Raw genomic sequence first — 72,089 nt, 5'->3', positions numbered from 1 at the left:
CATCTGTTAGAGGTTCCAGTGAACCCGAGGCATCTCTGAACATCACTGGGTATCTCAGACAAGGGTTGTAAGAATCTCCTACCCTACATTTATTTTCATATGTATGTTTGGATACATATATATATGCTAGGTATAGGACCTTGATATAGTAGACCTATGCTAGCTTATACATCATTGTAGGGCATTTTCATAAGCCCAACTTTACTTTTATAATTTTGTGTTCTGTGGATGTTGGACACAGGGACTGTGTGTTCCTTGGTAGTTATCACTACCTAGAGGAGAATGTCTGGCGATTTGGCTGGGAAAGGTTCAGCAGCGGCTATGGATGATGATGATGATGGGGGTGCTAGGGAGTCTTTGGATCGAGGTCCAGGGGCTCATCTTCCTGAGAATCGGCAAGAGGTACTGAGCTATGGCGTTCTTATGCGAAAGCTCTAGGGAAGTCGACTTGGTCTGCATGGATTCCCTTCCTACACCGATTCAGGTTGGGAACATTTGGCAAGTGGTTATTCCACAGAGAGATTATAAATAAAAATGGTAGAATTTTTTATTTGCATTAATTGGTAGGGTAAATTTCCGTTTGATTTCCTTGGATGTGTAGAGAGCAGAGGCTCAGGAGAAAAGGAATTTAAGCCAAGGAGTGACAATGCATCCTCTAGGAAAGGGCTTTGTTATTTTTCAATTCCAGTGCGAGGGGGACAAGGCAGTGGTGTGGATGAGAAGCCCTCTCAGGGTTGGAGAATAGGTGATTTGCTTCCAACATTGGAAGCCTGATTTTAATATACATGAGAAGTAGTCTTTCACAAAGCTGGTCTAGATTCTTTTTCTTGATCTGCCTTTGGAATATTGGCATGAGAGCTTTCTTCTATCTATTGCAAAGGCAGTAGGGCATCCGATTGCCTTAGATAGGAGGACGAGACAAGGGCTTCTTGGTTATTTTACGAGGGTGCTGGTCGAGATTGATAGCTCTAATTCGGTAGTGAGGGTGGATGAAGTTGAAGTTGAACGGTTTGAACCTGGTACAACCCAAGTGTTTGGGTTCTGTCAGAAGGTGGTTTGTGAAGATAATATGGAACGATGTGGATATTGTAAGCGAGTAGGACATCTGGTTTCCAATTGTAGGCAGCCAAAGCTAGATGATGAGAAGCAGTGTGAGGTGGAAAAATTTGCAAAGGTACCAGGGGCGGTTTATATTGAAGATGGAGTTGACTCACGAAGAGTTAACTCGGTTGAGGAGATATTAGCTAGGGGCAATCTCTGCCACATCAGCCGATAGTATATGATCCCCTATCAGAATCAAATCGCCCAATTTTAAACTTGCCAAACGTTGAGGGAGGAATTCGAATTGTTTTGGAATCTTCCATTCAAAGTCCAACTGGGATAGGCAAGGATGGTTATGGTTCTGATTTCTCTCCACAAAATATGGAAAGTGAGGTGGATGGGTCGGATGTGGGTTCAACTGATGAGTCTTTCCCAAACCCATATGAAAACTCGACCTATAAGAATATCCAAGAAACGCTGGAGCTGGAGGAGACCAGTTCAAGGCCAGATGTTGCAGGTGCAGCTATCCATGAGTTGAGGTATCCTTCCCGAAGATTGGGTAGGGGTAGAGGTCGAATTTTGTGGAGGCCTCATCTTGATCATGTCAATATTTGGGAAGAACACATTGTGTCCTCCATGCCAGAGGTTCAGTGCGTAGGGGGGCAGTATCCTTCGTCCATTCAGAGGTTGTGGCTATGGATAGAGTGGCAACGATGAAGGAGAAGGAACTTGGGGGTTTGGTCGTGGGAGGAAAGCAGAAGAAGAAAAAAACAGGTCAGACCAAAAAGTCTGACAAAAATTACTCATCTAATCTGTGATTCATGAGGGTCTTATATTGGAATATTCGGGTGTCAAGAAGGTAGTTGGAATAGATGCCTTGCGTTTGATGTTGAGGGAGCACTCTCTGGATGTGCTATGCTTTGCTGAGCCCATGGTTCAGGTGTGTAAATTTCATGCTTTATTTTTTAGTAAATTGGGTTATGATGTAGATTTTTTACATAATGAGGGATGGGAAGGTTCCTAATTTATGGATAATATGGAAATTGGGTCTAAAACGACCTATGGTAGTGGCTATGTCTGAGCAACATATGTTTGTTGTCTTTGAAAGCATTGGGAGTAGTGTGGATTTCTCTTTTGTTCATGCTAGTTCTTTCAAGGTTATTCGTCACTGTTTGTGGTTAGATTTGGAGTTGTAGGTATCAGCCTTAATTCCTTGGTCTGTGTTTGGGGATTTTAATGCTACCCTTGCCTCTCATGAGAAACGAGGCCCTGGTGTCTTCAACCTTGGGTCGGCAGCAGAATTTCCGGCCATGGTGGATGTTTATGAGTTGCTTCTTGTTCCCTCACAGGGAAAGAAGTTTACTTGGTTTAATAATCGTAGGAGGGGTTATGTCGCAGGGATTCTGGATTGTAGTTTCTATAATGAGAAATGGTTGGATGTTTTTTAAGAGTGTGAAACAACGGGTCTTGGTGTCTTCATTCTCAAATCATGCCCCTTTATTGGTTGTTTTTGATGAAGTCCCAAAGCCTAATAATATTCCTTTTCGGTTTCATTCTTTCTGGATGGAAAACGATAGATTTCTGTCAGTGGTGGAAGAGGCTTAGAACCTTCATGTAGGTGGTGATCCAATTTATATTCTAGCTCAGAAATTAAAAAAAGGTGAAGGAGAAGCTGAGGGCTTGGATGAGAGTTGCTTTCCTAAATCTGAATGAGGAGGTGGAGAAGGCTAGGCTCGCTCTAAAAGATATGCAAGACATGATAGAGGTGGCTAGGATGTCAGATGATTTGTTTAACAAAGAGGCAGATGCAAAGACTGCTTTGCTGAAGGCAAATCAGACGCAGGATAGGTTGTGGGCGGAGAAGGCTAAACAAAGATAGTTGATGAATGGTGATTGCAATTCCAAATATTTTCATCTGTCTATTAAATTATGGCATGCCAAAAATCAGATTACTTCATTAAAGAAGGAGGATGGCTCGTGGGTGTCTAATCAACAGGGAATTGCTTCCTACATTTTTGATTTTTTCCAGAGGTTCATAAGGCATCAGAAACCACAACTCATACTGAGTTGTTAGACACTATTCCCAAGGTGTTGGAAGAGGAGGACGTGGTAGGTTTGGAGGCTATTCTGAGTAGGGAAGAAATTAAACAGGCTGTGTGGGATTTGGATCCAGCTCACTCGCCTGGTCCCGTTGGTTTCCTAGGTAATTTTTTTAGAAAATGTTGGGATATAATTGAGGACATTTTTTGCAGGGCTGTAATTTTTTTTTTTTTTTTTTTTTTTTTTTTTTTTTTTTTTTTTTGTGGCTAGTCGATTGCCTAGAGGCATAAACAATTGCTTTGTTACTCTTATTCCTAAGGTAGAGAGGGCAGCGTCATTAGATAAGTTCCATCCTATTTGTATGGGGAACTTTTATTGTAAAGTGCTAACAAAAATTATGTCCTCTAGACTTTTGATTTTACTTCCTAGGTTGATTTTAGAAGAATAAGATGCATTTCAGAAGGGAAAAATAATTTCTGCAAATATCAGTTTGGCATCTGAGCTTTCAAACCTTATGCATTCAACAGTAAGGAGTGGTGGTGATGCAGATTAATTACCAAAATAGGCTTGTTTTATTAGGAATAAGCCTAGGATTGGGTTCCATACATGTTAGGCCTTTGATCCCATGTGTTTTGAGTGTAATAGACCACTTTTATGGGTCTAAAAGGGGGGCTCTAAGATTGAATACGGGATTACTAGTTAGTTTCCATTTTCATTAGTTTCCTTTTTAGTTGGGTTTGATTTGAGTTATATTTGTTTCTTTAGGAGTCAAGTTATTAATTGAGTCAAGTCATTAATAGTTAGTTTCCTTTTTCAACTAGTTTCTAATTTCAGATTTTAGTAACTATTGTATTAGGAGAATATTTGGTTTCCTTTTTGAGGAACCTTCTATTTTGTAATTCCCTCCCCCATTAACATTATAAATAAAGAAGACGATGCTCCAAAAAGCCTAGAATGATTTTGATAAAAAAATAATGGTTGTTGCTATTGTCTTCTTCATGAAGAGTTATCTTGTGTTTGATCAAGGCTGAAGGAATTGGTGTTTGATCCAATTGACTCTTTGCGGTGTGAAGCCCAAGAGGTTTCTTTCAAGTGTTTTATTCTTCTTCTTATTGTTACTATTCTTCTTCAGCCATCTTAGGTAAGTGATCTGATCTCTCTGTAATTCTGGTTTTAGGAAACCCAGATTTCTCCTATCGACCTTTATTGATCTGAGCACTCAGCCATCTGATGGTGCTCCAATTTTGATCTCGTGTTAGGCCAAGAAGAGGGTGGATCGATCCTGTTTTGAAGCCAATCAGACCAGGTTTTCTTGAGTTATGAATATTTCTCCTATTTTGGCTGATTCTTATTTATGCCCAGAATAATGATCTGAGTTGTTCTGAATATTGTTATTTGGTTGCTGGTTTATTCTTCACTGAATTGGTCTCATTAGCTGGGAATTTAATCCCTTAAATCCTAGTTATTATTCAGTTGCAGAAAATTATTTCTTAAAATTCTGGTCTTTGGAAGTTCTATCCTCTTCTGTTTTTGTGGATATAATTCTGATTTATGGTCTGTTAGAACCCTATTCCTATATCTGAGTTAGGCTTTCATCTGGTTTATAGTCTGAACTCATAAATTCCAGTTTATGGGTTCGAAATTCTGATTTACAAAAATCTGCTTCTTCCTTAATTTTGATCTGTTATATTGCTGCCTTACTTTGGCTATTCTTGGTTGTTCTTTAGTTTAAAAGTTCCTGCAGTATTGGGTCTGATTTGGTTGTCCAAATCCATTCCTGCATTAGGTGGGATGGGAATGAAGTTGGATGTTCAGAAGGCCTACGACTCTCTATCTTGGGACTTTCTGTTTGCAACTTTGAAGAGGTTCATCTTTTCAGCAATTTGGATTTCACGGGTGCACCATCTCTTGGTTTCTTCTAGAATTTCAGTGCTGGTGAATGGGGGTCCGGTAGGATTTTTTGAGGTAGGACGAGGGCTGCGTCAAGGTGACCCATTATCCCCTATTCTATTTATTTTGGCGAAAGAGGTGCTGTGTAGAGGCCTTAGTGGTCTGGTGCATGAAAGGATGATCAAGACCCTTCCAGGTCCTCGAGGTGTGGTTACTCCTTCTCACCTATTGTTTTCTGACAACATTTTTATTTTTACGAATGCTTCTTCAAAGTATGTAAGGAATCTTTAGGCTTTTCTGGTTAAATATCAGGCCTTCTCAGGTCAAAAGTTTGACTTAGAAAAAAGCAGTTTATTCTTTGGGACTGTTGCTCCCCACAGGAAGCATTATATTAGCAAGTATTGGGCATTGACTCGGCAAGGCTGCTTACAAAATACTTAGGGGTTGAGCTGTTCAAGGGGAGAATTAAAAGGGAGTAGATGTTACCTTTGTTGGATAAAATTAAGAAAAGGATGTCGGGCTAGAAGGGAAGGCTTCTTTCTATAGTAGGTAGGGTGGAGTTTTAAGATCGGTGATCTCGAGTATCCCTATCCATAATTTTGGGATTTATTGGTGGCTAGTAAGCACTATTCAATTAGTAGAGACGTGGATGCGCAACTTTGTTTGGTCTAGAGATATGGAGTCTGGGAAAAAGATAGTGGTCAAATGGGAGGAAGTATGCAAGCTTAAAAGGGAGGGCGGTCTAGGTATTAGGAGATTGAGAGATGTTAATTTTGCTTATTTATGCAAGTTAGCCTGGCAAATTAAACTTGAGAGATCTATAATGAGCTCTTTCCTTAGAGCTCGTTTCTTGAAGGGTGATGGAACGATGAAAGCTGGTCATATTTCTTCCTCAATATGGTCAGGCCTTAACAAGCTGTGGAAGTGGATGGAGTCTCATGAGTAGTGGACTGTTGGAAATGGCAAACAAATAGATTTTTGGAGAGATGGTTGGGAGGAAAGTCTATTGAAGAGATGGCTGAAAGAAATTTTTGCATCATTAGCTCTATGCAAGCAAGGGTGTCAAATTTTATAAGGAAAGGTGAGTGGAATTTTTCCCCAAGCTGAATCAGTCTTTTTTGAGAATATTGTTGCTCAAGCAAAGAAAATTAGGGTAGTGGACTTGGAGGATAAATGCCATTGGGGATTAACTTCTTCGGGCGTTTTCACTTTGAAATCGGCTTGAGACAAGGTGAGAAGGGAATCACCAAAGGTGGCCTGGTTGTCTTTGGTTTGGAAGTCTAATCTTCAGCCTAGTCAAGCTATTTTTGGATGGAGAATGATTAAGAACATATTACCAACAAATAAAGTTAGAAAATGGGGAATTCAGCAGCCTTCCTGATTTGAGTTGTGTGGTGTTGACGAAGAGTCTAGAAATCACATTTTTTATGACTGCCCTTTTGCGAGTTCCATTTGGCAGAAATATTGTGCTTGTTTTGAGATGACATGGCCTGGTTTTGTGGGTTTTGAAAGTATGATGACATGGTGGAAGGCTCAAGCATCATAGGTTACTCTTAAGGGTGTGTGGTTGAAGGGCTTTGTGCTCATCCCGTATTTTGTTTGGTTGGAAAGGAATGGTAGGAAATATGATTGGACTAAGTCTGCTGAGCAATGCTTTGGTTTGGTGGGAAGTGAAATCAGTTCTCAATCATTGGTGCATTCAGGATCGGCCATATCTATTTTGGATCTTTTATCTACAAGGAGGTTGGGGTTTTCAAGGGTTCGGAGTAGGCATCGGGAAGTGTTTGAGATCTATTGGTGCGCCTTCAAGCCACAATCTTCTCATCTGCAGACCTCATCAACACACCAGTACCTTAATCTAGCTAGGTATTTGGATCAAAGAATTGATGGACTTTCTTAGAAGGTCAGTTCCAGAGGTGAATGATCCCATCGGGGAGAATGGGGTTCCAAGGAAGAAAACAATCATCAGAGATAGGTAAAAACTTTGCCTCTAAAATGAAGCAAGTTTATGTTGCTAAACTAGATTCTGGTGGGGCTTCAGCAGTAGCTAGAGAGCCAAGGTCCTCCAAGGTGTTTCATAAGTCTGGATGATTTGTCAATATCAATGATGCTACTTCAATTGAACATTTGGTTACTTCCATCAGCACTGGCAGCAGTAGGGTCGGGGAAGGTGAACGATGAGGCTTGGTTTAGCCATTAGCTGTAGGTAGCCAATTTTGTTAGTTATTGAATAGTTTTTAACTGAATAAAGAAACTAATACTAGTTTCATTATTCAGTTAAAATAAAAAATTAGTTTCTTTATTAAACTCTCATGTCCTTCACCTTCTCTAATATTTAGAAACTAATATTAATTTCTTTATTCAGAGAGAGCGGAGGGCATGAGAGTTTAATAAAGAAACTAGTTCTTTAAATGAATTAAAAATATTAATATTTAATTATAAAAAAGAACAAAGGGTACCTCAAATTAGAAAAATAAGACAGATGAAGAGGAGAGATAATGAAAGGTTAAGATATTTAAATAAACAAGAAGGGTATAAAATAGTTTAAAAAACAATTAGCCACGAAACATAAGTACATGCACTTATATTATATTATAATATATATATATATATATACTTTTCACGGATAATTGATGGAAGGATGTTTTATAGAAAATAAGTAGTTAAAGAAATAGCAGTATACAATGTTACTTTATGCATCAAATTTTTAATCTATATATCACCTTTAGCAGCCGTCCTCATCAACTGCCGAAGACCTACACTTTCATCTCTCTCATGCTCTCTCCGCCACCCCAATATTCCCTGAAACATGATCACTTCAACTCGCTGTGCTCCTCCGAGAGTTCACAAGTGTACAGATTCCGCTCAAAAGATGAAGCCTGACTTATACTCTCTCCAACAATCCTTCCATGCCCTCCTTCCGCCTGCGAATTCTCTATGGAAAATACCAGTGTTCATCAATTGAAATCTTAGAAGGGTAGGTAAGGTAACAGTCCAAGGAAAGTTGCCATTCACTGGGACAGTGACAAGTGGACATAAGTGCATAGTTGCCTACAAAATTTGGGTCACATCCAGCTTTGCCACATTAGCGGTCAAGGGTTAGGGGCTGTTGTTTGCTGCTAATATAAATTCTATCGCCGGTTCTTCATTTTTCACCCTAATCTATTATCTTTGAAAGTTCTTTGGGTCCTTGCCGCTAGTTATTCCATTTTTGTTTGTTTCATTTTTCCACCTAATCCATATCTAAATTCATCTCCGAAATGTGAAAAGAAGAGCAATATGATACGACTATACACCATTTTTCTTGAACATGCAAGTTTTCAGACACGAGCGATTCTTGATGATGATCTATGTGGGTTAGAAAAGTGTGTAAAGTTGGTCGGTTGAAAGCTTGAAGTTGTTCTATATAAGCGGCCTAAAATTGCTTAATCACATGATTTATATAATCTCGATTACCTTGATCAACACTTTGTACATGATTAGTATAAAGAAAACATAACATATATTTTGAAAAATGTTTTCTATTTAGGAGCATGGCCCCTGTGCCAACACCTTGGCCGATGAGAGAGCACTGGCAATATGTTTTAAAATGTTTATTCTCACCCAAGTTTAAGACTCAAGAGTTATATAAATAATAATAATAATAATAATAATAATAATAAGAATAATAATAATAATAAAATAAAAAAATTCAAGAGTGGGCATTTCATAAAAAAAATTATAAAAAAATAAATTACGTCTTATCAACCAAATAATTTCTTTTTATAAAAATAATAATATAATCAAGAGTGAGCATTTCATGAACCAAATCTTATAAGGCTAAACAAAATAATTTTGAATATTTTAGGGGAAGAAAATATTCAAAGATCTATGATAAATATATACTTACAAAATAAATTATTTTGATTGGTTTCCTCCAATGTTTCACTCAAGTAATCTGTTCTCATATTCTAACCACAAGCATTTAAACTGATAGTGAAAAGCAGAAAAATGGTATATTGAAGACTTTAGGGTAAAAAGAAAATTTCATTTAAAGATCTAAGATAAATATATACTTACCAAACAAATTCCTTTGGTTGGTCTCCAATATATTAGCGTCGTCAGTGAAGTTTCTTCATTTAATTTTTATTTTCTCATCTGCTAATAAGAAACATTTAAAATGAAAGTGAAAAACATCAAAATAGTGTGCAGTGATTACTTTTGGGCGATGTAATTTTATAAGTAAAAATCATGCCAGCAACATATGATGATTTTCTTTTATCCAACAATCCATTGCTCACAACAAATGCATGCCTTTTGGGAACCGTTAAACAATACTTAGTATACATGTTATAATGAAATTTCTACTTTATGTTTTCTATCTAAAAATGATATATTTAAGGTCCTCATTAACTGTATATTTTATGTTTATGATATACCTTTGAAAAAAAAAATTCTAGGTGGTTGTTAAGGAATCATTTTTATTGTCCATCATATACCATAAGAAAAAATGGAAAACTACTATGTGGATACATGCATGCATTTGCCCTCTGTAGGTTTATGCTGAATGGAAGATCTAGATGCACCTGAAGGTGGGGTGGAGCGGGAGCGAACCGAGATCTCACGGGGCGCTCCCTATGGATTATGGTATCCCTTCATATAGTGAGAGGGTGTGAAGGGGTAAAAAAGGAATGATAGGGAATCACCACTTAAATTAGGGTCTAGTGCCCACTAATGGTGTCTCTTCTTTGCATGAGGGAGAGTTAATTAAATCCAAATGATGGTTGTGGTACGTATGCCCTTGATCACTGGGTTAAGTGTTAGGACAAATGTGGAATGCTTGGTCAAAACCAATATTCCCAGACCAAACTCTTGTTGTATGCTAGATTTTATACGTGTTATGTACCTAATTAATCTAGTTTGGAAGATTTAACTTATCTTAGTTAAAAATTATAAATTTAATTAGGTTAATTAAAATTAATATATGAATCCTAAATACTGACACTAGATTGTCTATTAACATACATTATGACCCTAATTAGTCTAACTAATGTTATTTATGTCAATCTAGAAACCCTGTCCTAAGGTTGACTTTATAAATAAATCAAAACACCTAAAATTGGTTAGGTATGGTATAAAAATCCTCTGCTGCACTGCACTGGTGCGGTGAGGATCTGAACGGCTGAGAGCACCTTGAGGTGTGTGCTCGGGTGCTCCCAGCCACATAGATCCTCACTGCACCAATGCAGTGCGGCAGAGAATGATTGTTCTTAGGTATGATGTAAAATGCAGCAATGACTAACTTATGGCAAGGATAAACATTAAAGTATTCTACCCAAAAAAAAAAAATAAAAACATCAAAATACACAAAATGCTGAAACTACCCTTAGGAGGTAAAATACGAGATAAATACATGAAACTTCATTTGAATGTAAAAAACTAGCTAAGACATTCTTTGATGACATTAAAATCATGAGAATAACTTAAGATAAATATTTACAAAATTAGAGCAATATGAAATTTAAATATACACAAATACATGGAAACTTCGCAAAAACAAGTTAAACATAGTAAGATAGGCTAAAATATAATATATATATATATGATAGATTTCATGCGTCCTATATATATATATATATATATATAGAAAACCAAGACATCATCAATATAGACAATGGTGAATTGTCCATAAGGGTTGAATATGTCATTCATGATTTTCTGAAATTCACTAGGGGCATTTTTGAGGCCGAATGGCATAACGTTCCATTCATATAGGCCAAAGGGGGTTGTAAAGGCAGTTTTATAACGATCCTTTTCTTGGATTTGGATTTGCCAGAAACCAGACTTTAAGTCGAATTTGGAAAAGATTTTTTCCTGATAAATTCTTTAAGAATTCCTCCATATCCAATATCGGAGGCGTCGGTTTCGACTATTTTAAACGCCTCAGGATTAGAAATAAATAAACAGGGGATTTCTTTAACAAGTTTTTTGATTGTTTGAACGACCGTCGTTTGGGTCTGAGACCAGGGAGTTGGTTTCTTTTTAAGCCGAAAATATAAGGGTTCGGCAATCTTACTGATTTGGGGAAGAAAATCACAAACGTAAATGGTCTTTGAGACACATATTTTTTGGATTTATGATAATTTTTATAATATTTGCGGGAAGACTTATGTTTATGTTTTGATGGAGGTCTGAGAGGTGGAAATCCAAATTGTTCACAGAATCCTCCTAATTCCCGTTTGTAAAACTTGTTTTCTTTAGTCTAATATCAGTACAGAGAGCAAGGCCTTCTTCATGAATTAGACTAATGATTTGGCCATAAGACATTTGATCATAGGGAATGATTCCATCATTTTCTTTCCTAAAGCATTGTTTGATTTTTTCAGAAAACAAAGTTGGTAATCCTGTTAGAAATTTTTCTTTCCAACAGGGAAGGTTTGCATCAGGTCTGATTAAGACTTTGGTTAAGAAAGTATCTTTGTACCATTTGAAATCATGTAATTTTTTACATCTAAGATTTGATAATTGTTCAGCTGCTCTGTCTTTGAGACGAGAAGGGTTTCCTAAGAAGTAATTTGCAATGCTGAAAATAAGGGTATTAACAGCATCCTCAATTGGAATACCTTCATTATCAAGGAGGGGGTCACCTTCGGGTGTAATTTGAACAGCCATTAATATTTCTGTTTTTTGGACATCAGTCAGGACATAATCCCACCAACCTTTGAGTTAGCCCGTGAAGCCAGAAACAAGCAAAGTAACCACAGTACTATCAGGTGTATTCTTGATACGATGTGCATTGCTAACCATGGTCATTTCTTGGAGTTTGTTCATGAGATTATGTTCAGACAGACCATCTATGTTCCATTCATAGATGATTCCACTTTGGTAAGAAGCCTGAGGAGCAATTCCTCTTGCTTCAATTTGTAGGTCAGGGAAGACCGGGTGTTGGTTTGAATTTTGACCAATTTGATTAATTTTTGGGAAGTTTTCTTCTTCAGAACTCGAGGAAGAGTCCAAAGAACATCCTCTAATGGTGCGAACTTATATATATATATATATATATAGGACGCATGAAATCTATCATAATGTGGACTCACAGGGAACATTCATACATTTTCCCTTGAATTTAAGATAACAGAAAGCAGATAGAGCTAGGAATGGTTGTAACTGAAAATGTGGACTATTTTCTGATTTTTTTTTTCGCTAAAGATTCATTGGATTAAGAAGAAAGAAAGAATGTACGGACAAGGAGAAAAAAAAAAACTAGCACCAACATCATACAAGAAATAGACTAAGGAAAAAAAACAGACCAGCCCCACCTTCGGCATTGCCATCAACAGGAGAAGGTCCCCTTAAATCTTAGTCTAATGCAAATCCAATAAGTTCAGAAAGCAAAATAAACTATTTTCTGATTTAATCCATCTTTATTTTTTTTTTCTCATAACAAAAAGAAAAAGAAAAAAGCAAGCAATTGATTGTAGTTTTCTAATGATAACGGGCCTAAAGGAAAAATGAAAACATGCAAATAGGGAATGAACAAATACATGGTATAAACTCGAAGCGGACATGACCATGATATGGTGTAGAAGAACCTGAAGGGAAAGGTTGCTCTATCGGTGATGGAGAAAGGATTTATCCTTTTTCAGTTTCAACTCGAAGCAGACATGACCATGATATGGCGTGGAAGCTCTATCAAGGTTGAGGGCAACATATCAAATTCCAAAAATGGAGACAGGATTTCAATATTCATGAAAAGCAGATTGATAAGTAAATGGTCTTGATCAGATTTCCTTATCTTCCTTCAGAATATTGGCACAAGAAAATTCTCCTTACTATGGCTAAGGCAACGGGTCGTCCCATGGCCATTGACAAGCACACTCGAGCAGTTTCAATGGGAGGTTTTGCAAGGATCCAAGTCAAGATGGAAGTTGGTGCTAACCGTGTTGACGAGATCCATGTTGAGAGAAGGGTACCAGGTTCCCAAGAGATCTTCTTATTCAAACAATAGGTAATCTATGAGGACAACTTGGGTCTTTGCGGTTTTTGCAAGAAGGCAGGCCATTCGATCTCTGAATGCAGAATCAAGAAATCGGTGGAGGAGAAGAAAAAGTCTAAAAAACAAGGGACTCCTGGAGCGGTTTTATGTAGATGAAGCCGATGAAGAAGCTTCCCACGCCCCTTTTGTCGACAATGGTGATGAGGGCCATCTTGGCAATGGTGGTGATGCCATCCAGCAGGGAGAGGAGACCAGCAGCAACTTGGTTGCGGACTCAAGAACACTAAACAAGGAAGTTAATGGGGGAATGGAAATCTCGCGATCTCCTTCCTTATCGGGAGTGAATGAGAATTTGAATCAAATCCACTTCCTATTCAAGGGAATGTGGGTCCATTGAGATTATCCTTCCTATATCTAGCGTGAGACACCAAGATTTGGGAAGTAGCCGATCCCCTACAACCGAATCTCTTCTAGGTAATAGGCATCCAGCGCACAGCAGTAATGGGAGATTATCACATGTAACAGATTTGCTATCTAATCCTAGACCATCCCCCTAGGATAATTGTGCGGCTGAGAACGTCATTTCATCTATTCCGTCCGCATCCCTGCATGGAGGAGCAGTGGAGCTGCACCATGTGGAGATCGACATGGCTGATAAGCTTGTTGCAGCTGCTGAATTTGAGTTGCATTATGCCTGGAGAAATGAGAAAGGGGCAGACACTGTGGCGCAGGCCAGAAGATCTGATCGTCTTGCAACCCAAAAAATATAATCCATGAAGATTCTCTTCTGGAATGTGAGAGGCTTCAAGAAGGCCTCAACGCGGATGGCTCTGAGGAAAATTGTAAGAGATAAAGACCCTGACTTTCTCTGTCTGGTTGAATCGATGATTGATGTGAATAAGTGCCCAACTTACTACTTCAGTAAATTGGGCTTTGAAGCAGACGTTATCTGCAATACTAGGAGGGAAAAAATTCCAAATCTATGGCTACTCTGGAAGCGAGGTATTCCTAAACCTTTGATTTTTTCCAGTTCTGATCAGAAAATTGCAGTTTGAATATATTGGAAAGGAAAATCTATTATGATTTCATCTGTCCACGCTGGCAATTTTAGAGCTATTAGAAGGGAGCTTTGGATGGAGACTGGGGCAGTTTCGATGTTGGCTGACCCATGGGCTGTGGTTGGAGATTTCAATGCCACTCTGGCATCTCATGAAAATAGGGGACCGGGTTCCTTTAACCTCGGCTCTGTCGCAGAATATGATGCTATGATTGACTCATGTAAATTGATAAAACTAGCATCTCAGGGTCCAAAATTCACTTGGACCAATAATAGAAGAAGGGGCAATGTCACTGCAGTCCTCGATAGAGGGTTCTGTAATGAGGAATGATTGAATCAATTTCAGGATTGTTCTCAATTGGTCCTTCCAAGGGATTTCTTAGATCATAATCCAATCCTTGTTCTCTCTGAAGCATGCCCTAGACTTGCTAATTGTCCTTTTCGCTTTCATAAGTTTTGGATAGAGCACCCTGAATTTTTGAAGCAAGTTTCTGATTTGTGGAGTCATAACATCTGCAGGCCGCCATCTTATATTCTTGCCAAGAAGCTAAAAAGGCTGAAGCAAATCATTAAAACTTGGGCTAGGGAAAATTTTCCAAACTTTGAGATTGAACTGGTCAAAACGAGAGAGGCTTTGGACCAGATCCAAGCTCAAATTGAGTTGCAGGGAATGGAAGACTCCCTCTTTGGGCAAGAAGCTAACGCAAAATTTGCCTATCTGGTTGCCATGAAAAATCATGAAAAATTATGGGCTAAAAAGTCAAGGATTAGATGGCTGAAGGAGGGAGATCGAAACTCCAAATTTTTTCATCTCTATGCAAAAATTAAGAGAGCCAAAAACACTATTCGAAGAGTCCAAAAATCAGATGGCTTTATAATTTCTGATAGAGATGAAATAGCTTGTTGCATGTCCAGATTCTATGAAGATTTTCATAAGGGAGTTCTTATGATGGATCATTTGGATTTGCTCAATGCTATCCCAAGGCTTATTGATGAGGTGGATCTTCTATCCTTGGATGCGATTCTAGGTCCGAATGAGATAAAGCGTGCTGTGTGGGATCTGAACCCTGACAGTTCGCTAGGTCCAGATGGCTATCCTGATTATTTCTTCCGTTGCTATTGGAATATTATATCTGGAGATTTTGAAAGAGTTGTGCGTGATTTCTTTACTTCTAGATTGATGCACCTGGGTATGAACAACAACTTATTAGTCTTAATCCCCAAAATTAATGGGGCTATGTCTCTTGATAAATCCAGGCCTCTTTGCATGGATAATTTCTTCTGTAAAGTAATATAAAAAATCCTTGCAACTGGATTGTCCTTTCTCCTCCCTAGACTAATCTAGGAAGAACAGGGAGCTTTTTAGAAAGGGAAACTTATTCATAAGAATATTGCCTTGGCAACCGAGCTGGCGAATATTATGCACTCTTCTATAAGAGGTGGAGGGTTAGGAGCAAAAATTGACATTCAGAAGTCCTTCGACACAATTTATTGGGATTTTATTCTTAAAGTCCTAAAGAAATTTGGTTTTTCTGACACTTGGCTGAAATGGATTTCCCAAATCCTCTCCACTTTCAAAATTTCCATTCTGCTAAATGGAGGTCCAGTTGGTTATTTCGGAGTTGAACGGGGTCTTCGTCAAGGTGACCTCATTTCTCCAATATTATTTATAATTGCTGAAGAAGTTCTTTGCAGAGGTCTAAAGCATCTTCTCCATGTAAAGGAAATCAAAGCCTTAAAGGGCCCTTGAGGTGTGTCTGCTCCTACTCATCTGCTCTTCGCTGATGATGTTTTTATTTTCATAAATTCATCCAGCAATTATGTCAGAAACTTGAAAAACTTTATTAGAAAGTACTAGGAGTTCTCAGGGTAGGTAGTGAACCTGAAAAAAAGCAAGCTATTCATGGGTCCGATATCTTCTTCAAGGAAGTAGACTATTGTGGAGACTGGGAATCCCAGCATGTAAATTCCCCACAAAGTACCTTGGCATGGAAATTTTCAAAGGTCGAGTAAAAAACCAATGTATGATGCTTACTCTGGACAAGATCAGAGACCGTTTGTTAGGCTGGAAAGGAAAGACCCTCTCAATGGCTTGTCGGGTTCAGCTAGTTCGATCAGTTATATCAAGTATGCCAGTGCATAATTTCTCGATCTATTGATGGCCATCTTCTATGATCGTGCAAATGGAGAACTGAATGAGAAATTTTATCTGGACAAGAGACAGTGATACTTCAAAGGCAGTGACTGTCAAGTGGGATCAGGTTTGCAAGCCTATTGATGAAGGAGGTTCGGGGATTCGCAGGATGAGAGACATCAATATTTCCTTGCTTTCTACGCAAGCATGGAACATAAAGCATGGGGCATCAAATTCTTCAAGCTTCTTCAAGGCTCTTTTTTGTCAAAAGGGCAGCCAAAAAAATTACTTAGACCTTCTTCAATCTAGCCTGGCATTCTCAGAGTGTGGTCTTTCATATCTAGGAGGGAGAGATGGATCATAGGGAATGGAAAAAGAATTAATCTCTGGAATGACATTTGGATGGGGGAAACATCCATAGTGGACGTCTGTGGCAGCGCCCTCTCCCCGCTCATTAGTTCCAAGGCTAAGGTCTCTGAAATAATATTGGATGGCAGATGGAAAATTCCTGAAGTTCACTCTGAAACCCTTAAAAAGGTTTTCTCTAATGCAAAAAAAATTAGAATTCCTCAGGTTGACATGGAAGATCGTTGTTTCTGGAATGGGACTTCCTCTGGTGTTTTTTCTTCCTTCTCTGATTGGAATAAAATAAGAAAGAGGAATCGCAAGATTCCTTGGCTATCTCTAGTTTGGAGCAAATCTCTTCAACCTCGTCAATCAGTTTTTGGGTGGCGATTGATGCATAGAAAACTTCCCACAGATGATACTATTATCCTTAAAGGCATTACCTTGGCCTCAAAGTGTTGTCTCTGCGGATTAGAAGTTGAATCTGTTAACCACATCTTCTTATACTGCACTTTCTCCATGGAAATATGGAAAAAAATTTCAGAGTGCTTTGGTATAACTTGGCCTAGGCCTGTTGATCTTCATCAGTTATCCCGGTGGTGGACTAGGAAAAGAAGAGCCCTATCGGTGAAAGATGCTTGGACCATAGGGCTTGTGGTGATTTAGGACAATATTTGGAGGGAAAGAAACCTCAGATACCATGATGATACTCATCACTCTTTCTTCTAAATTTTTGAAAAACTTAAACAGGACCTTCAAGACGCTGGGTGTGGCATTTAGGGCTTCCTTTCAGTCTGAAATAGCGTTGGATGCTTTACCTAGTCCAGATTTAGTCTATTGTAATTGAGGTTTTTTCTCCCTGCTGATGGCCATGCCGAAGGTGGGGACAAAAAATCTCCTTCGATGTCTTTGTATTTTCCTTCATTAATAAAATCATTTCGAGCCTTTAGCGAAAAAATACATGGTTTCACACACTAACCGAAAGAAACCCAATTTTTTTTTTCTGATTTTTTTAATAAAAGGGAAAAGGACCAAAATGGCATAAAAGGATAAAGTATTAATCTATACACACTCATATATATATATATATATGGAAAATTTTCATGTACGACCCTAATTTTAAACATAGTTAGGTGTAACCCCCTTGTTTTGAATTAATATGGAGAACATACCCCATTTTGAAAAGAAAACTACATATAAATCCACTCCATTAGATGAAAAGTTAACATGCTGTGGACCAAACACACTGTAGAAATGCAACCCTAAAACGAAGCAAAATATAATGGAAAAAACAGAACAAACAATGCACACAGATTTACTAGATTCAGCAAGGTTGCCTATGTCCTCGGTGAGATGAGATCCTGCTTCACTATCAATGGAGAATAGGGTTACAACGCTTATCCCTCACACCTCTCAATAGTGCTTGCATTACAAAGAAAGAAACCCTCGCTACGAATATATTGCAAAAAACCCTAATCCTGTCGAGGCGCTGCACCAGTACTCCTTGGATTAAATTGTGACGGAATAAAAAACATCGTACACCAACACACACATACTCAGGCCAATACCAATTCGGCTTGGTTCAATTTGAACTGATGGTTCTTATAACTTGAACCGTAACTGAAATGTACCGAGGTGAATACTCATATACTCAAATCGAATTTAAACTGAATCAATTTGATTTGATTTAGTTAATTTGATTCAGTTCCAGATTCAATATTCGGTTTTGATTACAAATTCACACCCTTTGCTGGACATGTTGTGACACCCTCTCTCCTCTCACCTTTGAAAACGAACCCTTGCCCTTACCTGCACCACCAACCAGAAAATCTTTGCCAACATTTAAAGAACAGTAAGAAAAAAATCTCTCTCTCTTGACCTTTCAATACGATCTCGCCATCAGTGTGGGTTAAAATCTTTCTCTCTCCCTTCCATCACCCAGATTCAAAAAGGAACATGGTATTGAGTAAGGCTTTCATAACCAAATCAAAAATCGTTTGTCGAAATCAAAAGTCGTTTGTCGAAAAAAAAAACGAAAAAGGCGAAACTGTTTAATAAATTGATCTGTTTTGGTTTAAAAGATTAGACCATTTAATAAATGACTTGGTTTTGATTTTAATCATTTAAACTGTTTAAATCGATTAAGTTTTGTCTATATATTGTCTAAACAACAAACACCCCCATCATCAACATCTTCATGGCCTCATGCACCCTTGTGAGAACAATGGGAAAAATTGTTACGTGTCCACTTCTTCACTTTGTCAAAGGGAGAGTTGCCACCTATATTAAGGTCTATAATCCACATCAAATAAAAATAATGACTCTAAGACTACACGATGGGAAAATGGGGTTATGTTACGATCCAAGGAAGATGTTAAACACGCTAGTCTGCCCATTAAAAAAGGTCTTCCTATTGCTAAGCTCAACTAAATATAACATGCAAAATAAAACTATAATACAGCCAAAGACATGAGGTAAAATACACACAAAAAAAAAAAAAAAAAAAAAAAAAAAAAAAGGTGGGGAAAGAACCAGATACAAGGAGCATTTGGCTGCATTATTAACATACATAGAATGTAAATAGAAAACATGTAGAAGATACACAACATAACAAGAAAATACACGAGATGCTAACCCTAGATGAATCCTAAAAAATCACGAAACCAATAGAATGATGAGAAACATATTTGATTGAGTGGAAAATATCTCATTGTTTTAAGGAAGCCAATCCAATCGTGAACTCCTAAGAAAAAGATGTAACAAAGTCGGGTTCTTCATCTGTAAATATCTCTCTCCCATCTTTTTTACAACAATAGGTGGGTTGGGATATAATGGGTAGACCTTCTATGGGTGATTTCCTTTAGGGGGTGAGCTTGTCCTGCTGATGGCGATACCGAAGGTGGGGTAGGTTCTTCCTTCTACGGTTTGTATTCGTCTGGGTATGCCCAAATGTTAATTTCTGTATTTATTTTATTATTTTTTAATATATTTCATATCATTAAAAGAGAGAGAGAGAGAGAAACATATTTATTACGATGAAATTGCAACAAAAATACATAGAGATTCATGCACGAAAATTACCAAACTGCCCTTAAGCCTAGAAAAATCACCAAAAAATGTAAATAAAAAAAAAAAAAGGAAAATCCTTTAAAATGAAATAAGGATTAAAGTCGAAGAAAACGAAAAAAAAAAATAAAAAATAAAAATAAAAGGATTGAAACTTGAAAACATAAAATATTTGGGAAGATTTTGTGATTGACTCTACTTTAGGAAAGCCAAATCACATTATATTCTAAAAGACTCTTAGAAAGTTAAAAGTTGCCTTTCATGATAGACAAGTAATCTTCTCTCTCCCATAGGCTTTGTTTGCTTGCAAGGGGAATTTAAAGGGAAGGAAAGTGAAATTTTCATACTTAAAAATGAATTTTTATAATCATTATCCCATGTGATTTACTGTGATTATATAAATTACTTGATTTTTTTAACCATATTTGGTAATGATACATTTTACATGTAATTTTTATTTTACATATTATAGCAAAGGGTTTTGGATGTAAAGTAAAGTGAAATTTTATAACCAAATATGGAATGATTTGAAGTAATGATATAATCACATGGGGTAATGATTACATATATTTCTTTTTTTAGTATGAAAATTTTTCTTCCCTTCCCTTTAATTCCCCTTGCAACCAAACATAGTCGTAGGGATTTGATTCTACATTTCTTCACTTTATCAAACTCTCATTCTCTACCTTACCAAAAAAAAAAAAAAAAAAGACTCATTCTCATATTTTGCACTTCTTTCTCCTAGCGATTTCATCATCTCTCCACTTTGTCCGAGAAGAGGTTAAAGTTTGTGAAACCCTTGCACATAAGAGGGGTGGTTGTAGTGATGGCTGACATTGATGTTAGCAAGGCACTACTATGGTGGAAAGAATTGCTTGTGGAGAGGCTAAGATCACATAGAGGGTTTGCACTCGTGAACCTGAAGGTAATTATGATCTCCCTTCTTACTTGATTAAGTTTTTGATTGATTGATTGATTGATCATATCAATAAAATGATCCCGTACTCACAATATAGGTTCATGGTTTCTTCTTGAAATTTTCCTACTCGGCTCGTGGTTTCTCGTATATCCCTTTAAGGTCGTCTGTTCTTGATGTGTATTTTTTCCCTTTTTCATTTTTGATTTTCCCCAATTTTTCTTGTGAGGATCCTTTTTATCTCTTGCGCTTTGCTAAATACATTGGTGATTAAAAACAAAAGAAAAATTTCCATCTGCACATTTGGTGGCCACGGATGTCTCATTTTCTACCTAAATCCTAATGCGAACCACCTAAAATGTATACAAGTTCCGAGTAGGAAAAAGAAATGGCAACTAAGTATCAAGCACATCTACCATGGGGGCAATTTTTTGTGTGGGGTAAATATTAGGACCCAGTCCAAATTGTGCCTATCTCTATTACTTATTTGGAAATGGGTAATTTACAACGCCACCCCCTGGAGAATGCCAATATTAGAGGGACACCCCCTCTCTTTCACCAAATTGGACTTGGACCCCCTACCGTCAGTCAACGTTACATAATATACCAAGAATGCTGACATCAGCAGTTAATATTTTTTCTAAATTCCATTTTGCCCTTCAAAATAATGGAGTACCAAAATTGCCCTTAATGGTTCTATTCCCAAGTCAGCCTCAATGAGTTGAGAAGAAGAACGGGTAGGCTTGCAGATCGGCGGCTGCGAACACTCTTTCGACGACGGCGACTACGGCAGTGAACCCCCTCCAGCGACTACGGCGGCGAACCCCCTCCAGCGACTACAGCGGTTGAGGTGGAAGCATAAGCAGGAGTGGGACGATGGGAAACGAAGCAATCTTCATGGAAGAAGCAAATAAATGGTTAGAAGAGCTTGGGCGGAGACGCTTCAGCCAAGATATCCAATACACATCGCTTAAAGGTCTCTAGATCGTGCAAGCCCAGAAGGATTCTTTACTCCTCAATCACATCCTTCACAAAGAATTTGCAGTAAATCTCATATCATCTCACCCTTCTTCTCTCTCTGAGCTCTGTAATTTATTGTGGGTGACCTTATTTCTTCTTAATTTGATTCATTTTTTGGTGGGTTTGGGGTGGGGGTTTCACAATCTGCAGGATAGAACAGGGAATTGCCATGTGGGAGCGATAGCTTGCATAATCGATGCAGTTGGGGCGGCAGCTATAGCTACTTACACAGGCGACCTCAAAGTCTCTGTTGATTTCAACATTTCTTACTTCTCAACTGTTAAAATCGAGGTTTGAATTCAATTGAACTGTGGTGCCCAATTGATTTTTTTTCTGAGTATGATGGGGCTAGACTTTAGATTGAAACCCATAACCCAATTGATTTCGTACTAAATGCAGGAAGAGGTGGAGATTGAAGCTAAGGTAGTAGCACACAGAGGGAAGCTTTCATTGACGACAGTGGAGTTTCGGAGGAAGAAGGATGGAGTGGTGGTTGCTTTGGGTAAGCAATGGATGTCTCAAGTAAATGCCTAATTTATCAGTTTTTACTCATAAGGGCAAAAACGTCATTTCAAAGCATCATATAACGTTGATTGACGGTAGGGGGTCCGAGTCCAATTTGGTGAAAGAGAGGGGGTGTCCCTCTAATATTGGCATTCTCCAAGGGATGGCGTTGTAAATTACCCTTTGAAAATTGTTAAGGGGTCTCCTCGGGGATTTAGATCGTGTCCACTAGGGGTGAATGGACCCTTACTTTCTCTCTCCTGTTTTGTGTTTTGTCGTCTCTTGTTCAGCCACGAAAATCTGAATCCTCCGCCCGCTCGGTCATCTATAGGATGCTGCCCAAACCGCGTGAAGGCTATTTACCTACCAGTCTGGCAATCTCCAATTTTCTATTCATTTACCAAAAAAAAAAAAAAAAAAAAAATCCCATTCAGTGAGGTCTATTGATTTGAATTGTCTTCTTGAAACCAAAAAGATCAAATGACCCTCTCTGATTGCAATGGTTGACATCAACTGCCCAATTGGACAGTTTTGAACTCTCTCTCTCTCTCTCTCTCTCTTAACGTGCTTGACACCAGTAGTCCAATACGTACGCGTTAGGGTTATGCAAATGGGTTGAGGTCAAAGTCTAGGTAATGGTCAAAGTCAAATTGTAAGAATTTGAGGCTTGTAAGTCAGTCTAATAACTTAAAAAAGTTTCAAGTAGTGAGAGCCAATAAGCTAAAACCAATACGAAGAGTACTTAACTCTTTGTATCTCTCTGATAGTTTTCCTGGGAGTCTTGTCCAAGCTAGAACAGTTTTTGGTAATCAATTTCCTAATTTCATATCTTAATTTGGTTTTAAATGGAAAACATTCGATCTTAATGCTCTCTCTCCCTTTCTACTTGCAGGGAAACCAAGTAAGGGGGCTTCAACATCTTAGTTTCTTCCTTTTTGGGTAAAGTTGTTCCAATTAATGGATTGAATTATGTAATTTATATAATGTAAATGAGGTAGGAAAGCTAAATTAATAAGGGTATGAATCTCTCCATGGTTTCTTGAAGCTTACAATTCAGAATGCATGTGTAATTCACAATTATACGAGTGGTCCTGATGCCACATGGTGAATGAAATCTCATTCACCGTGCATGGCCTCTGCGAAACTTGGTCCACAGACAAATATATTCATGAATCCACAATTATTCAAAGATGGTTCAATGTTTGAATGAGTTGTTGGACAAGTAAAGGACTAGAATTTGTAGATATAATCTACCCCAATAATATTTAATTTTTTTCAGGGAAAAAGAACCTTGTGGCCAGCGCCCAAACACAAGAGCTGCAAAATGATCACCCCACTAGAAACCCCGCCACTGTTGATGCTCTCAAACACTCTCAAATAAACTGTAGCGCTGACGCAGGGCCACAATGCCATTTAGGAAACCTTTCCCTTGTTTTATGAAGTAAAATATTTTAAAAAGTAACCTTTAATAGCAAATATATTCCATGCTTCAACCTTTATAGGCACAAAAAACCTGCTTCTATAGGCCCCTGCACAAGCGAACCTAATAACTACCCCAAAGCAATAGTGACGCCACATTTATTGGTGAATTTCCAGCACTAAAAAAATCCGCCTTTGAAACCTATAGTGGTGATTTATATGCTTTTAGAGGTCGAAAATTTCCACTGATAAAGGTATAATTTTTTTGCAGCAGAACGGAGGAGGCTCTAGAAATAGCAGGGAGGTGGAAAATCCAGAAAGAGAAGGCTATCTTCAGTCGGAAGGAGACATACACATGACAACAGAAGGGGAGCATATACATTGTGGAGAAAAAAGGAGTTTTCATTAAAAAAAGAAAAAAAAAAAAAAAAAGGTTTTAGCTCAAGCTCTTCTCGTTCTATGAGTTTTATATATATTTTTTTTAATCCAATAAAATCTACAAATATCGAGATTACAATTTTGCATTGGAAGGGCAGTTGCAGGTGCTCTCCCTCTATAACCTCTGGATGAATTCCCTTTCGAATGAGGAGTGAAATCAATAATTTTAGGGTCAGTTGGAATAGTCATAAATTTCTCTTCTAACAGTATAGATAACAAAATTGTTATCTCCAAGTACTACATTGTTTTTTTTTTTTTGGTATAGACAAGTACTACATTGTTCAGTATTAGTCCAGTTATAAATTCATGTTAGAAAAAAAAAAAAAAAAAACTAACATTATATATTAGTTGTAATATTTTCTTATGTATAGGTATTTGGAAATTCATCAGAAATTTAAACTCGAAATATTGGCTCTCTCCATATCTTAACTGATTTTCCTCACATTGTTCCACATTTTCTCCTTCAAGAACAAATCATAAATAAAATGTCACTAATGAGTAAATTTAAAATTTAATACCACCTTGCTCAGTAGAATAATCAGCAGCGATCATAACATTGAAAAATAAAGTTTAAAGAGATTTTCTAATGCACTAAGTTTTGAAAGAGAAAGTATCTGAGTTTATGTATTAGAATTGTGGGATTAATAAGAGACGGAGTATCAACGCATAAGAAGCTAATCTAGTGGCTCAAGACTTAAAATGGTTGGAAATTGGTTTTTTTTTTTTTCGTTAAAGATTATTTCATTAAAAACAAAAGATGGAGAAACACAAGCAACCAAACACCAAACAAGCACAAAACCACACACCTTCCCTATCCACCCACCTTCGGCATTGCCATCAGTAGGAAGAAAGGGAAGGCACTAATAAAATCTAAAATTCGGTCTGCCCTCAGCATCTTTGGAAATAAGATCCCCAATGTGAGGCGGGAACATCGGGCAAAACAACCTTTTTTTCTCTCAGATTCGTTTATAGAAACAATGAAACAAGTCCGACTTGTTTCGTCAAAGTTGTTTCTAAAATTGTAAATAGGCATAAATTTTTATTTATGTTTCTAGAAACGGGGGAAACAGAACAACTTTATCAAATATTTTTTAGGTTGTTTCTCCATTTCTAAGAACAAGAAAACGCAAAAACGAAACATTGTCAAACGGTGCCGAAGAGAAGCAGTAACATTTCAAATCACACTTGTATTGCGTTGGAGTGGGTTCGATTAGGGGTGTCAATTCTGAGCCCGCATCGGTAGGCCCGATCGAGCCCGACATGTTTACGGTCCGACCTGGACTGACTCGATTAATAAACATATCGGGTTTGATGGATGTTCACGGTGCAAGTAGCTTGCCCGTCGGACATCCAACCGAACCAACATGTTTATATGCCCAGCTTGAACTGATTCGTTGTAGCCTGACCCAGCTCGACCCCCTTTAATACGGATCAAAATCCTCTGTTTTTCTCATCCCTGTTTTTCCTTGTTTTGCTACCTGCAGAACACGACACGTGGACAACAGAGGATCCAACGGTCAAGGTTGGGTGAGGATTAATACATCCGGTGCGTTGGTCTTAAAGTTGTCCACGTGTCGTGTTCTGCAGGTAGCAAAACAAGGAAAAACAGGGATGAGAAAAACAGAGGATTATTTTCCGTTTAATACTACATAAAATTCCTATTTTGCTACTACTAGTAAGAAACAAATTAAGCTTTTTTACCCTTTGCTTTTTACACATTTGGCTGGAGTATGATGTATAAGAAACTTCCTATAGATGATGTAATATCTGGAAAGGCATTCCATTGGTGTCTAAGTGTAATTTATGTGGTTTGGCAGCTGAAACTTTTAACCATATTTTCATTGAGTGCAGGTACTCTATAATATATGGGAGCGGTTCCTTGATTGTTTTGGAGTTGCATGGCCTCTTTTAGCTGATGTGACTCAACTTGCTCAATGGTGGAATAGAAAGCGAAGGATTATGGCTGTGAAAGACCCTTGGACAACGGGGTTTGTGCTTATTGCAGATAATATATGGAAAGAAAGGAACCTCAGGCACTATGAAGGGCTATCTAAAACCCCAACTCAGATCTTTGAGATGACTAGAAGAGACTTGCGAGAGGCCTTTTCCAATCTCTCAGGTGTGATAAGATTGCCAACTGATCTTCTCTATTGTCATCGTTTGGGGTTGTAGTGCTCTCTTAGCAAGCCACCTTCAATTCTTAAAGTTTTCTGGTGCAAGCCTTCGTAGGGATGGACTAAGTTAAATGTAGATGGATGCTCTTTGGTTAACCCAGGTAGGGCAGGAGCAGGTGGTATCCTAAGAGACTGTAGGGGATTTCCTATGGCCTCCTTCAAAGTTTTCATAGGGATTCACTCAAACTACACTGCTGAGTTTCAGGCCCTCACTGAAGGAATTCTTGTTGCCATGGACATGAATGTTAGATCCTTATGGATTGAATTAGACTCAATAGCTGTGTTGTCTGCTGTCCAAGGTAGTCTAATTCCATGGTATGCAGCATAGGATTGGTCTTCTCTCCAACCTTTCCTAAACTCCATTCCCTAGAAAGTTACGCACTGTTTTCAGAGAGGCGAACGGTATTGCTGATTTCCTTACGAAAGATGCATCCAAATCAAGTGTCTCAGCTTTCAATAGTCCGCTTTCGAGCCTCATTTGGAATGAGCTTGCTCATGATGCTGAGAGTCATCCTCGCTTTCGTTTTTGAAATTGAGCTCTTGATCTCCTGCTGATGGCAATGCTGTAGGCGGGATTCCATGAGTCTTTTATTCTGGGAGCGCTCTCCATTTATTCAGTCTTTGTCCCCTACTGATGGCCATGCCGAAGGTGGGGGTAAAATTCTGTTTCTTTTGAGTTGTAATTTTCCCTTTTTTCTTTAATAAAATTTCTGATCTTTAGTTAAAAAAAAAAAAAAAAGAAACAAATTAAGCTTTCTTACCCTTTGCTTTGTAATAGGATTTGATTTAATTAAGCTTTATTTTGTAAGTTGTAAATGTCATAATCTCTTCTTTTTCTTTGTAAGAACAACTATAATCTCATATCATTTCTCTTTTTTATTAAAGATTTGTCTCACATATTTCTGGGCATTCAATCAAATTAAGAAAAGAATTTTAGGGTAGGAACGTTTAAAGCCTGTTCAGAGACCGTTTAGACTTAAATAGGTCCGTAGCCCAGTTAAGACCCGTTTAAGGAAGCCCGATTAAAGCTCAACATCGTCCAGCCTAATTATAGTCGTACTATGCCCCCCAAAGCTAGGCCCATGTACTTAAACGGGCGTTCACGGTGTAAGGCTTCCAAATGGTCAAACCCGATTAAGCCCAACCGAGATCGACCCAACCTGACTGATTGACACCCCTAGGTTGGATCGATCCGATTTAATCGCTATTTAAATCGGTTTTGGTGATACCATCTTCTCCCTCCAGATCTGGACCATCCACCTCAGCGTTTGCTACTTGTCACATTCTACAGTCGGATGATTATTTTGTTCCCTTCTCTTGGTTCTACATTTGTTTTGGGCCTTGGCCTTTGGTTAGCCTAGTGGCTTGACATTGTATTTTTTTTTTTCTTTAATATATTTTTAATCACCAAAAATTAAAATACGGAAAAGAAAAGGTGGAGGAATAGCCACCTAGTAAGACTGTTCGGCCACATGATTAGTATACAAGGAATGTAAAGACAGGAAAAGATATATATATATATATATATATATATATATATAAGGAGAATGCTAAAAAACACAAGAGAAACATATTTTGGTTAAAATTAATTTTAATTTTGAGGTGCGGCTTTGGGTGTGCCAGGTCCAGCAGGTTCGGGTGTGGTGTTTCGCAATTCTGATGGAGTTTTCCTGTTGGGTCTTTCCATTTATCTTGGCCGAACCTTTTCTATTGTCGCGGAAGAAATGGCGGTTCGTTGGGCATTATCTGCTGCTGCTATGAAGGGATTCCAACAGGTGAGGTGGAAGGTGATAATCTTCTCCTCATTCAAATCTTATCCAACGAGGTGAACACGGTACCTTGGCGTATCAAACCTATCATTGAGGACTGTTTTCGCCTTCTGGATCAGTTTTCTAAGATCACTTTTCATCATACTGGGGGAATTGTGTAGCTGATAAGCTTGTGGGCCATGCAGTGGAACACTTTTGTTCCTTTTGTTGGGATTCTTCCCCTTCTCCCTTTTTGTTGCCCCTTTTGGCTTTTGACTACTGTGGAAGTTCTCTTCCTCGCTCTGCAAATGCTGTAAATTCTTCTTCTGCTTAGTGAAAGTTCTCTTATAAAAAATAAATAAAAAAATAAAAAAATAAAAAATTATATATATATATTTATTATTATAAAAAAAAAATTCATTTTTTCATATTTATTGCAATGTGTCTTATTGGAATGAAAATGGTCAAATGACTACATCTGACTGTAATGCTCGACATCGATTGCCCAATTTGACGGGGAAGCAGTCTGTGGTTAAAGTCTCTCTCTGAATGCGCTTGGCACCAGTAATCCAATGCGTACACGTTATGGTTATATTAATGACTTGACTTTATAGTCAAATTGTAAGAATTTGGGGCTTCAGTATTTATCAAAGATAGAAGGAAGGAGAAGGAACTATGTTGGAAAGAAGCCTTATAAGTAAGTGTAATAACTTAAAAGATTTTCAAGTTGTGAGAGCCAATAAGCTCAGACCAATATGAAGAAAGAGAGTACTTATCTCTTTCTCATCACTCTGTTAATTTTGCTTGGAATCTGCAGTTCTTTTGTCCAAGCAAGAACAGTTTGTGGTACCTAATCAACTTTCTAATTTCATATCTTAATTTGGTTTCGATTGTTTACAGGAAACATTCGATCTTATTGCTCTCTCCCCTCCCTCTACAGAGAAACCATATAAAGGGGGCGTCATCATGAGGGTCTCACCTTCACCTCCACCTCCGCAAGGACAAGCCAGCCAACCAACTGCACTTTAATGGACCTTGGTAAAGTAAATTCGGACCTCTCTCGCTTTTTTTTTTTGTCCCCTTTCCGCACCTAACCTGTTTAACAGATCAGGGAGACTCGAATTGGAAACAGCTATTAACACACAGAGCCTTTGGATCAACAGGGCTACAACTTGGGTGTATGGATGATCTCTTCTTAATTCAATGTGTTATGCATTCTGAATGTTGGTAGTTTATTAACTATGTTTTCTTGTAACGGTTGGGCCTGCGCTAAAAATGGAGCAAAACACAAGTATTTCTATTAATGAAATTGAAAAATAGCTGATGATTTACCCACCATCCAATTGCTCCTACAAATTAAGGCACTTAAGGGATTACAACTGTTATTGAGACTCTACTGCAACAGTTTTTTAATTGTTCGTTATATGTGGGTCCTGAAAGGTTGACCACGGTGAATTCGGATTAGGTTCATGTATGAGAACAATCTCGTACGTTATTGATCTGTAAATTTAGAATCTATTAAATAAAGAGAAAATGGATTTTAAATCCGGGATCAGGAGCATACAAGATTGTTCCCATGAACCTGATCCTGTCTCAGTGACAGTAGCCTGCAAACTCGCACAAGAGGGAAAAAAAAGACAGGGTAGGCTCTTCGATCGTGCAACGGAGAAGGGCAAAAGGCACGGGGATGGATGGGCCTGCCTTCACCTTGTGCGCTGGCCTACAGCAACAGCGCGGTGGCCTGTAAGTTGCGAACTATTCTACAACTCTGAATTTTTATTTATTTATTTTGAAAAGTCCACCGGCTTCAATTCCTAGAGGGACCCGCACTTGTGAGACCACAGGCTTCCAGCGGATTGGCTGTGGTTGCGGCAGGCTTGCTTTGAGGGCTGATTGCAACGGTAGCTAGCCTGCAACCATCATGTTCATACAAGAAGAGGGGGAAAAAGGGATAGTGTGTAGGCAGTGAGCATGGGGCTTTAGTTGCAGGTCAAGCAAGGATTAAAGTATCGGTATCGATCACCGTATCGGTTGGCCAAAATTAAGATACGTATCGGAGGATATCGTATCGTGTCGGAGATACACTAAGATACGTTAAAGATACACATAAATGGATAGGAAACATTTTTTAAAACACTTTTGCGTAAAGAATTTGTTAAAAAAAAGCTATTGATAACATGTATTATGCATAAACACTAAATTGAGGGTATCACACGAAGAATTCAAGGTTTGTAGTTGTCTCATAAATGTAAAATCCTTGTTCTCAACCTTGATTTCCACTTTAGTTAGAGAGAACTATGGCTGGCAGCAACTTTGAAACAAAAACCCCTCAAAAAATCGTGTTTTTTTGAAAAATTACCTATCTTAGCCATTATATGACCGTAGCGCACTGTATCGGTACATACCGATACTCACCGATACGTACCGATCGATACATATCGATACTCACCGATACGTACCAATAAATACATACCGATACTCACCGATACGAACTGATACATACTGAAACGTACATTTAACCTTGATTTTATATTTTCCATAGAGTCGTATCGGTGCATATCATATTGTATCGATGTGTATGGGTGGTGTATTGATGCATATTGGTATGTATCATGGGATATATATCGATACGAAAGGAATTTAAAAATTCTATGTATCGTATCGGTGTGTATCGTATCGATTGGTTAAATTTAAGATACGTATCGGAAGGTATCATATCGGTATCGGAGATACTTTAAACCATGAGGTCAAGGGAAATAAAAAAGGGACAGGCGTAGATAGTGTCGATGGGGCTTCAGTTGTAGGCTCTTGCAGCCTTTGGCAACGTGAGGGCTATTGCTCTTGCAAGCTGAAATAGCTTGTGACCCTTCTATTAAAAAAATAAGGGAGTATTAGTGATATTCCTAGGTTGATATTGAGTGGGGGTCTGAATCAGTAGTTTTAAAAATTCCCAAATTCTAGGTTGGCTGGGGCAACCAGTAATTATCAATCACACAAACAATGACATGTCCACCTCACACCACAATGTGGCTGGGTCTACCAGACAGTGTCCCACCACTCTGCACAATACGCACTTCAAATATATGTGAAAAAATAAATGCGAGACAATGACACCAGAAATACGTGATTAAACCAGAGTGCCTACATCCATGGAGGAATACCCATATAGGGATTCGTATTTCCCCAATACTCAACTTTTTTAACCGCTACAACGGTCCAGAAGCCTATCCCTGCTTCAATCTGAGATGCAACTCAGACAAAGGCAACAATCCCACACCCTAGACAAGCCCCAACTTGCTAGGTTCACAATTTTAAATCAACAAGATAAAATCCCAACCCAATACATCATTGATCTAGAGTTTCTCAATAATAAAGACTCTAGAATATAAAAATAGGGACTTCAGATAAGGATTACCTCAGCTTGTGTAGTCCCGTTGATGATTGCTTACTTGATGTATATAAAAGCACGCTCAAACCATCAACATAGTAGAAACAATACTCCATTTTTTCTTTCCTTCAAAGTAAGCTATATCTCACACTCTCAATCTGCCATGCTTCTCTTCATCTCTAGATAGCTCTCTCTCTTTCTCACTTCTCCTTTTTTTTTTTGGTTGTCTTGAGTAGTAGACTAACAAATCTGCAGCATAGGACTTTATAGAAAAACTGCAAAACTCACTATCATTCTTGTTCTCTTCTTATCGGGCTCTTTCTCTTGATTCCATAAAGTCGCACGCAAAAGGGAATGAGTTATACCATAATCCAATTTCTAAAACTGTTGCACTTCTATTCAATCTTGGACTCAAGCTTGGAAAACAATTGAATACAAAACAATAACCTGTTGTCCATCTACTTCATGCACATAAATCTCCAAACTTCCCAACTAGTTATCTATCTGTGGTTTTGAGAAACATAGGTATTCAGTTGTATATAGGGGTCCCCCTTTGAACTTTTCTTTTCTTTTGGATGGTAGTTGTTGTCCACATCCTAAACGAGTCATAGTGACCCTATAATTTTTCTTGGGTAGTAGTTGTTCACTCACAAGAGAAACCCATATCAGAATAGGATTTCTAATTTACCTTAAAAAAAAAAACACGTGGAGTTGGTCCCACCATTAGATGAATTAGACTCCTTAATAGAGTAAACTTCAGTTGATGCACAAGTATGAATGAAAAGTCCTTGCTGATCTCATCATCCTCTTCAACTAAGTTGTTGTCCAACTCATATTTGATTTCACTTTGAAATTGAACTAATTCAATTAAATTGAATTAGACCAAGAAATTGCTTTGAAATTGAACCAATCTAATTAAATTGAATTAGACCAAGGAATTGATTGGGTTCCCTTCAATATAGACTCCGTCACCACCTAGTTGCCAACAATGACAATAATTGATCTAATTTCCCAACAATCTCCTCCTTTGGAATTGTTCGCAACGCCCTTCAGTTGTCATTTTGATTCATTTCTCGCCCCCTTTGACAACAAGTACAAAGGGTGATTATGCTCCCCCAAAATAGAAGCTCCCTCTGCATAGACTGACTTATAGGAGTGCCCACTGCATCTTCCTATCCTATAGGGATGTGATGTCTCTATGCTCAACTCACCTATTCCCCTTGGACACGTACCATCCATTTTGCTCGTGGAGTGACAACTCCAAGTTTGGCTCTAAGGGCTACAAAATTTTCCTTGGGAAGTGCTTTTGTGAAGATATCTGCCACTTGTTCAGATGTAGAAACAAAATCCAACCTAACCTCACTAGCATTGACCTTCTCCTTTAAGAAGTGATATCGAATGTCTGTATGTTTCATCCTTGAATGTTGCACTAGATTCTTTGAAATACTAATGGCGCTCATATTATCACACTTGATAGACATTGGCTCATCACTGTGAATCCCAAAGTTTGTTATTTGTCTCTTCATCCAAATCACCTGTGTACAACTCGTTGCAGCCGCAATGTATTCGGCCTCTGCTGTAGATAAAGAAACTGATTCATGTTTCTTGCTGTGCCATGCCACTAGACTCTGCCGCAAAAAGAATGCACCGCACTAGTGCTCTTCATATCATCCACACTGCTAGCCCAATCTGCATCTGAGAATGCTGTGAGTGTGAAATTTCCAATCTTAGGGTACCATAAGCCATACTCCATCGTACCTCTAAGATATCTGAAATCCTTTTGACTGCCACTAGATGAGTCTCTTTCAGACTAGCTTGAAATCGAGCAACCAAACACACTGCTTGTAGGATGTTAGGTCTTGATGTTGTCAAGTATAGCAAGCTTCCAATCATTGACATGTAGAGAGTCTGATCGACATAAACTGACTCATCACTCAAACTCAACTTTCAACCTACTACCATGGAAGTGCTTACTAGTTTGCTATCCTCCATCATAAATTTCTTCAACATCTCCTTGATGTACTTTGCTTGAGATATGAAGATGCCATTATGTTGATGATTGACTTGCAAACCTAAAAAGTATGATAACTCCCCCCAGCATAGACATCTTGAATTTTGTCGTCATCTGCTCTGCAAACAGTCTACACACCTTGTCATTGTGCTCGCCAAAGTTGATATCATCTATATAGACCACCACTACCAGTTGAGTTTTGTTCTTTGTCATAACATACAGATTACTATCAACAATGCCCTTCCGAAGCCCCAACTGATATAAGTAGGTGTTTAGTCTAGAGTACTAAGCCCTTGGAGCTTGTTTCAAACCATAGAAAGCGTTCTTTAAGCTATAGATCATGTTTGGATCATCTCCAATTTGAAAACCATCCGGTTGCTCAATGTACACTTCTTCACGATTGCCATTTAAGATTGCAAACTTGGCATCCATCTGATAAACCTTGAAGCTTTTATAAATAGCCAATGCCAAGAACATCCGTATAGATTCCAACATTGCTACTGGTTCAAATGTCTTATTGAAGTCTATCCCCTCAACCTGAGTGTAGCCTTTACATACAAGTTTGGCTTTGCTTCTTACCATATGGCCATCTTCATTCAACTTATTTCTAAAAAACCACTTGGTTCCAATGATGTTTTTATCGGCTGGTCTAGGAACTAACTCCCAAGTGTTGTTCTTCTCTATCTGATACAACTCTTCATTCATTGCCTTCAGCCAATTCTCATCTTTAGCTGCTTTCCCAACAGACTTGGGTTCAATTTGAGAAAGTAATGAATATGTAGTAGATTTCATTTTTCTTGTTTGCATTCCCACTTTAGGATCTCCAATAACCTGATGTGGGGGATGCACTTTTTGCCAATTTTCAAAACTGGGTCCTCCATCTCTCTCTATCACTGTGTTAGTCTCATAAGCATCTATATCCTCATCATCAATATGATTTTGAACTTCCACAACTTCATCATCTGCAGTTGCCTCATCATAAAAGTCCTCAGTAGTCTGCTCTACTGGTTCTATCTGTTTAGAATGGGGTACATGTTCATCAATTCTTACTTCTGAACTCTCTACCATTTTTCCCAATCTCTTATTATAGCATCTGTAGGCCTTAATCTTTGAAGAATACCCAAGAAAATCCCCTCATCTGCTCTGTCATCAAACTTTCCAAGGCTATCTTCCTTCCTTTTGATGAAGTATCTGGAACCAAGTACCCTAAGGTATTTAACAGTGGCTCTCCTTCCATACCATAGCTCGTATGGTGTCTTGGATTCATTTAGTCTAAAGAAACACCTATTTTGGATGTGCACTGCAGAATATATTGTTTCTCTCCAAAACCTCCTAACAACATTGTTTTCAATCAACATTGTCCTTGCCATCTCTTGAACAGTCCTATTCCTTCTTTCCACAACCCCATTTTGTTGGGGGGTATGGGCTGCAGAATGCTGAATCCTAATCCCATGCTCATAATAGAAGTTAAAAAATAGATTCCAAGTACTTCTTCCCTTGATCAGATCTCAAGCACTTAATTGTCCTACCAATTTCATTACCTACCATCTTCTTAAAGATCTTGAAACAATCTAAGGCTTCAGTTTTGTCTTTAGGGAACATAACACAAGTCATCCTCGAGTACTCATCTATGAATAGGATAAAGTACCTCTCCCCACCAATTGCGTTTGTTCTCATGGGTCCACAAAGATCCGTATGAATTAAGTCCAATAGTTTACTTGAATAATGCTCCTTTGACTTGTGTGTGGCCCTAGTCTACTTTCCCTTTTGACATGGTGCACAAATATAATTTGTTGGAGACTTGATCTTTGGAAGATCTCTGACTGCCTTCTTTTTTCTCAATTTAACTAAGTTCTTGAAGTTGATATGCCCAATCTTTCTATGCCATAGCCAACATTCATCTTCCTGCCTCATCATGCATCTATCTTCATTTGCTTCTAACAAAGTGTATAAGTTACCTGTAGTTCTTGTCCCTTGTGCCACAATTTTTCCATTTTTGGTCTTCTTAATCACACAACCCTCCTTGGTGAACAAAACTTCATTTCCATTGTCACAAATTTGACTCATACTGAGCAAGTTGTGCATCAAACCGCTAACATATAGGACATTTTTTGACTTAATCTTTCCTCTGTCCAACTTAATTATGCCTTTGCCTTCTATATTTGCACCATCATTGTTCCCAAACTTGATAGATCCACCCTCAATTGAATCCAAACTCAAAAAATTTCCCTTATCACTTATCATGTGGGTGGAGCATCCACTATCAAGAATCCACAGTGATGGCTTGCTATGAGCTTTGAAGGTTGTTTGAATAATTAATGAGTTGCTCCCTGCTTTCTTTTTCTTCTCGACCCATACTGCCTTATTTGCCACTATAATAAATTCTCTCGCCTTATATCCAGTAACAATTTCTTTTTGTCTCTGACCTTGTTTCCATAAAGAATTATCATGTTGCCTTTTTTTTCCCTACCTCTAGTAGGGAAGTACGGTCTTGCAATTTTTGTCAATGTGTCCCATCTTGTGACACCTATAACACTCTACACTCTCTTCTGCCAATGGAGCAAACCTGTTCTTTCTAGTAAATATTGTAGGCTTGGTTTACCTTTTGTAATATGTAAGGGAAAATACCTTTTTTCTACTTCTCTCTTTCTGCTCTTTTCCTCCCTTGTCCCCTGGTCTGCCTTGCAGGGGTAAATGAATTGAATTGAATAGTCTCCAAACATGGTCTAGCGACTATGGGGTGATCGGGAAAGCATGATTTTTTTTGGAGTTGCCATCAAGGATTCAGGGCCTAGAACCTTATGGTGGAGCCCAATTTCGATTGAAGGATCGAGCTCAAGTAGGGGGTTAGATTCTTGTGAAAGGAAGGAACCCCCGAATTAGGATTCCTATTCTAGAGATAGGGGTCCGTGTCAGGTTACGAGTGTGGGAAGGTGTTAGGCACTCACCTCGCCCAGAATTTCTAGTCTTTCTACCAGAGGCTTGGATTTTGAATATTCTCCCCCAAGAATTTTAACAGCTTAAGTTAGCATGGAAGTCTTATTACATGAAATAACGCCAACACATATACATAAAATTGCATGAAAGAATTGTAGCAAATTATTGAAATATCATATGAAATATAGATCTATATTAAAACCATATGAAATAATAAAATCTACATAAATAGTAGAAAATGCAATTATTTTGTCTACATATGCATACGATGCCCCATGACATGACAATTATGATCGTTATTTCATGTGAGGAATACATGCTATAATACATAAAATGATAAAATAGATTGCACTCAATGTACAGATGCTAAAATTAATACATAAAATGAAAAAAATAAATGATTATTTTATGCAATAGACACATAAAATAATACATACGGAGATGAGGTATGTATTATACATGCAATTGGAATTACGATGTAATATTTACAAGATAACGACCGATGAAAATGGTGAAATTTCTGATAATTTTCCTAGACTCAGGGGCAACGATTTAATTTTCTCCTCTTTTTCTTGGAGAAATTAAAAACTTTCGGCACTTAGGTTAAAAAAAAAAATTGACAGGGTTTCTTTGCTAGGGTATGAATATGGGTTCTGGTTTCTGGGAATTTGAGCAAGGCTTCCACACTACACTCTTGAGGTAGGAATTGACTATGGAAATTTGGGCAAGGCTTCCACTCCGTATTCCTAGGGTTGGAATCAGCTGTAGAAATTCAGGAAGCCCTCGGGCAGGGCTTCCATGCCATATTTCTAGGGTTGGAATCAGCTGTGGAAATTTGGGCAGGGCTTTCACGCTGTATTCCTAGGGTTAGATCGACTATGAAAATTCGAGCAGGGCTTCCGCGCCTTATTCCTAGGGTCAGAATCAGATATGGAAATTTGGATAAGGCTTTTGCGCTATATTCCTAAGGTCAGAATCGATTGTGGTAATTTGGACAAGGCTTTCGCGTCGTATTCCTAGGGTTGGAATCAGTTGTGGAAATTCGGGCAAGGCTTCCTCGTCGTATTCCTAGGGTCAGAATTGGCTCTGAAAATTTAGGCAGGGCTTTTGCCATATTCCTAGGGTCGAAATCAGTTGTGAAAATTTATACAAGGCTTCTGCGTCGTAATAAAAATATTAAAAATAAATAAAAAATAACTTAAATAGAAGTTCCGTACTAACATGATATGGGTGACGTGGACTTCCAAAAATGGGGTAGGACTCCATCAACTTTAGTAAGCTCGGCTTAGAATACCTATAGACTTTCTTTTCTTTCCTCTCTCTCTCTCTCTCTTTAAGGCCTCTGGAACAATTTTTTTTCTTCAGGGGTTATCCCCTTTTTTTTTTCCAGGGTTTTACAGTGACCCAGGGTCACTATTTATAGAAGGGAGGAGGGATCCGTGTGAAGCCGCAACGCAGGAGCTCAATGGAGCATGTAAAAAAATTTTTAGAGGCGTGCGAGGGCTTACTCATTCGTGTAAGCCTTACACGGATTTGTGTAAGGGCTTACATATCCGTGTAAGCCTTACACGAATCCCTACCTTGTGGCACTCTATTATGCCCCTGAAAAACCCTATGTCACCCCGTTATGTATTCAAAACTACCGTGGCACCCTGTAAGGCTTCTAAATACTCCCGTAGGTGAGAGGCTACGCCGTAGGCTAGGCGACAGTAGCCCTCGATGGAAATCTTATCACAACAGTAGTCGTAGGCTAGCAGCAAGTTTTAGATAAGGTTTGGTTTGGTTTGGGATTTAGTCTGGTCTAGGGTTTGGTCTGGTTTAGGGTTTGGTTTAGGTTAGGGTTTTGGTTCGGGTTTAGGGTTTGGTTTAGGTTAGGGTTTTGGTTCGGGTTTAGGGTTTAGTTTAGGGTATTGTTTTAGGTTTGGTTTGGGTTTAGGGTTTGATTTAGGTTAGGGTTTGGTTTGGTTTGGTTTGGTTTAGGGTTTTATTTGGTTCAGGATTTAGTTTGGTTTGGTTAGGTTTGGTTTAGGGTTTTGTCTAGTTTAGGGTTTGGTTTGGTTTAGGGTTTGGTTCGGTTTGGGTTGGGCTAGTTTGGTCTGATTTGGGTTGGTCTAGTTTGGCTCAAGTTTCTTCTGGTTTAATTGGTTCAAAGTTTAGGTAGCCATTACGACACATCTGGGTATCCGTTTGTTTCATACAAGATATCAATGGGATAGTATTTTCAAATACTTTCCAATGATACGGGAATCAAGCACATGCTAGGCTCAATTGCTGTATTCTAGCAAAAGTATTAATGACCACTTTCGGTCACCCTCCCCGCATCATTAAAAATATCAGGTTTGACCAATCACAAGTTCTGAGATAATCTGGGCTTGTGCCGAAAATTTAACTTCTTTCCGAAAGAGAGAATATATGTCTTCTCATTAACTGTAATTCATCATTGCTGAGGGGGGACAAAATTTGGTGTCTACAGAATGCCCCTCTTTGGCCGAGACTGTACTACATCCGAAGGGCAAAGAAAAGAACGCCAAAATTTTGTCACCCTAGAGTATGTACTGCTGATATCCTACTCAAGAATAGTGGAGGTGCAATGCAAAAGGCGAGCGATTAGACTTTAGTGGTAAAATTCGATGAAAATAAGAAATTAATATGATAGTATATCCAATTGACTAGTATCGGTATATCATACCACTAGAACTGAATCATATATTGGACTTGGCCAAGAATGCAAGTATGAGGGAATTATCTCAAAGTGCAATTATCTTCTAATTAGGAAGAGAATACATACCTGAGAGACAACTCACTGGAGAAATTGTAAGGATATCATTCTTATAACGTACCTCAGCTCTTTTGATCAAATTAACCTCTTTGTAACATTTCTTGATTCTTCTGATCTTATTGATATTGTAACATGAAAATTGACACTGAGATTAATATTTTTCAATATTATCATAGAAATTAGGCTAAAATTGGCACTTTCTGGCACTGTTTGTGGAGATGATATTCTTATTCTATCATCTGGGCAATATAATCGGCACTTTTTGACGTTGCTGCGGAAAAAAGAATTTTCATTTGCCTCTTAGCATTGTCGGGGAAACGTCATTCTTATAATGGCATTTTAGCATGAAATTGGCAATTTCTGCCGCTATTATGGAGATATCATTCTTATTATTTCATCTTTACAAATGCAATTGACACTTTCTAGAACTGTTGTAGAAATGACGCTCTTTTCACGGCACTTTTGTACTAAAGGTACACTTATGGCACTTTCGGCGAAATTTGCCTTGGAAATGTCATTCTTAAAATGGCATTTTGGCTTTTTTTTTTTTTTTTTACTTAAACAATGTTTGTACATATGTTAGTACATATCATGCAAAGATGCAATGGATGCTGGTGTTTTATTATGTTATAACAATGTTATTTCTTTTGTTTAGGTTATGCACGATTCCCTCTCTCTCTCTCTCTCTCTCTCTCTCTCTCTCTCTCTCTCTCTCTCTCTTTTAATAATTCCCACCACTCATGTGATGGTAGATAGAAAGGGTAAATTTATTTCAACTCTAAGCTTAGGCTTACAACAAACAAAAAATGGTTATATAAAAGTACAATAAACCAAAAAACCAGATCTTCAACTATCTTCACTTAAGTGTTTGGAACTCTTGCTTTTGCCTTTGCCACAAATCTGTTAGCAGATCTATGACACCAATGGATAGCTCCTTTGGGGGATAAAAGGTTACCACTTCTCCTAGATCTATTTGAGGTAATTGATATTGCCATCATAGATGAGTAGGTAGATAAAATGACGTGTGAGTCAAACCCATCAGCCTAACATAATTGCACCCTAGGGTATTCATAATAGGATTCTCAATTGGTGACCACTAACATGTCCATCTGATATTATCTTCAGTTTTCTCTTGAAGGCACTCCTGTCAGCTTACTATGTTGGAAAGGCCTTAACAGTTGTAGTTTCTCAGTTAACCAAAGTTGGAAAGCAGCAGGACACCCCATGTAGTGATTTGTACCAAAATTTTCAGAAATGACCATCTGGTCCAGCCCTTTAAGTGTTTCGGCCAAGATTGTAGGAACAATGTTAGAACCTTCTCGAAGTTGTAACACTACTTTGATGATGGCAGGAATAGCTCCACGTCCAGGATAACGCAACAAGTATCATGCCATCATGCAAAACAAATAGATATTACCTCTCTGCCACTAATCCATTCCCTCCAAATATCCGTATTGAGAAAAAGCTTTGGCTACTTCAAAGATGTCTATTTTCTTGAAAACCATGAATTTCTTCATTTCCTTTCTATTCCATTCAAAGAATTCCTGGATATCCTTGGTGTAGTCTACTTGCAAAGTAGGATGAAAAAGCTTCCCTTTGGGTGAAGAGAGCAAGCAAGCTCGGAATTCTTCCAAAGTTGGACAAATTTCTACTACCCCAAATTTGAACACATGCAGGTTACAATCTCAATGCTTGAAAACTTCCTTCAGCAAATTATGGCATAATTCCATGCAGTGAATCTGGCTAAGAACCTGAAGATTTGTTTTTTTCAATAGCCTAGAATAATCCACATTCATGTTCATAGTCCACCTGCGTAGAGTCTCATCCAGATTATTTGCACGGGGATAAGCCATAATTGATTTGTTCCTGGATGATACAAGCAAACAACTTGATCAAAAAAGTGAAATAAACATATACATGACATGGCAACAAACTCACAAATATTTTTGTTCTCTGTGAAGATGCTTCTGATAGAAAGAAAAATATTTCATAGACCAATAAGTTCTTCATCATAATCCAACTTGCACACTAAAGATAGGATATTGCAGTTGAAAAGTGAATAAAAAGAACCACAAGTGGGGAATGATCTAATGTGTGATTGATAATGCCGAATGGCGATTTTTGTAGACCATTGATGATGGAGAAATGAATTGCTAGGAAAAACAAGCTGACTAGTAATTAAGGTGCTAAGTGGCGAGATGATGATCTTAAAGTCTTGCTCCTTTTCTTGGACACTCGAGACATAACTCTGGATCTCTTTCTTTTTTTTTTTTCTTTAGAGTTTGGTACAGATGAGATCACACTTGAATATACCCAGATGCCTACGTATCCCTTGTGAGGAATCAGGTCAAACATAGTTCAAGTGGTTACCTTGAACTTAAACATAATATTTTTTAAGTTAATCCATATTAACCAAACCTGAAAATTCATCTCCATCCAAATCCATGAGTATTACAGCTTTTCCTAGCAAGATTTTCTTCACTGTGAATGTACCACTCTAATTTGGTCGGAACTTTCCCTGAAGATCTTGTGTAGGTGCTCTTTGTTCCCTGAGAACCAAATCTCCAACTTCAATGTTGCAAGGACGAACATTTTTATTAAATGCCCTTGCCATTCTCAACTGATACTTTTTAAAATTGTCCATGGCTTTCATTCTTTTTTTATCTAGTAAATTGAGTTCATCATATTTATCCTGTACCCATTCTCCTTCTGGTAGCTTGCTTTCTATGAGGACTCAAAGAGAGGAGACTTGTATCTTAATTGACAATACGGATTCCATTCAATATACAAGGGAATACGGAGTTGCCCCTATAGAAGTGCGAATCGACGTCCTATATGCCCATAGTGGGTATGGTAAGTGATCCACCCAATCTCTATCCGTGTCTACCATCTTCTAGAGAATTACTTTCATATTCTTATTAGCTGCTTCCACTGCCCCATTTGTTTGTGGATGATAAGTGGTGGATATTGCCGTCTGATCTTGAACTTGGTATAAAGTTTATCGACTTGCCCTCGAAAATGAGCTCCCTGGTCAGATATCAGTTGTTGCGGGATCCCATGTCGACAAATGATGTTCTCTTTAATAAACTTGACCACCTTTGTAGCAGTGAGGACTGAATATGACTGTGCTTCCACCCATTTGGTGAAATAGTCAATTGCTACCAATATGAACTCATAACCATTTGATGCTTTGGGAGTAATTTTTCCTATAACATCAATACCCCATGTAGAGAATGGTCAAGGGGAACTGAGCAAATGTAATTCCGTTGGTGGAATATATATGACATTCGCAAATATCTGACATTTGTGGCACTTCCGAATGAAATCTACACAGTTCGCCTCCATTGTGCGCCAATGATATCCTAATTTCAAGAATTTTTTGGCTAGCATTCTTGCATTCATGTGAGGTCCATAGATATCTTGATGTATTTCTTCTATCACAGTCTGCGCCTGTTCTTCATCCACACACAATAGATGAATTCCATTGAATGATCTTTTGTACAACAAATCGCCTTGTAATGTGAATTGAGTGGCATATTTTCTGAGAAATTTTTTTTCCCCTGATGTTACTTCCATAGGATATTTCCCTTCCCTGATGAAGTCCATAATAGGAGCAAACCAAGATCTTCCATCTGTTGTCAAGGCATTCACTGAACTGTGATAGATGGGCTTTACCTTTCTTTCAACCAGAAAAGGTCTTACTTGGACCATAGGACTATACTCAACCATTGATGCAAATGTTGCAAAAGCATCGGTGAACCAGTTGTTATCTCTCTGGAAGTACTCAAAAGAGATTTCTTCAAAGTGCTTAGAGATCTTCTCTAGATATTTTGGATAAGGCTTCAATTTCTCATCTCTGGTCTTTCATTTCCCTTGAGTTTGGCAAATTACAATAGATAAGTCACCAAACACTCGAATTCTTTTTACTCCAATTGTCAGAGCCACCTCCAGGCCAATTGCACATACTTCATATTCAGAAATATTATTGGTGCATGGAAAATCAAGCCAAAAAGATGAAGGAAAATACAGCTCGTCGGGTGTTATTAATAACACTCTTGCCCCATAACCTCTTTGATTGGCTGCTCCGTCAAAATATAATCGCCATGTGTTAACAGAGTTTTCTTCTTCAACCACCATGATTTCCTCATCTGGAAAAGCATCATTTAATGATCTTCCATCTTTTATGGGGTGTGCAGACAGATGATCCGCAGTTGCCCTGCCTTTGATGGACTTTTGATTAACATATGTAATGTCAAATTCTGAGAGTAATAGCAACCACCTTGCCATTCTACTAATGAGTGTGGGATTTTCGAATAAATACTTGATAGGATCCATTGTATAAATCAAATGAATTGGATATGCCGCAATATAATGTCGTAACCTTCTTGTTGCCCAAACAAGAGCTGTGCAAGTCTTTTCTAATATGTATACCGAACTTTATACTCCAAGAATTTCTTGCTCAAATAGTAGATAGTCTGTTCTACTCCTTTTGCCCCATCTTTCTGAGCTAACATGGACCCCATCGAGAGTTGCCCTACTGATAGATATAATAGAAGTGGTTTTCCCTTTACTAGTGGCATAAGAACCGGTGGGTTTAACAAGTATTCCTTGACTTTGTTGAAGGCTTCTTGACATTGGAAATTCCACTGTGTGGGCTGATCCTTCTTTAAAAACTTGAACACTAGCTCATAGATAGTGGTCAATTGGACTATAAAACGGCTGATGTATTGGATGTGACCAAGAAATCCTCATATTTCTTTCTCAGTCTAAGGTGCAGGCATATCCCTGATTGCTTTGATCTTGATAGGATCCACTTCTATACCTCTTTCACTTACAAGAAAGCCTAATAAATTTCTTGCCTTTGCACCAAACACACACTTCTGAGGGTTCAACAGTAATTAAAATTTCTTGATTCTTTCAAAAAACTTCCTTAGTGCTAAGATATGCCCTTGTTTGTCGATAGACTTGACAATCATATCATCAACGTAGACTTCTACTTCCTTGTGAATCATATCATGCAAAATAGTAGTAGCAATTCTTTGATATGTGGCTCCAGCATTCTTTAGACCGAATGGCATTACCTTATAGCAATAGGTCCCCCAAAGGGTGGTAAAAGTAGTCTTTTCCATATCCTTAGGATGCATGCTGATCTGGTTGTATCCTAAAAATCCATCCATGAATGACAATAAGGCATGTCCTGTCGTACTATCAACCAACACATCAATATGGGGCAAAGGAAAGTCATCTTTAGGACTGACTTTATTTAAATCACTGAAATCCACACACATTCTGACTTTTCCATCCTTCTTTGGAACTAGAACAATATTGGCCAACCAGCGGGGGTATTTTATGACTTGCAAGAATCCTGTATCCCATTGCTTAATTACTTCTTCTCTAATCTTTTCACTCCATTCAAGCCGCATTCTTCTAGCCTTTTGTTTGATACATCTAGATATGTAGGAAGTCGATGATGCACTATTTTTTGGTCAATACTAGGCATGTCTTCATAGGAACAAGAAAAAACCTCTACAAATTCTTTTAATAGGCTGGCCATTTGTTAGGTCTCTTCTTCATTTAGGATTACACCAATTTTAATTTCTTTAGGGCATTGATCGGATCCTAAGTTAATGAGTTGAGTGTCCTCGCACATAGGTTTAGCTCTTTTTACTTTTGATTGTTTTAAAAATTCATGATATTCATCAGTTATTTTATTAAGATCATCATCAGAAAGAGACAAATCATACTTGAAATCAAAAATTTCACTGATAGCTAGAAAGACTACAGACTCAACATACTGAAAGTGTGGAATTTCATTAACAGAAGGAAATTCAGAAAAAGTACAAGTAAAAGGAGATCAATAACAGAAAAGAAATCTTCAGTGTATTGTTGGTGATTTAGAACCGGTTGGACCCTGAGTCTTAGTGAGCTTGAAGTCATATCCTGCACTGGTCCAGTTGAGCAGTGGTTCGCGGGATGGATGAATCAACAAATGTGGCATAGGCCCTTTCTCTACTTCTTCAGTGGTAATAACATTTACCTCAAGGGTGTTGTTGACACCACTACTTTCACCTTCTTCATGGAGCTGAAGATGCTCCAGTTTCTCTTGGCAGAAGAGTTCAGACTTAGCTTTCTTATTCATGGTACATTTTGTGTTAAAAACAAGTTGATCAATCTCATAATCGGTAAATCCAAATTTTCTGAGAGATGCACCTCGCCCTAGGCTACTTAGCCTTCTCTTCAAAAAATCTAACTTCACAAGGCTATTATATAAGGCCATCCCCTTGCCACAGTCACAACGTTGACCTCCATCTCGGATGTAACCATTGCAGTTGCTTCTAGCACAGTAAGGGTAGATATTCTTCCTTCTAGCTCTTCTCTTTCTAGCACATGAACTGCTCCCACAAAAAGAGCAGTAATGCCCCTTCTTTAGCTCCTCCAAATACATCTTTTGCAGGAAGGAAGAGATGTGAGCTCGCATCTCAGTTGGAAGATTGAGACACTAAGTAGCTCTTAATTTATGTTGCCAAACTTCTTTCAGAGTAAGACGAGGCTTGAGAACCTGTGATGAAATAATCAGGGATGCAGGGTCAACTCCAGATTCTTCTTCAGTTGTGGCAATCAAATCTATCTCAAAGATATCACCGATACCATTATCTTCACCCTCCTCCTTAAATGGTAGATGCTCTAACTCATAGGTGATCCAATCATTCTAATCTTGATAGGTGACTACGAACTCAAAATCTGCTTTCTTTGCTTCTTTCTTAGGTTGAAAGTCAAGATCCTCATAACTGTGAAAATCTTCTACTTTCTTCACAAAATACCTTTCTAAGGTAGGGTAATTTATAGCTCTTTTCTTATAGGAAGATTCCTTCCTTGCCATCACGAGCATCTTTGATTCTCAACCCCTCGATAAGCACTTGCTCCACCTCGGCCCCTCCTTATATCTTCTAGCATCTTTTGTTCTTCCTTATGAGAAAACCCTAAACCACACATTCCGGCAGCGTGAGGGAATTCAGGCAACCTCGTAGGTCCTTACTGGTATTTTTCCAATCCCATTTCAGGAAAATAATGCGTCTGTTTCATCATTCGACCAACAGTTGTATTCCACATGTCCTTATAGGACATTGGAATATTTTCCTTCATTGGCTCTTTAACAACAGAAGCACAAAATTTTTCTAATTCAAAGCCACTCAGACATACTTCTTGCTCTTGAGTTTTTTAACTTCAATATTAGCCAATGTGTTGACTAACTGAGGATCTCCAGAAATAGTAACTAGCTTTTCATCATAGATAAATTTTACTTTCTGGTGTAGAGTAGATGACACTGCCCTTGCCTTATGAAGCCACAGACGACCCAAAATCATGTTGAAGGAGGTTGGGATATCTATCACTTAGAATTCAATATAGAACTCAGATGGCCCTATTATCACCTTCGTTGTGAGAATTTCGACAACATTTCTTCTGGTGTTGTTGTAAGCCTTAATGATCTAAGCCAAGGGTTTGAATTGGTCAGGATTAAGGCCTTTACATGCGGCAGCCCTCATGGGTAGAACATTCAGATCTGATCCATTATCAATAAGGACCTGAGGTACTGTATTTATATTGCATTCCACAGTGATATATAGAGCTCTGTTGTACTTGATACTCTTTGGAGGTAAGTCTATATCAGAGAACATCAATGCTTGAACAGCATATATGGCTCCCACAATCTGAGATAATCGCGACGGATCCATCTCGATAGGCACTTGCACACTTGTGAGGGACTTCAATACAACTTTCTTATATGCTGAAGATGCCATTAACAACCCCCAGATGGAAGTGTTGGCCTGCACCTTTTTCAACTGGCTCAATACTTGATTCTCAGGTTGTGGCTGCCTGCTACACTACCCCATCTCCGTGACTGTTGGTTGTTCCACTATCAAGCCTTTTGTTTTGTAGTCTTTCCCACTTCTAGTGGCCATCACTTTCTTGAATCCTTCAGGCCACTTTTTGATGAGAATATTATAAGGGTATTTACTCTCATCATCATTGTTTGTATCAACAATCATGCCAATCATAGGTTCGTTAGTCCTTTCTTTATATGCAAATGGTGTGAATGGACTTGGAGGACCCCCGAAATGTCGATAGCCTAAGCTTTAACTATTCGAATAATGTTATTCAAATGCAGAATAAGCCCTTTGAGAAATGGTACATTTTTAAAATTAACCTTAAGATTTTCATAAACTTCTTTGACAATTTCTTGCCTGCCTGCCACTTTCCTCAACATTTTTTCAGTTACTAGCATATCTTCACACATTTGGTTTAGTAAGCAGAGCACGTTATCCTAAGAGGGATTCTCTTCTTCACTTTCAACAAAATATTCACTTTTCGACTCTTGATTGTATTCACTTTTTTCGACAAGATCTTCCTCTAGATCTTCACTTTTTGATTCTTGACCATCTTCTAAATCTTTATCTTTGTCTTCTTCAACAAGATCTTCCTCTAGATTTTCATTTTTTTGATTTTTAACCATCTTTTATGTCCTCATCCTCATCTTCTTCTTCCTCTGAGTCATCATCAGAAGGAAAAATAGGGCGAATGATATCTGTTGGATCCACATCAAGCACATTTCCCTTAATAGCATTCATTGTCTCACCAACTGGTTTAGTGTCTTCAGCATCACTATTACTCTCTCCACCTATATAGATTAGGTGTATTTCATTTGAGATTATTCTCCAATAGCCAATGTTGTCAAAGCCCTGATCATGTCTGGTGTGACCTCTTCTATGACATGCACTTGAGGTATTACTGGTACAATGAGAGTTGTAGGGTCAATCTAGGACTCTTCTTCCCTGTCTATGAGATTCACTGATCCGGAAGAGGAGTAAGTGGGAGTACTTGGATCCATTAACATATCAGTCCAAGAAGTTCCATTTGGCCAATCTTCCTCTGAACACTAATGTTGGCTCCCTTCTTCTAACCATCCCGTTTATGAGAAAGTATTCTGGTGGTGGTGGAGAAGGATACGGGTAATACAAAATGGGTGGGAGGTAAGGTTCTAGGTGAAATGGTGGAAGTGACGGAGGAAATGGGGAAAGATTATATGATGATAATCCTACCTGAGGTGGGACAGAATAGTCTGGTGTTGGATGGTAAGATGGAGATGGAGGGTATGATGCGGCGTGGTAGGACGGAGATGGAAGGTATGATGTTGGGTGATAGGGAGGTGATGGAGGATGTGATGCTGTGTGATATGAGGGTGATGGAGGATGTGATGCTGGGTGATATGAAGGTGATGGAGGATGTAATGCTGGGTGATAGGAAGATGATGGAAGGTATGATGCTGGGTGATATAAAGGAGATGGAGGATGTGATGCTGGGTGATATGAAGGTGATGGAGGATGTGATGCTGGGTGATATGAAGGTGACCCTATCTGAGAAAGGGTAAGATTGCAGGGTGGGAGACTTTTATCTTCCCAAGAACGAATTTCTTCAATTCTCTTCTGATTCTCCTCCTCTTTTGCTTCCAAATGCTTGGCTTTGAGCATAGCTCGGTAAGTTCGGGCATTAAGACGCCCTCTCTTAGGCGGAGGTTGAATCCTTCGAGTAGGATTATTCTCATTTGAATCACTTTGTAACATTCCAACCATTCCGTGATTTGGAAGTGGATTGGTAGTCATATTTGGCTAGCTCTTCAATTCCAATTCAATCTGCCCTGATTCAATCAAATCTTGTACTGTATGCTTCAAGGTGATACACTGGTTGGTGAGATGACCATTTTGATTATGGAAAGAATAGTATTCATTGTCCTTATACCAAGCAGTTGGAGGATCATTGATTGGACGAGCAGGTGTCATACTTAAGAGGCCTTCTTTCTTCAATTTCTCATAACACACAGATAAGGGAATCCCTAAATCTGAGATTTTCTTCCTCTGTACTGAACCTTTGTGAGCTGGAAGACCTAGCTTAATGACAACTGGAGCAAGCTTAAGAGTTGTTGTATGCACTACAGGCTGCTAGTCAGTGCTTGTGGCAGTTATAGTGTTTACCTCTGTATTACGTCATTTACTATACCTTGTATTCTTACTCTTTTCTAAGGGACCCTATGGACTGTTCCATTGTTGTGCCTCTACAGATTCGATTTTCAGCCCTCTTCCCTGTTGCTAGCAACGCTGAGAATGTCTCGATGTGCTGACTATATAACACACCATAATAGGGATTTGCCAAGTTATCTAGGATCATTCAACTTGTTCTTTTTTAGTAGGTCGAGATGTCATCATGCCTACCTTATCTTGAAACCTTAGGAGAAACTCAGTGAAACCCTCACCTAAAGTCTGTCGAACTGTTTCTAACTCTTGTTGAGTTATATCCAGTTCAGTGTTGTAAGAGTATTGCTTGGTGAATGCTTTCATGATTGTTGACCAATTCTGAGTCTAGGAAGGGTCAAACTGAGTTAACCAATGAAGAGTTGGGTCTGAAAGAGTAAGCAAAAATGCTTGCCCCATTCATTCTTCAGTAAATCCCCATGATCTGAAAATATTAATGAAGACCTTCAAGTGTGCCCTCGAGTCAACTTTGCTATCAAACTTATTAGTGTTCCATTTAAATTTCTCCGAAATTCTAGCTCCGAGAAAATGGACCATCTCATTAGTTTCTGTGGCTTGAGTGTCTACGGCTTTCCCCTTCTACAATAACTTTTCAAGTCTTTCTAATTTTTCCCTCATCTTCCTTTCCCTTTCAGTTTTAGGGGTTCAGTCGAAAGATTTGGTCGGATTTCTTCTTCATCATCATTGACCACAACCCTCGATATAGTACGAGGTGCATTGGACCCCATCTTGGTCCACTCCTGTTCTCTTGGAATTAAAATAGTTTCAATTTGTTGCTGAGGCTACTTGGCACTAGTAAACTGGTTGAATAAATGATGCAACTCTTCCAATTTTAACTACATCATATCCATTCTTCTTTTCTCTTGGGCATCTGGTTGACTTCCACTAGCTGGATCCATACTCGCCAATCGTTCAAATGACGATCAGCTAGGTGAACTTGGTGGAGTGAGTTGAACAATAAGTTCCACCATTGGTAAGGATCTCTTAGGGCTGACTCGTAACAGATGGTTATCTTGATGGGTCCACACAAATAGTGGGGAATTTTTTTGACGCGGAATCGTGCCTGACCTAAACAAAGAAATTTAATTTTTAGATTTTTTTTTATTTTTGAATTTTTTTTTTGATGATTTTTTTTTAATGATGCACACACAACATTACTCCCTTCCAATAATAAGTGTCTAATTTTGGCCAACCTTCAATTGATATTCACACATTTTTTTAAGAGGGCCCAAATTAGACATAATTTATGCTTTGGGAAAACAAAGAAGTTGGTTCATGTAAGAACAATCTTGCAGCTGATTTCACATAGGTATTTTATTTCTCCCCGTAACATGAAAATACCTAATCATTCTTGACTCTTGGATTAGTTGTGTGGAACATTATCAGTTTGGAACATGTGCTAATATAATGTGGTGAAGCGGGAATCACCCCACAGGCACGGTTACATGAACCAAAACTAATATAATTGCATCTACCAATTCCCAATTGTCAAAGAACACATCAAGTTTAACATATATAGGAAAAATATCATCCCATATGAAACAGGCTAGAAGGGTTCTAACTTGAACCGCAAACAATTACTGAGTTAGATTGTGGCATACCCTAGTTGTTCAATGGTCGAATTCCTATATGATGCGATGCAATGGGTAAGGCTGTAGGACAGAACAAGGCCACCCTTGACAGAACAGATATACCTATCACTGAAAGAGATTCTTAGGTACGTGGTTCCACTGAATCAAGGGGTGTGACTTCGCCGGTGATTGTCCATGACATTACATGGGTTCAATCGGCTAACCACAGAGGCAAGTGTATTGGTGAGTGAGTGTGTGCACAAGTGTAGTGCAGAAAGTGGCCATTGGTTAATCTCAGAATGGCCAGATATGTTCTATTACCATGAGGGTTTTGAACTATGGATGACCATCCTCGTCAACCAATTTAACTTTGAGCACTCTTATGTAGGAAGTGGGCATCATTTTATCTCAGAGTACTTAGTATATCGTGCACTGACCTCCCCGAGGGTGCTGGCACGACAGGGAGTACCCTCGTCAAGTGATTTCACTTCGAACACGATGCATGATGTAGTTAGAAAGCAATATATAGACATGTTTATACACAATAATGATGAGGGGGAGAAAATTCTAACATTCATTGTAAGCTTTTGGTATAGAAAGTTTGACAGTCCTCAATGGAGTCGCCACTGTAAGGGAAAATACATTTTATCTACTTCTCTCTTTCTGCTCTTTTCCTCCCCTCACCTTTGGTCTGCCTTGTAGGGGTGAATGAATTGAATTGAATGGTCTCCAAACATGGTTTGACAATTATGGGGGGATGGAAAAAGCATGATTTTTTTTGGAGTTGTCATCTAGGATTCAGGGCCTAGAACCCTATGGTGGAGCCCAATTCTATGGGGTGGATTTCTGTGAAAGGAATGACCCTCGAATTTGATTTCATATTTTGGTCTGTTCCAGAGATAGGGGTCTGTGTCAGGTCACGAGTGTGGGAAGGTGTCAGGAAGCCACCTTGCCCGGAATTTTCTGTCCTTCTACTAGAGGCTTGGATTTCGAATATTCTCCCCCGAGACTTTTAACAGCCTAAGCTAGCATGGAAGTCTTATTACATGAAATAACGCCAACACACACACACACACATATATATATATATATATATATAAACTTGCATGAAAGAATTGCAGCAAATTATTAAAATATCATATGAAATATAGATCTATATTAAAACCACATGAAATAATAAAATCTACATAAAATAGTAGAAAATACAATTATCTTGTCTACATATACGTATGATGCCCCATGACATGACAATTATAATCGTTATTTCAAGTGAGGAATACATGCGATAACACATAAAATGATAAAATAGATTGCACTCAATGTACAAATGCTAAAATTAATACATGAAATGTTAACAATAAATCATTATTTTATGCAATAGACACATAAAATAATACATACGGAGATGAGGTATGTATTATACATGCAAATGGAATTACGATGTAATATTTACATGGTAACGACCGATGAAAATGGTGAAATGTTCGATAATTTTCCTCAACTTAGGGGCAACAATTTAATTTTCTTCTCTCTTTCTTAGAGAAATTAAAAACTTTCGGCACTTAAGTAAAAAAAATTGACAGGGTTTCTTTGCTAGGGTATGAACATGGGTTCTGGTTTCTAGGAATTTGAGCAAGGCTTCCACACTATATTTTTGAGGTAGGAATTGACTATGGAAATCTAGGCAGGGCTTACGTGTCATATTCCTAGGGTTGGAATCAATTGTGGAAATTGGGGCAGGGCTTCCACGCCGTATTACTTGGATCGAAATTGGCTATAGAAATTCAGGTAGGGCTTTCGTGCCGTATTCCTAGTGTCAGAATCAGCTATAGAAATTTGGGCAGGGCTTCTGTGCCTTATTCCTTGGGTCGGAATCAACTGTGAAAATTTGGGTAGGGCTTCCGCACCGTATTCCTAGGGTCGAAATCAACTGTGAAAATTTAGACAAGGCTTCCACGCCATATTCTTAAGGTCAAAATCGACTATGGAAATTTGGACAAGGCTTCTGCGCCGTATTCCTAGGGTTGGAATTAGCTGTGGAAATTTGGATAAGGCTTCCACACAGTATTCCTAGGGTTGGAATCAACTATGGAAATTCGAGTAGGGATTCCGCGTCGTATTCCTAGGGTCAAAATCAGTTGTGGAAACTTGGACAAGGCTTTCATATCGTAATAAAAATATTGAAATTAAATAAAAAAGAACTTAAATAGAAGTTCCGTACTAACCTGATATGGGCGATGTGGACTTCCAAAAATAGGGCAGGACTCCATCAACTTCAGTAAGCTCGGCTCAAAATTCCTATAGACTTTCTTTTTCTTTCCTCTCTCTCTCTCTCTCTCTCTCTCTCTCTCTTTTGTAAGGCCTCTGGAACAATTTTTTTTCTTCAAGGGTTATCCTCTTTCTTTTTTTTCAGGGTTTTACAGTGACCTGAGGTCACTATTTATAGAAGGGAGGAGGGATCCATGTGAAGCTGCCAGGCAGGAGCTTAAAGGAGAGTGTAAAATTTTTTTTAAGGGGCGTGTAAGGGCTTACATATCCGTGTAAGCTTTACACGGATTTGTGTAAGGGCTTACATATTCGTGTAAGCCTTACACGGATCCTTACCCCATGGCAATCTATTATGCCATGAAAAACCCCGTGTCACCCCGTTACAAATTCAAAAGTGTCGTGGCACCCTGTAAGGCCTCCAAATATACCGGTAGCTAGGCTGCTACCTCGTAGACTGGGAGGTAGTAGCCCTTGGTGGAAATCTTATCACGGCTGTAGCCATAGGCTGGGCGGCAAGTTTTAGATTAGGTTTGGTTTGGTTTGGGATTTGGTCTGATCTAAGGTTTGGTCTGGTTTAGGATAGGGTTTTGGTTCGGGTTTAGGGTTTAGTTTAGATTAGGGTTTTGGTTCGGGTTTAGGGTTTAGGATTTGGTTTAGGTTAGGGTTTTGGTTCGGGTTTAGGGTTTAGTTAAGGGTTTTGGTTCGGGTTTGGTTTAGGTTAGGATTTTGGTTTGGGTTTAGGGTTTGATTTAGGTTAGGGTTTGGTTTGGTTTAGGGTTTGGTTTGGTTTAGGGTTTGGTTCGGTTTAGGGTTTGGTTTGGTTTAGGGTTTTGGTTGTATGGTTTGGGTTGATTTAGATTGGTCTGGTTTGGTCTAGTTTGGGTTAGTCTAGTTTGGTCTTATTTGGTTTAGGGTTTGGTCTGGTTTGGGTTGGTCTGGTTGGGTTGGCCTGATTCGGGTTGGTCTGATTTGGTTTAGGTTTATTCTAGTTTAACTGGTTCAAAATTTGGTTTAGGTTTATTCTAGTTTAACTAGTTCAAAGTTTAGGTAGGCATTATGGCACATCTAGGTATTCCTTTTTTTCATACAAGATATCAATGGGACCGTATTTCTGAATACTTTCCAATGATAAGGGAATCGAGCACATGCTAGGCTCAATTGTCATATTCTAGCAAAAGATATTAAAGACCACTTTCGGTCACCCTCCCCACATCATTAAAAATATCGGGTTTGACTGATCACAAGTTCTGGGATAATTTGGGCTTGTGCCAAAAATTCAACTTCTTTCCAAAAGAGAGAATATATGTCTCCTCATTACCCGTAATTCATTATTGCCAAGGGGAGACAAAATTTGGTACCTACACAATCTGCCACCCCGTGTCCATAATAGTTACACCCAAAGCAGTAACTTTTGAAGCTCTGTCTCTGCCAAGAACCGTTTTGTCTCTGATAGTCAACTGAAGTAAATCCATCACTATCAAACATCTTCTTAACAGTCTGTTCAACCTGTGAACCCCTCTATTTCTTCTTGACAAACCTCATTGGGTTTTCTGTAGTTCCTTTGCTTTTAGTCTTCACTACTTCAGAAGATCCTTGTGTCACATATCCAAGGCCAGTCTTTGTATGTAGAGGTCTTTGAAAACTCAAAATCTTATCTAACACATTTTCATTTTCTTTGCTTGATGATGGAATATCTGCTTCAACTGATTGAATAATAATTTCTTTGCCCTTATTTTAAGATAGTAATTGAAGGAGATGGCGTAGTTTCTTCTTGTAAATTCATCTTATGTATCTTTTCCAATTCAATCTTCACTATCTCCAATTGCTCTTCAAGGGTAGTGCATTCTTCTACCTTGGATGATAGATTGACACTTAGATCATCATTGATCTTAGCCATATCTTCAACTGTAATATTTAACTAACTAATTAGGTTCTCCTTTTCAACAAGCTGAATCTCTAGCTCTTTCATTTTCTTCTCATCCTTGAGATCAGTCAAAGCAGAATGCAAATTTGCCATTAAGTCATACTAAGCTTATTTCTTCTTCTTCCTTAGACTCTTTAGTAGTTTAGTGTTGCACTCTATCACCAAGTGCCATAAATAGTGTCTCAGATGACTCATCATCTGTCTCATCATACTCCTCTGATTACTCCTTTGAAGAAGACTTGCACTTCTTTGATATTAGAATTTTCTTCTTCAAGTTTCTTTTTCTAGGAATAAACTTCTTCTTTCCTTTCTTGAACTTGCTTTCTTGAGCATCTTCATCCTCAAAATCATTCAATTTATCATTCTTTGGACACTTGGAAGCGAATTGTCCTATACCACCACAACACTTCAAGGGAAGTTTTCTTTTGTATTTACCTCCACCTTTCTTGAGTTTCCTAGCCAAGTAAGATATTAACTCATTATCAGAATCTTTTTATTCACTATCGTCAATGATTTTCAATTTCTTCAAAGCTTTGTAGGTAGCTTCCATTTCTGTGGGCTTGGGCTTGACCATCATAATCTCATAAGCAATCAGACTTCCATATAGTTCATCTAATTTCAATGTGTTCAACTCTTTAGATTCTTTAATGGCAAACACCTTAGGGTTATACAAATCAAGTAAAGATCTCAATATTTTCTTCACCACCACTACATCCTGTTGTTTTATGGTTGTCCTTGTTGGCAACTCGGCCACGTGGCGGTGATGACGTGGCGGTGATGACATGGCCAGTTTGGGTGACGTGGATGAAAATGATGACATGGCAGTATCCAGTGTCACCGATGAGATAACAGAGCATCTTGGTATGCATGGAGTGGTTTAATACATCATTAATAGGTGGTGCGGGTTTCTGGGTCAAAACTGGCAAAATTGGCCTATTTACGATCGAGGGCATTTTTGACAATGAAAATGACATTTTTTGAAGATCGGTTCTTCATGAAAAAGATAGACTGTAATTTTCCTAGTCTAGTGCATTTGATTTCGTCACATTCCGATACCGTATGAAGAAGTTACGGCATTTATGGTAGTCGAGGGTAGTTTCGGCATTGAAGATGATTTTTTTAAAGGAAGTGTTCTACATGTAAAAATACGACAAAAATACAATCTTTCCAACGGTTTTGATTTCATCACATTCCAATTGCGTATGAGAAAGATACGTCATTGGAAAGGTGTAGGGGCATTTTGGTCTTTTTACATGGATGATTCAGATGATTGAGTCTTCTAAAAAGTCGTAGAGCATCCAGTTACGATTCCAACGCACTTCATTTCATCTCGATCGGATATCGTATGAAAACGTTATAAGCGTTTCCGTAAAGTCGGTTCGAAAATCCAAACCGAAAATCCATCAGTTGCTCTCGGTGTTGGGTGAGTTTTTCGGAATTTAGTTTTGAAATTTGAAGGGCTTTTGTGTAATTTAAAGATTTTGAAGGTCTGAGTTGCAAGGGGTCTTTAAGCACTGAAACATATGGATGCAGGGGCTTGATTGTAATAAAGAGGAGTAAAGGGAAGTGAAATGGACGGCCAAGATTCGACCACGTAGGCTTGATGCCCATCCAAAGGCTACTGAGATTTTGCGCTGACATGGACGAGATAGATGCTTGCGCGTAGAATTTGATTGGTTACGTGCATAATTCTTGATGCACTGGCGCTACACCTTATCAAGGTATGTTGTGGTGTTTCGCGCGTGTATAGAAGGTATAAAAAGATTCCGATCTTAATGATCTCATGAAATCTGATTAAAGTATCATAGAGGATTCGGATCCAACGGTCGATATGCCATTTCTCTTTTGTGAGTGGGAGATAAGCTCCCTTAAAATCCGGAAAAGCAACCAATCATAGATCAACAACACTTCTGACGATGTCAGCGCCTACATCATGATGACGTCATTGAGATTCAAATCTAACGGTTTGGATCTGTTGTCCGTTGGTTTAATCGGACGGCTTGGATTATAAGATCTCTTATATGAGATCTACGGTCAGATTTCGCCCCTGTTGCGCGCACCGCCGGTGTAGCCTACGCCACCCGTACGAAGATTCCATTTCGGGCTATCTCATTGCTCCAACTTTAAAAGGTCATATCTCCTTCATTTTAAGTCGGATTTGGGTGAACCAAGTTGCAGCTTCTTCGTTTTTTCAAGCCCTACACCATGGAAGCAAGAAAAATGGGTTTTGAGTGAAAGAAAGCTACGGTTTTGGTAGGAGAAGCTTTCCCCTCTTTGTTGGTCCTTGAATGAACATACATTCTTGATGATAAATGTTCTTAGGCCATTAAAGAAGGTAAAAGAGGTGGTTGAAGTGTGTTAATGGTATATTAACTCAAAGCCAAGGAAGAAGAGAGGAAAGCAAGGATGTGTTTGCTTTGAAGAGCAAGAAGCCAAGGAGAGAGAAGGTGTGAGCACCAAACTTGTCAGTACAAGTTTCCAGTCATCCCAGGAAATCGGTTGTGAGATTCTCTAACCCTGGATTTTGCATTACATGTATGTATGTATGTTAGGGTTAGTTGTGGATGAATGTATACATGCTAGGTTAGTTGTGGATGAACTGTAAGCATGCTAGCTAGTTGTGGATGCATATGCTAGGCAAAGCTTGACTATAGGGCATTGATATAAGCCCAATTTAATTGTATTATTTATTGTGTGCTTAGTGGGTGCTAAGCACCGGGAGTGGGTGCTCCCGTGTAGTGGGTGCTACACATTGTATCGGCACTACGAGTGACATCTCAGCTTCGGCTTGAGAAAATTGGGTGTGGGTGCTCCCGACTGTGGGTGCAGTCAAAAGTAGTGTATTGAGTAGGTACGAAGCCTTTACAGGCACTACTCCGGGGATGTAGGTAAATTGCCGAACCTCGTAAAAACCCTATGTTGTGGGTGCTTGTTGTTTGCATTTGATATTGAAGTGCGTGGAATGTGGAATGGGTGTGCATACTTGGAAGTGCCTATGAGAGGCTGAGTGTGCATACGACTGTGTGCAAACAGGGACAGGTATATTAGGTTCTTCTTGGCCAGACATCGGACAGGTTTTTAGGTATCAGAATTGAACTCACTGATTCACCCCCCCTCTCAGTGACTGCCGGGTTACAACAATTGGTATCAGAGCCGATACTTAGTGATAGTTTGATCAACAACTGAGTGATCCAGAGGCAGCGACAGTGACAGTATGGCAGGTGAAGGTTATTCAGGACATGCACCAAAGTTTGATGGATCTGATTTTATCTTGTGGAAGAGGAGAATGCAGTCGTACCTAGGTTCACTAGGTTATGATGTTTGGGTATCAGTTCTGAATGGATACACAGAGCCTGAAGGAGGTCCGGTTGACAGTGAAGCTAAAAAGGCTTATTGTTACAATCAGAAGGCTGTGAATGCAATATTCTCAGCATTGGATAAAAGTGTGATGGCTAAGGTAATGGATTGTGACTCAACCAAGGATATCTGGGGAAGACTGCTGAACATTTACGAAGGAGATGAAAAGATAAGGAAAGCAAAGCTTCAGACCTTCAGAGGCCAGTTTGAAAGTCTACTAANGTTGACAGTGAAGCTAAAAAGGCTTATTGTTACAATCAGAAGGTTGTGAATGCAATATTCTCAGCATTGGATAAAAGTGTGATGGCTAAGGTAATGGATTGTGACTCAGCCAAGGATATCTGGGGAAGACTGAAGAACATTTATGAAGGAGATGAAAAGATAAGGAAAGCAAAGCTTCAGACCTTCAGAGGCCAGTTTGAAAGTCTACTAATGCAAGAAGGAGAAAATATTGACACCTATATGACCAGGGTAAATGAAGTGGTCAACTCCATTAGGGGTCTGGGAGCCAATCTAGAAGATTCAGTTGTTTGTCAAAAAATCCTGAGATCTTTGTTGCCCAAGTATGACTCCAAGGTGTCAGCTATTGAAGAGGCAAAGGACCTAGACACTATCACTCTTGATCAAGTGCATGGCACTTTCACAGCTCTTGAAATGAGATGGAAAAAGGGCAAGTCCACTGACAAACAAGCTGCTTTCAAGGCAATGAAAAACTTGAAAATTAATGAGAAGAAGAAGAAGCAGTCTGTGGAGGATACTGATGAGAGTGAAGATGAGGTTACAGCTCATTTCACCAGAAAGTTGAAAAGGGGAACAGGAAAATATAAAGACAAGTTGCCTTTCAAATGCTTCAACTGTGGAAGGGTTGGACATTTTGCAGCCAAGTGTCCTAACCAAGGAAAAATAGAAAGTGATGAAGATGAAAGTGAAAAGAAAATTCATTTCAAGGGAAAGAAGAAATTCTTCTCAAACAGATACAAGAAAGGCAAGGACAAGAAGAAAAGTTTGGTTTCTAAGAAATGCAGTGACACATCTGATGAAGAGTCTGAAGAATCATCTAATGATGAAGATAATGAGGCTATGTTCATGGCCTCAATAGATATGGAAGAAAACAAAGAAGATTCTTCTAATAAGGAAGATTTTACAGAAGAAGAAGAGGAAGATGAAAAATCACATCTAGAGGCTGAACTCACATTTGCCCTTAGAGAGCTTAAAAGAGAAAGGAAGAAAGTGAAAAAGGTCACTCAAGACCTTAAGGGGCAAGAACAATTAGTTCTTGAGTTGAGAGATCAAGCCAATAAGTCAAGGAAGACCTTAGATGATCTTGAGTATCAACTCTCACAGAAGACCATTGACTGCAACACTCTTGAGTTAGAGAAAGTGGCTTTGAAAGCACAACTAGAGGAGCAATATGAGATTCTTGCACAATTTGATGGTTATGCAGATGAGCTAGCCTTATTAAAGGCTAAGGTTGAAGAATATGGGAGAACTGAGATTGAAAGAGAAGACATAAAAAATGAAGATGTTGAAGATGACTCTACTCCAAAAGAGCATCCTAGTAGTAAGAAGCTCAATGACATTATCAATGCTCAAAGATCGACTCACATCAAATTTGGACTTGGATTTGTTGGGGAGTCTTCCAAAAATACCAAGGCAAATGGTAAGGGAACAGTACATAATCCTATCAAAGTCAATGATAGGAATGCTCAAAGAGGAAAGACACATGTTACTACTGCTGGCAATGTCAAGAGAGCAGTACAAAAAGATAAAGTGCAGACTGGTCCAACTAGAAGAGGAAATCCATCTATATTCCATAAGACTAACCATGCTAGACAACCACAGTTGGCAAGGCCAAGCAGGAGAGCAGAGACCTATGGATACAGTCAAGGTCCTCAACAGAGGCCTAGAGCATTTGACAACTTCAGAGCTCCTTACAGATGGCAGATGGAACCTGTGATGCAGAGGCACACATTTCAAGGTTATTGTTACAAATGCAACACTTTTGGACACAAGATCTCAGATTGCAAGTTCAACATTGGTCCAAGGAGTTATGTGGACAGAAATCCTTTTACACCCCTTATGGAGGAAACAGTTGAATGTTACAGATGCAACAACCTTGGACATATTGCAAGGAATTGTAGAACTGTGTTTCCCCCACAAAGACAGGAGAACAGAGTTAAGCAGAGAGTTTTCAGAAACACAGAAGATGATGAGATGGAGAGACAATTCTCAAGACAGAAGAAAGCAAAGAAATCTAAATCTGTCAAGAAAGTTTGGGTTAAGAGAGATAGAGTAGAAGATGAAGAAGATGCAGCAGCATTTGTTATTCATAAAGCTTTTAAGGCTCAAGGAGACTCTAATCCATGGATTCTTGATAGTGGTTGCTCAAGCCACATGACAGGAGATAAGGAAAGGTTTGAACAATTACATGACTTTGAAGGTGGATCCGTGAAGTTTGGCAACAACAATGGTGCCAGAATTACAGGAAAGGGGTCCATAAGTTTGAACCATGGGAAGGTGAAATCCCTTGATGTCTTGTATGTTGAAGGATTCAAACACAATCTTCTCAGCATCAGTAAAATTTGTGACAAAGGGCATGAAGTAACTTTCACTAGTAAAGGGTGTGAGATAAGAAGATCAAGTAGTGGAAAGGTTGTAGCTACTGGACAGAGAACTTCAGGGAATTTGTACACCTTGACAGAGTTAGAGAAAGATTCTTGCATGGTCAGCATAGATGAGGAGACATGGTTGTGGCACAGAAGACTTGGGCATATTGGTTTCAAGAACCTTGCCAAGATTTCTTCAAAGAAGGCAGTGAGAGATGTTCCTGAGTTGAAGAAGCTCTCCAATCCTATATGTGCATCTTGTCAAAAGGGAAAGCAAACCAGAATCTCCTACAAGTCTAAGGAGTATTATTCCAGTTCTCCATTGCAGTTGATTCACACAGACCTATGTGGTCCTATGAGGACACCTAGCACCTCAGGAGAGAGATACATCATGTTGTTTGTTGATGATCATTCAAGAATGGTGTGGGTGATGTTCTTGAAACATAAGTCAGAGGCTTTAGAAAGATTTAAGATCTTTAAGAAGCAAGTTGAGAATCAGACAGGGAAGAAGATAAAGTGTCTGAGATCTGATAGAGGAGGTGAGTACAGTTGGGATGATTTTGAAGAATACTGCTATGAGCATGGTATCAGGAAACAAACTTCAGCTCCAAGAACACCCCAACAGAATGGTGTTGCAGAGAGAAAGAATAGAACAGTGCAAGACATGGCTAGAACAATGTTGGCAGAGAATGACATGGGTAAAAAGTTCTGGAAGGAGGCAGTTCTAACTGCAGTGTACATCCATAACAGATGTATGTTGAGACCTCATGAAAGCAAGACTCCATATGAAATCTGGTTTGGAAGAAGGGCTACAGCAAGACACTTCAAGGTCTTTGGTAGCAAGTGTTATATCAAGAACACAACCCAAGATTTGGGTAAGTTTGATGATAGAGCTGATGAAGGTATATTTTTAGGTTATTCTACTTCAAGTAAGGCCTATAGATGCTATAACAACAGACTTGGAAAAATTGTAGAGAGTGCTGATGTCACAGTTGATGAAAAAAGGGATATTCCTTCAGGCTCAGGAAATGAACTTCTAGAATTTGAAGATCTTGATGATGAGAATGACCTGGTTAATAGTAGACCCAAAAGCAAAAATGAGATTGATGTTGAACAGGCTGAGGTAGATTCAGATGAGCAGAGGAGACACAACAGAGTTGATCAACAGAAAACAGATGAGTTAATCATTGGTGACCCCACTGTAGGTGTTCAAACTAGAAGAATGAAGACCAACACATACTCTCTTCTTTCGAAGATTGAACCAAAAACTGTTGATGAGGCAAGCAATGATGAGAGTTGGATGAAGGCCATGAATGAAGAACTTGATCAGATAGAGAGGAATCACACTTGGGATCTAGTCCCTAGGCCAGTTGACAAGAATGTGATTGGTACTAAATGGGTTTTCAGAAATAAACTCAATGAAGATGGTCAAGTGGTGAGGAACAAAGCAAGACTTGTATGCAAAGGATATGCTCAAGTGGAAGGCATTGATTTTGAGGAAACTTTTGCTCCAGTGGCAAGACTTGAGGCTATCAGAATGTTCTTGGCTTTGTCAGTGTACAAGGGGTTCAAGGTCTATCAAATGGATGTCAAATCAGCTTTTCTAAATGGAAACTTGGAAGAGGAGGTTTACATAGAGCAGCCTGATGGGTTTCAGCTGAGTGAGGACCCCACTCTTGTGTGCAGATTGAAGAAGGCATTGTATGGTTTGAAACAAGCTCCAAGGGCATGGTACTCCAGATTGGACTCTTACTTGTGCAAGTTGGGTTTCAAGAAAGGCTTAGTGGACAGTAATCTCTACATCAGAACTGAAGAAAGCAGTCAGCTTGTGGTGGTTGTGTATGTAGATGATATCATCTTTGGGGGTCACAAAGATGAGTTGTGCAAAGATTTTGCAATGAGGATGCAAGATGAGTTTGAAATGTCCATGTTGGGTGAACTATCATTCTTCTTGGGTTTGCAGATCAATCAAAAGAAAGAAGGTATCTTCATATCTCAGTCCAAATATGTGAGGGAGATGTTAAAGAGATTCACCATGGAGGATTGCAAGCCAGTTAGTACACCTATGATGACTGGGTGTAAGTTGAGCAAGGAAGATGACTCTCCATCAGTTGACCACACCTCGTATAGGTCAATGATTGGTAGCCTATTATATCTGACAGCTAGTAGGCCTGACATCTTACAAGCTGTGTGCATGGTAGCCAGATTTCAAGCAGGACCAAAAGAGACACATGTGGCAGCAGTGAAGAGAATTTTCAGATATCTGAAAGGGACTAGTGAGTTTGGGTTATGGTATCCGAAAGTCAAGAGCTTTAGTTTGTCAGCTTTTTCAGATGCAGATTGGGCCGGATGTGTAGATGACAGGAAGAGCACCAGTGGTGGTGCATTCTATTTGGGGAGCAGCTTGGTGGCATGGCATAGTAAGAAGCAAGAGTCAGTCTCTCTTTCAACTGCAGAGGCAGAATACATTGCAGCTACATCTTGTTGTACACAAGTGTTGTGGATGAAGCAGATGTTGAAGGATTTGAGTGTGGAGGTTGAGCAGGCAGTGCCACTATATTGTGACAATACTAGTGCAATCAATATCTCCAAGAACCCGGTGATGCATTCTAGAACGAAGCACATTGCTATCCGGTATCATTTCTTAAGAGACAAGGTGATGGAAGGTGAAGTAAGGATGGAGTTTGTTCCCACAGCAGAGCAGGTGGCTGATATCTTCACTAAACCGCTTCCCAAAGATCAGTTTGAGTTCCTCAGACAGAAGCTGGGAGTGGTGGTTCTTCCAAAGCACTAGTAGCATTGGGAGAGGGGGAGCAAGTTGCTTGATGTTGCTACCCCCATATTGGACTCAGGGGGAGTCCATTGGTTCCACCCTTTGTACTTGTTGTCAAAGGGGGAGAGAGTTACTCATCGGAGCTTTAGAGTGTATTAGTGATGAGGTGGTTGCCAACAACTCCAAAGGGGGAGATTGTTGTTTTATGGTTGTCCTTGTTGGCAACTCGGCCACGTGGCGGTGATGACGTGGCCAGTTTGGGTGACGTGGATGAAAATGATGACATGGCAGTATCCAGTGTCACCGATGAGATAACAGAGCAGCTTGGTATGCATGGAGTGGTTTAATACATCATTAATAGGTGGTGCGGGTTTCTGGGTCAAAACTGGCAAAATTGGCCTATTTACGATCGAGGGCATTTTCGGCAATGAAAATGACATTTTTGGAAGATTGGTTCTTCATGAAAAAGATAGACTGTAATTTTCCTAGTCCAGTGCATTTGATTTCGTCACATTCCGATACCGTATGAAGAAGTTACGGCATTTATGGCAGTCGAGGGCAGTTTCGGCATTGAAGATGATTTTTTTAAAGGAAGTGTTCTACATGTAACAATACGACAAAAATACAATCTTTCCAACGGTTCTGATTTCATCGCATTCCGATTGCGTATGAGAAAGATACGTCATTGGAAATGTGTAGGGGCATTTTGGTCTTTTTACATGGATGATTCAGATGATTGAGTCTTCTGAAAAGTCGTAGAGCATCCAGTTACGATTCCAACGCACTTCGTTTCATATCGATCGGATATCGTATGAAAAAGTTATAAGCATTTCCGTAAAGTTGGTTCGAAAATCCAAACCGAAAATCCATCAGTTGCTCTCGGTGTTGGGTGGGTTTTTCGGAATTTATTTTTGAAATTCGAAGGGCTTTTGTGTAATTTAAAGATTTTGAAGGTCTGAGTTGCAAGGGGTCTTTAAGCACTGAAACATATGGAGGCAGGGGCTTGATTGTAATAAAGAGGAGTCAAGGGAAGTGAAATGGACGGCCAAGATTCGACCACGTATGCTTGATGCCCATCCAAAGGCTGCTGAGATTTTGGTGTGATATGGACGAGATAGATGCTTGCGCGTGGGATTTTATTGGTTAGATGCATAATTCTTGATGCACTGGCGCTACACTATATCAAGGTATGTTATTGTGTTTCGCACGTGTACAGAAGGTATAAAAAGGATTCCGATCTTAATGATCTCATGAAATCTGATTAAAGCCATCATGGAAGATTCGGATCCAACGGTCAATATGCATTTTCACTTTTGTGAATGGAAGACAAGCTCCCTTAAAATCCGGAAAAGCAACCAATCATAGATCGACAACACTTCTGACGATGTCAGCGCTTACGTCATGATGACGTCATCGAGATTCAAATCTAACGGTTTGGATCTGTTGTCCGTTGGTTTAATCGGACGGTTTGGATTATAAGATCTCTTATATGAGATCTACGGTCAGATTTCGCCCCTGTTGCGCGCGCCGCCGGTGTAGCCTACGCCACCCGTACGAAGATTCCATTTCAGGCTATCTCATTGCTCCAACTTCAAAAGGTCATATCTCCCTCATTTTAAGTCGGATTTGAGTGATTCAAGTTGGGGATTCTTCATCTCTCCGAGATCCACACATCAGAGGGAAGAAATCAGGCAGAGGGCTTGCTGAGGTGGTCGGAAAAACGAGTTGAAGCTCGTGGAAGGCTAAAGGTTTGAATGAAAGAATTCCATCCTCTTGCACTTCATTCATAGCCACCATTAGAGGCTTAGGAAGCTGCTGGAAACCAAGGTAGCAAGTCATATTGGTTGTTGCCAAGAGAAAAGAAAAGAAAAGAGAAGAGAAGAGAAGAGAAGAAGAGGGAAATAGAGAAGAAGTTTTTTCTTCTCTTTGTGTGTGTGTGAATGTGAATGCCATTGTTGCTCCATGAAAGTAAAGACAAGGAGAAAAGAAAGAAGAAGAACCTAGAATTTGGTTCTTGTGAGTTGCTTCAAGAAACCCAAGTGCCAACCGGGGTTGAAGCATTGGCGGCACCGAGACAACGTGGTTGTGGTCCGCATCAAGTGGAGATTGACATTATTGCATCTCCGACGGTTACTCCTTGCCAAGGTAACCTCAATTTTGTCAAATTTCCATTATTATAAATCATTGTAGGCAAGATGTTTGATAAAATGCCTAAGTGATAGTTGTAGTCTATCTGGGGGAAATTTGCATGTATGAGTGCTTCACTATAGGGCATTGTTATAAGCCCAATTTAATTGTATTATTTATTGTGTGCTTAGTGGGTGCTAAGCACCGGGAGTGGGTGCTCCCGTGTAGTGGGTGCTACACATTGTATCGGCACTACGAGTGCCATTTCAGCTTCGCTTGAGAAAATTGGGTGTGGGTGCTCCCGACTGTGGGTGCAGTCAAAAGTAGTGTATTGAGTAGGTACGAAGCCTTTACAGGCACTACTCCGGGGATGTAGGCAAATTGCCGAACCTCGTAAAAACCCTGTGTTGTGGGTGCTTGTTGTTTGCATTTGATATTGAAGTGCGTGGAATGTGGAATGGGTGTGCATACTTGGAAGTGCCTATGAGAGGCTGAGTGTGCATACGACTGTGTGCAAACAGGGACAGGTATATCAGGTTCTTCTTGGCCAGACATCGGACAGGTTTTTAGGTATCAGAATTGAACTCACTGATTCACCCCCCCTCTCAGTGACTGTCGGGTTACAACAAATAATAACCTTTATACCGTGGCTCTGCGGTTTCGCTAACTGAGACAACAAGGGTATAATGTCCCTTGTGGTAAGTCCCTAGCTAGCTTATAACTCAATCTTATTTGGTCTTACTATGTTGGTGTCAATATGGTCATGATCTTGGGAAAGTCTGGGCACACTGTGTCTATATCTTTCTTCCCCCCTTGAAATGACCCTTGCCCCTCCTATATGATGCCCCACCCACGCCTCCATTGGTGTTTTCTACTAGCTTACCACACGTTGGCATCCGTTCCCCACCCCAAAACACTATGGCAACCGCTTCCCCATAAAAGATCCTAAATACCACCTATTTGACAGAGTTCTCGTAATACCTCACTCCAACACCCGAAACTGCGCACGAGAGTCAGAGGGAACCCTCCCCTTTTTACTATTATCTTTTGGTCACCTTTTGGTTGGTGCTGAATTGTAGAGGTTTTCAACAAATTCAAGAGCAGCGATGGTAAGTTCAAGGAAGACCTCACCGAAGAGGTGAGTGGGATGCTATGCTTATACGAAGCAACACATTGGAGGGTACATGGAGAAGATATTCTAGATGAAACCTTGGAGTTCACAACCGCTAGACTTAATTCCATAGTCACAGATGATCATCCTCTTGCAACACAAGTGATGCATGCGTTGAAACAATCCCTCCACAACAGCCCACCAAGGATTGAAGCTAGGCACTACATCTCTGCTTACCAAGAAGACAAGACAAAGAATGAATCTCTTCTTAAGTTTGCAAAAATAGATTTCAATGTGCTACAAGCCATCCACCAACAGGAGCTAACCCAACTCTCAAAGTAGGGTTTTAGAAAATTTATTTTCACGTGCAAAACTAGATTTCAATATACTCATTAATTAATGATATTCATACCTGAAAATAATTGCAGATGGTGGAAAGAATTAGGGTTAGCATCAAAGCTACCTTATGCTAGAGACCGACTTGTGGAGTCATATTTTTTTGCAGTGGGAATATATTTTGAACCTCATTATGCTCTTGGAAGAAAGATTGTAACAAAAGTTACTGCCCTGCTTACTATTATTGATGATACCTATGATGCCTATGGTACCCTTGAAGAACTCCAACTCTTTACAGATGCGATTGAGAGGTTTGATGACATATGCCCGCATCTTCTCTTAACTATTGTTATTTCGTATGGATCCATGTAGCCGACCCCATTAAGTTGGGATAAGGCTGAGTTTGTTGTTATTAAATTTTCAGGTGGGATCTTAGCCCCATCAATCGACTCCCTAAATACATGAAGGTGCTCTACTTGGCAATCTTAGATGTTTACAATGAAATTGAGGAAGATTTCAGAAAGGATGGACAATCTTATCGTATTAACTATGCAAAAAAGTGGTGTGTGTCATCAATAACTCTACTACTGGGTCATTCTTTTATTTGTTAATTTCTCTTTTCAAAGCTGATCAGTTTTTACAAATACATAAAGTAGACAATTCAAATTTTAAATGTTAAAATTTTAAAATTCTAATCACTAGTTGGGTTTGTTTGGTTTTATTATATATTTCAGATGAAAATACAAATTAGAGCTTACTTCATGGAGGCCAAATGGTTTAATGAAGGATATACTCCAACATTCGAAGAGTATATGCAAACTGCATCAATTAGCATTCCATGTTTCAGTCTAATAGTCACTTCCTTGGTTGGCATGAGAGGAGATGTTGTGACAAAGGAAACCTTTGATTGGGCAATGAATGAATCTAATAAGCTTGTCAAGGCTATAAACTTAATTGGGAGGCTTTTGGATGATATGACGTCCCACAAGGTAAATAAAATTAAAAAAAAAAAATTTGGGCTAAAAATGGGTATCCTGGCCTGACTAGTCCCGCAGGTCTTTACAGACCCCATAATCTCATGGATCGAGTCATACCAGGTTGAAGGAGAACCATTAACTTTCACCGAAAGTAGTCAAAGCACTAAACACCCCTTATGAATGGCCCTAAGGAAATAAGAGGAGTCAAACTCAGAACCACATAGTTCCTGAGACGAAGGTCTTTGCCAACTCCATTGCCCTCTTGGGGTTTAAATTAATTATTTTCCTTACATAGAACACACACTGCACAGTAGTTATATATAGCTAGCTTCCCAAACATGTATTCTAACACAATAAGAAAATTTGAATATTTGAAGTTTGAGCAAGAGAGAGGGCATATTTGTTCGGCTGTGGAGTGCTACATGAAGCAATATGATATCATCTCAGAGCAAGAGGTATATGATGAATTTAAGAGAAGAGTAGCAGAAGCATATAAAGTTGTAAATGAAGCATGCATGAAACCGACCACTGTGCCAACACCAGTACTGTTACTTTGTGTCAACTTTCTTCGTTTAACTGATTTCATCTACAACTACAAGTATAAAGATGGTTTTACTCTTCCCCATGAAGTGTTGAAGGAGACCATCACCTCATTGTTTGTAAATCCAATACCCATGTAGCACTGAGCTTATTGCATGGAGTAGTAGTACTAGTAATGACAACTCCTGTGCAGCACCACCCTGAAGGGACCCTTCACTGAAAGAGTGTGAATTGCTTTGCTTGATCAGTTGGGCTTTATTAATGGAGACACCTGCAATGATGAATACTTTATTAATAAGTGCAAAATGGAGTTTGTTGTAAGAAGATTATCTACTTCTATATCTTTTGAATTTGTACTTTTTATCTCCAATGAATAAATGTGTTATGTTCATCAAACTTCTATTTCTTTCATACTTACTTGAACATTGCAACTTATTGTAATCTCTCTCTCTGTCTCTCATTCGATGGCTGGAGGACCCAACCATGATGCTTCTCTAGGCAGCCCAGCCGCTAGAGAGGATCTCTCTCTTGACCAGTAGGGTTGAAACTTTGAGACTTTGAGAGAAGGTATTACATTTGTGAGTCTGATTACTGGAATGTCCAAAGACTCCAACCTATGGAGAAACTCATTCCAATAGCCCCAAAGAATACCCCAAATCATCATCAACTGTGAAAAGATGGAAAAAAATGTGGCCGGTGAAAACCGGTTCGGTTAGGGGTGCAGCTATGGGCAGGGTGGGTAGGGTTGATGTCAACCCTAGTGCAGTTCATCCATACCAGATTCAACCCCACCCCAAGATAAAAACTCTATTTCATATCTAAACTCCCTAATACAACCAATAAATAGTACTTGGTTTAAAAAAAAAAAAAAAAAGGCATAGTATTTTTTACATTGGTGATGTAAGTTTGCCAGAAAAAATTGGCTGCAAGTCTGTTGGCAGCCAAAGAAATGGAATAATTCACTTCCCCCTAGGGTTCACAAGTACCCTTCTAGTTTATGATATTTTCCATAATACCCTTTTGGATTCCATTTCTTTGACTGTGACAGGGGTTGTAGCTACTTGGTTGCAACCTGGGTAACAGCTAAATTTCGTCCTAAGTTTACCCCGACAATAAAGAAAAATCATAACATATTTGGGACTGTCCAAATGACAGGTGTATTTAGAACTTAGCATTATTTTTCTTTATTGCCGTTGTCTTATTTTCAAAAGTTCTTTAAATCAAGATAAAATAAGGTCTTCAAAAAATGTTATCAAAATGTCATTATTTTGTGAAAATTTTTGAATATACATGTCAAATAACAAGATGTACTATTATTGAGGAAAAATTACCTAATCCACTCCCCCTCCCTCAAGAATGGTGAGAGTTCCTACTCCTGAGATGAGCCTTCTTTTCCCTTGTGTCATGATTTGGTTTCCTCAATAAAGGGTTTCCCTTCTCGGAGAGGTTCTTCTTCTCCATTATGCAGACAAGATCCTTCTCAATGGCGCCCTCCTCCGCAAGGTCCTGTTACTATTAATATTGATGCTTCTTTTATGAAGACATCTCTCTCAGGCAGCATTGGCAGGGTGTGTTGTTTGTGACCATAATGGGAATTTCCTGTTTGCTTAATTGGATCATATGTTAGCATGCCTTCAGTCCTTTGTTATCATTAATGTGTTTTTTCATTTGCTGTGGAGGCCGATAACCTGGAAGTGATCAGATTTCTATATGACCCCAATTTTACTGCCCCTATCTTAGAGGATGTAAAGCAGATCCATGCTAGCCGCACACAGAATCAATTTTCTTATATTCCAAGAATTGTCAATGACATTGCCGACGTCTTTGCCTAGAGAGCTCTGTCTACTTGGTGCCAGACAGTTTGGCCTTAATTCACTCCTTGGCTACTCTAACTCTATGTAGTGAAAGCCTCGGCTTGTAATTGGACTCTTTCTCAATATAATTCTTACTAAACCAAAAAAAAAAAGTATAAACTATAAATTAAAAAAAAAAAATAATAATAATAAATAAAACAATAAAATTTCTATGTGGGATTATATTCTAACATAATTCGTTTAGGAAGCATTTTTTAAACAACTCAAAAATCAACCACTTAGTAAATTTGATGGGCCCAAATTTGTTTGAACAAATAGTTCTATAAATTAAATCACATATTCGTATACCAAATTTCAAATTAAATCATAGAGCTTATTATTATTATTATTATTATTATTATTATTATTATTATTATTATTATTATTATTATTATTATTATTATTATTATTATTATTATTTTGGGTAGAGATCAAGATTTATTAATTATCAACGTAGAGTACTCGTGGTAGGAATAGAACGCATCCCCTGAATCCATGGATAGAAAACGGATCAAATCATCGTACATGTCACTGAAATGCTCAATAAGAAAATACAAGATAGAGCTTTGAAAAATATAGAATAATGAGAGAGCGGGTAATAGTGGTCGGAGCACTATGAGTGTGTGCAAAATAATTTTCTATTTATTATTTTTTGTGTTTTATTAACATGTTTTTAATTTTTTTTTTTTCTTTTAGGATAAGAAAATTACCTAGTTATGTGATTATGAAATTATCATCCTATCCCTATGAAATAAAAAAAAAAATCTCATTCATATTTATTTCCCTGCCCACTCAGCCTCCACGATGATACAAGGGCCATGAGACTAGGCTGCTGTTTCTTAGGCTAAAGCAACTTGTTAAATTTGCATGAGGGAAGGAGAATGGAATTTCATAATTCCATAGATAATGTTGGGCAGCTTTATCTTAATTTCGTCTTTTTTATTTTAGGAGAAATTTACTATCACTCCTCCACACTTGACCTATATTTATTAAAACTTCCATACATTTTACTTTTTTTTTTTTAACACTCCCCTGCTTTTTCATTTTTTACATCTCTTTTTCCCTTGCTCCTTTTAAATACCCAGATTAACCCTTATTTTCACCTACAACCTACTACATTTTTTTTTTTTTAATTGACTAGTTTAAAACATCACTTACAAGTTTTTTCCCATCAGATCATCAAGGATATTGAAATAGCCGATGTGTCCTTAAAGATATTATTTATTATTATTTTTTTTTTTATTTCGTCTCATCCAATCATCAGGGATGTTGTTTATTTGTTATTTTTTTTTTTTTTTTTGTCTCATCCATCATCACAAATTTAACAATCTATTATTTTATCGGTATTAAATTGGTATCGATTTCAGCCAATACTAATTCATATTAGTAATCTCAAAGTTACATTCCCCATTAGGGGTGCGACACATGCTTTTAGGGATTAAAAGAAAATAAAAACATAGATATAGATCAGATACAAAATTATTATTTTTTGAATTTATAATATCTTTGATGATTGGATGAGACAAAACTTGTTAGTGGTTTGGTTCAAATTATGTGTAGAACCAATCAATTTGAAAAAAAAAAGTAACATGTCACAAGTGAAAACAAAAGGTAATTAATTTGGGTATTTAAAAGGAATAGGGAAAAAGAAGATAAAAAAAACAAAGATAAAAAGTGGG

General features: G+C 38.7%; 1 protein-coding gene and 2 long non-coding RNA genes across 3 annotated transcripts; all 3 read left to right on the top strand.

Moving 5' to 3' along the window:
* Positions 1-21,363: 21,363 nt before the first annotated feature.
* On the top strand, positions 21,364-21,995 carry LOC122078372. Its single transcript, XR_006140056.1, has 3 exons — positions 21,364-21,508; positions 21,635-21,775; positions 21,884-21,995. It is a non-coding gene; the product is annotated as an uncharacterized LOC122078372 (long non-coding RNA).
* A 6,496-nt stretch (positions 21,996-28,491) lies between these two features.
* LOC122078470 lies at positions 28,492-29,107 on the top strand. Its single transcript, XR_006140077.1, has 3 exons — positions 28,492-28,613; positions 28,708-28,805; positions 28,874-29,107. It is a non-coding gene; the product is annotated as an uncharacterized LOC122078470 (long non-coding RNA).
* An 18,821-nt stretch (positions 29,108-47,928) lies between these two features.
* LOC122078115 ((-)-germacrene D synthase-like) lies at positions 47,929-68,697 on the top strand. The gene is made up of 6 exons (XM_042643977.1): positions 47,929-48,064; positions 66,673-67,042; positions 67,133-67,351; positions 67,465-67,580; positions 67,743-68,029; positions 68,395-68,697. The coding sequence occupies exons 1-6, from the start codon at positions 47,929-47,931 to the stop codon at positions 68,695-68,697; spliced, it is 1,431 nt and encodes a 476-aa protein (XP_042499911.1).
* Positions 68,698-72,089: the final 3,392 nt, after the last annotated feature.

This window comes from Macadamia integrifolia, chromosome 5 (genome assembly GCF_013358625.1).
Source record: "Macadamia integrifolia cultivar HAES 741 chromosome 5, SCU_Mint_v3, whole genome shotgun sequence".
Lineage (NCBI taxonomy): Eukaryota > Viridiplantae > Streptophyta > Magnoliopsida > Proteales > Proteaceae > Macadamia > Macadamia integrifolia.
Note: the sequence above shows the minus strand (reverse complement) of the source record. Positions and strands in the feature narration are given on the sequence as shown.

What these genes read in the sequence shown, in the direction of transcription:
- LOC122078115 (XM_042643977.1), top strand. Translation starts at nt 47,929, where the DNA reads ATGGTGGAAGTGACGGAGGAAATGGGGAAAGATTATATGATGATAATC. An exon ending in TTTACAGATGCGATTGAGAG is followed by an intron (nt 67,352 to 67,464) that starts GTTTGATGACAT and finishes TTAAATTTTCAG; the next exon opens with GTGGGATCTTAGCCCCATCA. An exon ending in ATGATATGACGTCCCACAAG is followed by an intron (nt 68,030 to 68,394) that starts GTAAATAAAATT and finishes GAATATTTGAAG; the next exon opens with TTTGAGCAAGAGAGAGGGCA.